This window comes from Haliotis rubra, unplaced genomic scaffold (genome assembly GCF_003918875.1).
Source record: "Haliotis rubra isolate DU_JTF1 unplaced genomic scaffold, ASM391887v1 Scf1003, whole genome shotgun sequence".
Lineage (NCBI taxonomy): Eukaryota > Metazoa > Mollusca > Gastropoda > Lepetellida > Haliotidae > Haliotis > Haliotis rubra.
The window spans coordinates 183,683-255,771 of record NW_025764897.1 but is presented as its reverse complement, the minus strand read 5'-3'; the positions used below and the strand labels follow the sequence as shown (position 1 = coordinate 255,771).

Here is a 72,089-nt window from a genome sequence, read left to right as displayed (position 1 = left end):
GCCCGGTATGGAAGAGGGAAATGGAAGTCAATAAAATAAAACATTCTCAAAACATCAGCTATGCTGAAGCTAAGAAACTTGTTCCATCTGTTTACCCAAGTAACTCTTATGCTTCTGTTATTAAAAAGACCACTCACGACCACAGCCTCAGTTGAATGTCAAACAGAGCTGACATGGATAAAATCTTCTACTCGTGAACCCATCCCAAATCAAGACTTGTTGACACGAGGAGAATCTGCTACCCAGACGGCAGACGTGTTACAAGCTACAGTGACGTCCTCTCAACCTCAGTCTATGCCTTCTTCACAGAAGGATTCTGCTTGTCCAAAGACTCAACCAGATAAAGGGAAGTCCTCCGGTACAACCGTTCATTCAAAATCCAAATCACATTCGTGTCCATCTAAATCTGTCCATGGAACTCAAGTTACGCAAACTGTGAAAGGAAATCAAAAACTAAATAGAATCAACCATAGCGATAGAATCGCTAAAGGTTCAAAAGATGACATCCAGCTTTTTAACAAGTATGGGTCTCTCGAAGACATGGATACATCCGAACTTATCCATCATCGGTCAGGGAGTTCATCGCCTTCTAAATCAAGGCGTGGTAGATCGCCAATAAGTGCACCCAAATCATGAATCATTCACAAAATATATTACAGTGGAATTGTAGAGGGTTAAGGACTAACTTTAATGAATTGCAGCTTTTAGTCCAAGATTTGTCACCACGAGCATTTTGTCTGCAGGAAACATATCTGAAACAGACAGATACGTTTAATCTACGTCAGTACTTTGCATATCATTCCTTCTCACCTCCGGGTGATAGAGCCACTGGTGGATCATCAATCCTTGTTAAGCAGAATGTTATTCACAGCCCTGTCCCACTTACAACTAATCTTCAAGCCGTTGCAGTGAGACTTACACTTCATGTTGTCTTTACATTATGCTCACTGTACATTCCGCCTTCTTCAACACTTCACCTGACTGATCTTCAAGCTCTCTATCATCAACTTCCGAAACCCTGCATTATCATGGGTGATCTTAATGGCCATAATCCGCTCTGGGGTGGTACAAATACTAACACTAAAGGCAAAATCCTGGAAGATTTTATCTCAAAAAATGACATGTGCAAATTTAATGATGATTCAAGCACGTATCTGCATCCTGCAACAGGCACCTACTCTTCTCTGGATTTGTCTCTTTCAGACTCAAATCTACTTAATGAATTTGATTGGTCAGTACACAACGACCTCTGTGGCAGTGTTCACTTTCCCACGACACTATCAGAAACTTATCCAACTGATTCTCCATCTATTACAAGATGGAATTTTTCGAAGGCAGACTGGCCTTTATTTCAAACTTTATGCACATCTAAACTAAGACCCGAATGTTTCAGTGATATTGCTGATCCTATTCAGGTATTTTCTGACGTTTTAAATGTAATAGCTGATGAGTGTATACCAAAGCCTCTACAACTCCACATGTGCGAAAGCCATGGTTTAATACAGACTGTGAAAATGCTAGAAAAGCGAGGAAAAAGGCAGAGAAATATTTCCACCATCACCCAACTGTCCACAACTTAAATCAATGTAAAATGCGCAATGCGAAGGCACGTCGCACCTTCAAACAAAATAAACGGCAATCTTGGAGGAACTATGTCTCCAAAATTAACTCACGTACGTCAATGTCTAAGGTATGGAACATGGTTCAAAGAATTAAAGGCAAAGGATCAAAATCTGCTGTTCACCATCTTAAAGATGGTGATAATTTAATTACTGACAAGTCTCAAATTGCAGATAAAATTGGCAAAACTCTTGCCAAAAATTCTTCATCGGCAAATTATGTCCCTGAGTTTCAGAGATATCAGAAACAACAGGAAAAGACCAAAGTTAATTTTGAATCAAATAATGGTGAAGACTATAATGAACTGTTTTCATTACATGAGCTATATACAGCTCTTGAGCAAGCTCATGACACTGCAGCGGGTGATGACAACATTCATTACCAGCTACTGAAACACTTGCCTGAGCCATGTCTGGTCACACTTTTAGATTTATTTGACAAAATATGGACGTCGGGAACTTGTCCTCCCTCGTGGCGTAATGCCATTGTAGTCCCCATTCCAAAACCTGGCAAGGATCATACAGATCCGTCGAATTACAGACCAATATCTCCAACTAGCTGTGTCTGTAAAACCATGGAACGTATGGTGAATAATAGATTAACTTGGTATCTTGAAACCAATAACCTTATAACAAATATTCAATGTGGTTTCAGGAAAAATCGTAGTACCATTGATCATTTGGTACGTTTAGAATCCTTTGTTAAGAATGCTATAGTAAATAAACAACATGCTGTATCCATTTTCTTTGATCTTGAGAAAGCCTATGATACGACATGGAAGCATGGCATTTTGAAGGATTTACATGATTTTGGTTTGAGGGGCCGGTTGCCTGTTTTTATATCACAGTTTTTAAAAGACAGACAATTTCAAGTCCGAGTGGGTACAACCCTGTCTGATCATTACAATCAGGATCAGGGTGTCCCTCAAGGCAGTATTTTGTCTGTCACTTTATTTAGTATCAAGATTAACAGTTTATCCAAGGTTTTAAACGATTCAATTGATGGATCACTTTTTGTGGATGATTTTAATATTTCTTGTCGCGGAATATGCATACTATTGAACGGCAACTGCAGTTATGTTTAAATAAAATAAATAAATCGTGTCTTGAAAACGGCTTTAAATTTTCCAAGTCAAAAACTAATTGTCTACACTTTTGTAGAAAATATAAGCCTCATAAGGATCCAGAACTATCTTTAAATGGCACGCCAATCAAAGTTGTAAAGGAGGCCAGGTTCTTGGGCCTTATTTTGGACTCACATTTAACTTTTTTGCCGCATATTAAATCCCTTAAAGCCAAATGCCTGAAGGCACTCGATTTGTTGAAAGGTGTTTCAAACTCAAAGTGGGGAGGGGATCAAACTACCCTCCTCCACCTATATCGATCATTGGTTCGCTCACAGCTTGATTATGGTTCTATCGTATATGGTGGCGCCTGCAAAAGCAACCTAAAATTACTTGATTCTGTCCACCACCAAGGTCTACGACTTTGTCTTGGGTCCTTTAGAACCTCTCCTGTCGACAGTATCTACGTCGAGGCTGATGAGCCATCTCTTATACAACGCCGTATAAAATTGTCCTTGCAATATATAACAAAACTTTATTCTAACGAGTCTAATCCTGTATTTAACTGCGTCTTTACTCCTCTCTATGAGGATTTGTACAACAAAAAGCCTTCTCTTGTTCCGCCTCTTGGTTTAAGAATTAAGCCATTTCTGTTTGCTGCCGGCATTGAGCTGGAAAATATAGCTCATTCCCGTCTTCTTTCTTCTCCTCCTTGGCAATTGGTGAGGCCTGTAGTTGACCTCACTCTGACAAGGTTTAAGAAATCTCAAACTAATGAATTAACATATAAACAAGAATATAATCAATTAAAAAATTAATATAATACATACAAATCCTTATTTACAGATGGGTCCAAGGATGGTGGCGCGGTGGCTTGTGCCACTGTCATTGGATCCAGAACAATCTCCTCTCGTTTACCAGATAACAGCTCTATTTTTACAGCAGAAGCAAACGCCATCTTAACAGCTTTAAAATATGTTCAAAAACACCCTAAATATCAACAATATATCGTCTTTTCTGACTCACTTTCTTGCCTTCAGGCTATTAGGAATATTTCTTGTAAACATCCACTTTTATTAGAAATTATTGAATTGTATAATGAGCTTGCTACTGGCCAATGCGACATCGTCTTTTGTTGGTTACCCAGCCACGTTGGCATTTCTGGGAACACAATGGCTGATCTTGCTGCTAAGGCAGCACTCAACAAATCTGTGACACCACTTCTGATCCCATACTCTGATTACAAAGCTTGCATTAGAACTTACATCCGTGATCTGATGCAGAAGTGGGACACCCAAGTAGATATCAATAAATTACACGAAATAAAACCCTATATCGGTTACACTTATTTGAGTTGTCAGTCCAGATTTGAGGAGGTCATCATGCGACGATGTCGCATTGGCCACAGCAGATACACTCATGCGTACCTATTGAAACGTGAGGATCCTCCGTTTTGTATCCCCTGTGATGAGAGAACCACGGTTAAGCATGTCCTGCTTGAATGTGTTGAATTCTCCATCATAAGGGATAAATATTTTAATGTTAAAACTGTTAAGGATCTTTTTAGTACTGTTCATCTTCATTTAATTCTTGCTTTTTTTAAAGAAATTGATTTAATTAATGAATTTTGATAAATATGTTCTGTACATATATGTATTTTAATTATTGGTAGATTTGATTAGTAACTTAGATTGTTAGTGGCTGTACCCTCATAGGGGGTTGAAGTATTGTAAAATTATTGTCCTCCTGAGAGGGTACGTAAGTCCCAAAACATTTCAAGTACATTTAAGTATACCAGGTGTTTTAATCGTAGTATTTTTGTCATTTTAATGTATGGCTAATTATCGGTATAAACGCCAATGGCTGAAGGGATGGTGTAAATCCAGCTAGGGTCCATGCAGTTTGCAAAGGTAATGTAAGTCACCATGGGCCTTAGTATGGTGATCTACCTTCAGTTGGTGGCGATCTATAGCCCATTTTTACATTGTATTGTCTTCTTTAATTGGAATATTTTAGCTTTGTTCGCTAGTTTTATATTCATATCTGTGATTATCTAGTATTTTTACTGTCCTTCGTAGGCAGGTTTTTATAATATCTATATATATTCTATTTCAATGTCAAATGTTCTCGTCACGATATGGCTGAAATATTGCCGATGTGACGTTAAATTTTAACTCACTCACTCACTCTATATTTTATGGCGAGGTGTAGGCAGCATGACCTTAACTAAGACGTCACAGACTGCTCCAGTTTGATGAGGTCGTAAAATGATTCACAATGCACCTGTTTTGTGCGCTTATTCAGTGTAGTTCTGTAACGCACAATGTGATTGATATATAATCAAGTCTGTACCAGACCGCCAAACTTTTCTTGCGGGAGAGCCTCGTTTTGAGATTTCCACGATTTCCAGGTTTCCGTTTTTCAGAGATCGCTGTACGACAGAGCAAGCTGCCTGACGTGTTTGCAAGGATTAGAAGCAGCGTAATGTTGCAATATACAAGTGCTTAGATGTATCAAATACTACTGATTAATATTTATGTATCCAGTTCTCGACTAGTTATTGTACTAAGTTGCGTAATAGGACGGGACCCAGTCAACAGGAAACGAGACTGTTGTGTAATCAATGTTTTGACTTGTTTTCAATGTTTAAGACAACGCGTGTCGTGCCTTCAAACTACTACTGCTAGTAATAATAGCACAACATCTGCTTCGGCAATTAAAACCTTCAGTCGTTAGCCATATAGTACAATAAGGTTTGCACTCAAATACACTTGTCGAGTAGGTTGAAACTCTGATCCACTTCGCAATGTTAGTTAAGGTTTTCCAAGTTGCAAAACAAATTCGATAGGAGATGGGTGTGTGTTCCGATCACGGATGTGTAATTTTGTCAAGCGTTCTGGCATTAGGTATATTGCGATAGTCCAGCTACATTTAGTACAGCAAGATATCATTTCACGGGCAGAAGCAAGGCTTAGACAAGGGAAGTGGACAGTTTTGTCTTCGAAAGATGCATCAACACTGAGAAGAGGCACGATGAGGGTCTTGCAACTTAAACGGCAACCTTTCAAACAGCATTTTCTATGTGTTATTACAATCTCAGGAACATTAGGGGAGCAATCTGAATTAACATTAGAAAATAAGGTCGATACAGCTAACACATAATGTTAAAATGAGAAAATATACTATTCAAAGAAAGAAACGCATAACCCAGACATATGTTGCTAAAATGTTGTATTTTCAAAAACTGTATAACTCGTCCACAAATAGACGTTAGTACATGAATTTTTATATCAGTTTAGAAGAAGGAAATGTCTATACAACCAAGTGGATAATTTTAGATAACAGAGATGTTGAGCGCGATGGTGACGACGTAGCACGGTCCCGACGTCGGGTCTCCTGGCTCTCAATCCAATCTCTCTCAATCTGTTCCGTACAGTTTGATCGGATATCCTGAAGTGCAGGCACCCTGGCTGCTGTGCTCTCACCCGTGGCAGCATGATCACGCAAATGTAGTACCCGGATGTACAGATCTTGGGCTGCAGTGGTGACTCGAGGTCTACCTGTACGGGGACGGTCATTTGTTATACCTGTTATACCTGTTTGCAAGCCGTGATATCGTGCTCAGTCTAACATTCAGACGCCTGGCAACTGAAGATTGATAATCCCCAGCGTGCATTCTTTCAATGGCGATGTTCCGCGTCGCAGCGTCAAGACGTGGCGCAGTAATTTGACCTTGAAACTCCTTCAAAACGAATGCCGATTTCCGAAAGTAATTTGGAGTTTTATAGCCAGACAGTGCATGCTCTTTGCTGCACAATTTCAACTGGTAGGTGATTTCTGTGGCGTTGTGGCGATGCCTTTTTAATCTTGTAAGAAATCTCATCAAAATCAACATTTTCAGGTAAAGTCGATTTTTCACTTGTGCAGTTGTGTAAAATCATGTTATCAACACTTTTGTTACATATTTTCACGATTGTTTGAACACAATAGGTAATAAATAGATTTGTAAAAATACAAAACGCCTATGCGTTTCTTTTTTGGGATAGTATATTTGGTATATAAATTTATTTCTTCATATTCGCTAGTACTGAAGTACCATGCATTAAATTCTTCCTAATCATCTTTGGAGCCATTTTAGAACCGCTCCCCAGCTCTCTACACAACACGTTAGAGAACTGTTGACGTAATCCATTGCGTGGCAACCGTTGGTTTGTCTAGCCCAGAGTACATAAAATCCAACCCAACTTAGTTACATCAGTCTTTTAATCCGATACCATTTTATCAGTAATTGATAACAAGGATGGGTTTGATTCTGGAAACCGTTCCGATATTAGTTGACTTTTGTTCTCGGAGTCCTCGATCCAAATATATCGATTTTAAATTAAAAATCAAGCACTTGACGTACAAAATCTTCACAGAACTTATCAAAGTGCATCTTGCCTCGTCGACAGCTGTCCAGGAAGTGAATAATAAGTCCGCAGTTTTTAGCAATAATCCAGCAATGTCACGACGGGGGACACCAGAAATGGGCTTCACACATGGTACCCATGTGGGGAATCGAACCCGAGTGTTGGCGTGACGAGCGAACGCTCTATCCTCTAGGCTACCCCACCACCCCAGTGAGTGTGTGAGCCTATGAGAGAGTGTATGAGTATGTACTGAGTGAATCAGTGAGTGAGTGTGCGACTAAAAGTGTAAGTTCTAAAACCTTCGACCTCGGAATAGAAACTCCCTCAGGCCAACAAGGGGTCTAAATGAAAGAAACTATATTTTCCGTCGAAATTGTTGCCGTTGGAGTGTCACAGATAAAAAGCTAAATCATATATATATTACTTAAACCGGTTTAATAAAAAAAAATACAAAGCAGAAAACACTATACATAGGACTTTTACATCGTCAGATGTTCGTGTGATGTCACACATGACGTCATCAGACCACGTCCACCGACGGCCGCCATGTTTTCATCGAAGCTTCTCCAGGACAACACGTGTTTGTGTTCCAACCATCAGGGTCGTGTGACGTCATATATGACGTCATCAGACCCCCTCGTCTGATACAGCAGCAGGGGTGTCATAGACTTGCTCTTCCACTGTGTTAGGGCTATACGCCTGACTGTGTTTCGACCGGCAGCAGGTAAGTATGACGTCATAAAGTAGAATTATGGCGCCCCCTAGGATGAACAGACCCCCTGCGGCGTAGAAGGACATGGCGTAGTTTCCGGTCAAGTCGTATAACCAGCCTGAAACATACAACACGGAAAATGTCAACTCCACCTGTGTACTTGATCTGCAAGCTAATCTGAACTGAACACGGGCGGTGGGTAGCCTGGTGGTTAAAGCATTCGCTCGTCACGCCGAAGGCCCGGGTTCGATTCCCCACATGGATACAATATGTGAAGCCCATTTATGGTGTCCCCCGTCGTAATGTTGTTGGAATATTGCTAAAAGCGGCGTAAAACCACACTCACTCACTGAACACACCAATGTTTAAAGGAGTGTTCACTATTTCAGGATTATTTTCAAGAAATACTGCTTTGAGACAATAAGTGCTGTATGCCCTAGAAGCACAGAGTGGTTCTCAAAGCACGAAGACTGCGTGAGTGAGCTTAGTTTTACGCCGCTTTTAATAATATTCCATCACTATCACGGCGGGGGAAACCTGAAAAGGGCTTCACACATTGTCCCCATGTGGAGAATCAAACCCGGGTCTTCGGCGAACACTTTAACTACTAGGCTGCCCCACGTCCCGTTCGAAAAGTGTCTTGTGTGATGTGAAAATATTCATAAAATCCTATTCGTATTTATCATGTAACTTAGGAGAGGAACACGGTGGAACCCATGGAAATATTGTTAAAGAGGAAATCCCAAACAATAATTGTGAGTGAATGAGTGAGTAAGGTCAGGTAGGTTATTATTGGGACGATGTTGCGTTTTGGAGAATGTTTACTGGTTGGGTTCAAACCGGTACCAGGGTTTTGGTTTTTTATACAATTACTTTAAAAGTGATAACTTTCTTTTGCCCGGTAGTGTAGTAACAGTCTTCAGAAGAAACGTCGACAAAATAGAAGTACTCCAAAACTATGTCATTTCTTCTTAACACAAAACCCCTGTAGATCCGGGTTAGAATTGGTCGAAGATCTTTATCAACCCATGTTTGTCATAAGAGACGACTAATGTGATCGGGTGGTCAGGCTCGCTGATTTGGTTGACAAATATCACTAGAGTGTCTGTCAAGATTCGAATATCTACAGACTGCCGCCATATAGCTGAACTATTGCTGAGCGCGGCGTTAAACAACAAACAAACAAACAAACATCACGCATTATACCTACCAGCCATAGGTGAGCCGAGGAAGACCACGATGCCTTGGAAGCAGATGAGGCAGCCAAAGCCTTCACTAAGTTTGGTTACTCCTATGGTATCCGCCACCGCCACGGCTTGTAGGTACAGCCACACTCCTAGACACATATAGTATGACCAGAAATTATTGAGAATTTTAGGAATATTTTTTATTGGATTTCTAGTATAAACAACCTTGACCAGTTATCAAGTGCTTGGTTCCATTCAAGAGAGACAACTCCGTTAATCCTTTTTCATTAGTTTGTGAAGAGTTATCCCCCTTTGTTTACTTGCTAGCAGACGACATTTTAAGTGATCCTCAGTATGGAGGATTTAGAGAAGGGGAAGTTTATTTTGGAGTATTATAACAAGGACATCAGATCAGCTAAAGTGATTTCAAGTAGAACAGGCATCCCTTTGTCCACTGTTTAACGTGTTTTGAAAAATATTGCAAATGGATATGGCACTGAGCACCAGGGAGGCGCAAGTAGGCCAAGAAAATTGACTGTCGGTGACAGGAGGCTGCTTGGTATTCTTGTTTCTAAAGACAAACGAAGGAGTTGAGAAAGCTTAATGCTGGGTATGATTGATAGAGGAACTGTGGCTGTCTGTAAGGAGACAATTAGAACTGAGCTGCATGCAATGGGTTGGCAGAAAAGTCGAGGAATTCCATCACCGATCATGAAACCTGAACAAAAGGAGCGAAGGTTGAACTGGTGCTTACAGCATAGAAATTTTAACTGGGGCAAGGTGATTTTCTCGGATGAAAGTTTTGTGTGGCTGTTTCCTAATACACTGAAATTCTGGACCAAACAAACTGAAAAACCTTTGTATCAGCGCCCAAAGTACAGTCCGAAATTTAACGTGTGGGGTGGCATATCTGTGTTAGGGGCAACGCCCCTCTGCGTATTTGAAGGGAATATTAACAGTGAACGGTACACAGGTATTCTCGAGGGACATTTACTTCCATCTGCTCACGTGTTCTATGGAAATTGTTGAATTTTCCAGCAGGACAACGACCAAAAACATCTTTCAAAGCATTCACAGGTCTGGTTGCGGACCCAAAATATGACATTATTAGATTGGCCAAGCTATAGCCCTGACCTAAATCCAATTGAAAATGTTTGGGGGCTTATGAAGGAAAGTGTCAATAAGAAAAATCTGACAAATATTGCTGAAATGAAAGAAGAGGTGGTCCGATATTGGGACAGCATGGACCACGACTTTCTAACTTCTTTGATCAGTAGTGTACCCGCCGCATTGAAGCCTGCTTTGCTGCCCACGGTGACTTGACAAAATACTAACTATTCACCTGTCTTTGGATCTGGAGATATGTTCTGCTATTATTCACTTTTAATACGTGAGTAATGAGTGTAAAAAAATATAAATTACAATCTTTAACTTCTCAATAATTTATGGTTGTACTGTGAAGGAAACATTTACATATGCAATATTAAGCCCACACAGGCATCAAGGTAGAGATACAATTAGGAGATAAACATCAGGTGTTGGCCAATTTCATGGTGTTATTGAGTATTTGAAGCACGGGAATACATTTGAAACCGACGGCGTTAGCGTTGGTGTTGGACAATTTCAGGGTGTTATTGAGTATTTGAAGCACGGGAATACATTTGAAACATACGGCGTTAGCGTTGGTGTTGGTCAATTTCAGGGTGTTATTGAGTATTTGAAGCACGGGAATACATTTGAAACATACGGCGTTAGCGTTGGTGGTGGCCAATTTCAGGGTGTTATTGAGTATTTGAAGTATTTGGAATATCGGTTTCAAATGTATTCCCGTGTTTCAAGTACTCAGTAACATCCGGAAATTGGCCAACACCTGGTGTTTATCGACATTGTAAACACAAAAGTAAACCAAAACGTCAACACGCGTTTTTCTGCTTGAACTCATTGCCATCGTGTACGGGAACGGCTCGAGAACGGGTTTCGACTGGGTCCCATGTAGCATCTGGAACTGCTCATTTGTGACGTCATTCCGACTTTACGTAACACTATGATTTGAATGACGTCACCACTCTTGACGACGCAGCAATACAATTAGGAGATAAACATTTTGTGTTGGCCTATTTCCGGGTGTTATTGAGTATTTGAAGCACGGGAATTCATTTGGAACCGGTTAGGCGTCAGCCGGAAGTTTCAAATGAAATATTCCCGTGCTTCAAATACTCATTGTAAACCAAAAGTCACTGTGTTCTTTAATCTGATTGGTTGAAAAACGTGATCAAATGGTATTAGATTCCCGGAAATTCGCTGCGTATTAATACATGCAAACATCACTCACACCATTGTATTGTTACATCGTCAGCTGTGATGACGTCATTAAAATCATATTGTGACGTAAAGTCCGAATGACGTAAAGTCCGAAGTTCCAGATGCTACATGGGAACCAGTCGAAACCCGTTCTCGAGCCGTTCCCGTACACGATGGCAATGAGTTCAAGCAGAAAAACACGTGGAAACAGCCGAAACGGCCGGCTGATGATATTTCACTGCTGTACCCGTACTCGATGTCAATGAGTGCAGACACAAAACGTGTGTGGACCTTTTGGTTTACTTTTGTGTTTACAATGTCGATAAACATCATGTGTTCGCCAATTTCCGGGTGTTATTGAGTATTTGAAGGACGGGAATTCATTTGTAACCGACGGCGTGAGCCGGAGGTTTCAAATGAAATATTCCCGTGCTTCAAATACTCAATAACACCCGGAAATTGGCGAACACATGATGTTTATCTCCTAAATAACACCCGGAAATTGGCCAACATATGATGTTTATCGACATTGTAAGCACAAAAGTAAACCAAAATGGTCCACACACGTTTTTGTGTCTGTACTCATTGACATCGAGTACGGGTACAGCAGTGAAATGTCATCAGCCGGCCGTTTCGGCTGTTTCCCATGGTAGCATCTGGGAACTGCTCATTTGTGACGTCATTCAGACTTTACGTCACAATATGATTTGAATGACGTCATCGCAGCTGACGACGTAACAATACAATGGTGTGAGCGATGTTTGTGCGTATTAATACGCAGCGAATTTCCGGGAATCGAATACCATTTGATCATGTTTTTCAACCAATCAGATTAAAGAACACAGGGACTTTTGGGTTACAATTATTTGTGTGCGATATTTGTACGCATGAATCCGCAGCGAATAATCTTACAAGTTGAGGGAATCGAATACCATTCGATCATGTTTTGCATTAGAACACCTCATCTTTATCTCGGGATATGGACACATTGAAATCTGGTTACCTTGTTCACCAACTGTTACGGCGCTAGATATATCATGTCATGAATATGTCTGTATTTTGGGCCAAAGACCTTATACTGAATAAATCTGTCTGTCTGTCTGTCTGTCTGAATACGAAGTAAAGAAGACCATGAGTAATCGATATTTCTGAATAGATCGATAATACACTTATCGCACAACCACACACAGATATTGTCATTCAGTAAACTCACCTAAAAACGTCCCAAAAAAGACAGAGTAAGCCATCAGCGTCGGGAACGACAACAACGTCGGACACATCATGGTGGCAACACCACACAGAATACTGGCTGAAGCGAGGAACGCCACTCTGTTGACACAAGGGAGGTCGGATATCCGAGCAAACAGCAGGCGTCCCCCCATGCTGGATATCCCGATGGTTGATATCAACCAAGTCGACTTCTTCTCCGGGATGTCTATGCCGTTGGCGAGGTCTGGGAGGTGGTTGAAAGGGATGAGGTATGCGAGAGCCCCGACAACGGACCCCACCACAAAGACGGTATACCTGACGTTGGTAAAGGTTGACAGGACGGATTTTACTTTAAAGCAGAAAACGGCAGCAGAGCAGGCTTTACTTGTTTCTTCCTTGTCTCCATCAGAAAGAACAAAACAAATATAAAGGTAACAGCAAATATTCTAAACTAGTTAATATCAAATGTTTTGTACGATACGATGCCTTGATCCATGATCTAACGAAGCATTCAAATGAGGTCACCTGAATGTTTTTAGCCACTCATGTTCGAGGTACAAAATTTGAAAATGTAATTAAACGGAAAGTCCCAAATGGAGACTAATAAAGACCGCACTAATATAAGGGTACGTTACACCTCGAGTCAGACTAAAACATGTATAAGCAGTGGGAGGAATTTACTATATTTATGTGGTTTCTTCTGGATTCTTCTGAAAGAGCAATTTGTGTTGATGTGTAAACCTAATTAATTATATAATACAGTTGTTAATTGTATAAAATTACTTTGCTGTTTGTTCTGCTTTCAAATTTAATTCTTTTACTTACAGATTTCAGGGTTAACGTGTTGTTTCAATTTTGAAATTGACGCTTAACAAATACATTGAAGCATTTTAAACATAATAATAAGAAATTTGGACTTTTTTGGCAGAATATTTCTACGATCACTGCTACAAGTTTTTCTTCTCTCTTCAAGGATGACCCGGAACAGCGCATTTTTCTCAGGACAAGTGGCAGATCAATATAAACAATGCTTTTAGGCATGTTTATGCTTTATCCGCCCATTTTCCAGAAAGAAACTATACTGCCGTGCTAAGAAAGCATACATCCATGTTTGTTTGATAATGACTGAAACTAAAACAAACTAGAACTGGGTGGTTGGTTTGTTGTTTTACGCCGCACTCATCAATATTGCAGCTATATGGCAGCGGTCTGTAAATAGTCGAGTCTGGACCAGACAAGCCAGTGATCAACAGCATGAACATCAATCTGCGGTGATGGGATACGATGACATGTGTCAACCAAGTCAGTGAGGCTGACCACCCGATCCCGTTAGTCGCCTCTTACGACAAGCATGGGTTACTGAAGACCACTTCACGGGTCAACTAGAACTGGACATAAGATGGTGATGAATTCGAATTCCAGACGGGTATTATTGGCGATATCGCTTGTATCACATCAATAAGATTAGTAATGGATAGCTCACTACAAGCTCTTAACATCATCGTTTTGGTCAAACACAGATTTTAAATGCGAGCATTCTTTTCTGTAGTTTCTTTCTTTGTACTATGTTCTTGTTCTATATTTCATGTTCTTTATTATGTCTAAATACATATATTTATCACCTTATTATTATATAATATATATTATATAACATAATATCGATATTTCACTCGGAGACATGAAAGATCTGTAAGAAAACTATGACAAATAGAACATTTTGTTTTGTCAAACAATCATTTCTATCTTATCGTCTTATCTGTGAATCAATTGTGAACATATCAATTTTTCAAGGCCGATCCATATATACTAAAATATCTTTCATATACTCTACGTTTTCATCTCAGCTTGGATTCAATCCTACCTGAAGTCGTTGATTCTGTTTTCAGATCACCCAGTTCCTGCTTGGTGTAAAAAGGCCTGAAAAGCGCCCCGAACACTGCACAGTTGAGGACGAGCCCACCTGTAATCAACAACGCTCCCCTCCAGGTGTACACCGACATCATCACCTGTAGGAGAGGGGGGAGAGCCAGCGTCCCCACACCTCCTCCTAGAGACCCTAGGGCGTTGGCCAGGGACCGTCTTTTCACAAAGTACTGGTTCACGATGACGGTGGCGGACACAAACAGGAGACTAAAACCCAGTCCTGGAAGGTATGAATATGGTGAATATCATACGTGTGCTTGCAATGAATGCTGGACCTGGAGTGTGTGTGAATTCGATGAATGCTGTACCTGGAGAGGGTGTATATAATGAATGCTGGACCTGGGATGTGTGTGAATATAATGAATGCTGGACCTGGAGAGGGTGAGTATAATGAATACTGGACCTGGGGTGTGTGTGAATATAATGAATGCTGGACCTGGTGTGTGTGAATATAATGAATGCTGGACTTGGTGTGTGAGAATATAATGAATGCTGGACCTGGGGTGTGTGAATATAATGAATGCTGGACCTGGTGTGTGAATATAATGAATGCTGGACCTGATGTTTCTGAATATAATGAATGCTGGACCTGGTGTGTGTGAATATACTGGATACCTGACCTGCAGTGTGTGAATATAATGAATACTGGACCTTGTGTGTGTGAATATAATGAATGCTGGACCTGATGTGTGTGAATATGATGAATGCTGGACCTTGTGTGTGTGAATATAATGAATGCTGGACCTGGTGTGTGTGAATATAATGAATGCTGGACTTGGTGTGTGAGAATATAATGAATGCTGGACCTGGGGTGTGTGAATATAATGAATGCTGGACCTGGTGTGTGTGAATATAATGAATGCTGGACCTGGTGTGTGTGAATATAATGAATGCTGGACCAGGTGTGTGTGAATATAATGAATGCTGGACCTGGTGTGTGTGAATATAATGAATGCTGGACCTGATGTTTCTGAATATAATGAATGCTGGACCTGGTGTGTGTGAATATACTGGATACCTGACCTGGTGTGTGGGAATAAAATGAATACTGGACCTTGTGTGTGTGAATATAATGAATGCTGGACCTGGTGTGTGTGAAAATACTGGATACCTGACCTGGTGTGTGTGAATATAATGAATGCTGGACCTGGTGTGAGTGAATATAATGGATACCTCACCTGGTGTGTGTGAATATAATGAATACTGGACCTTGTGTGTGTGAATATAATGAATGCTGGACCTGGTGTGTGAGAATTTAATGAATACCTGCCCTTGTGTGTGTGAATATAATGAATGCTGGACCTGATGTTTCTGAATATAATGAATGCTGGACCTGATGTGTGAGAATATAATGAATGCTGGACCAGGTGTGTGCGAATATAATGAATGCTGGACCTGGTGTGTGTGAATATAATGAATGCTGGACCTGATGTTTCTGAATATAATGAATGCTGGACCTGGTGTGTGTGAATATACTGGATACCTGACCTGGTGTGTGGGAATAAAATGAATACTGGACCTTGTGTGTGTGAATATAATGAATGCTGGACCTGGTGTGTGTGAAAATACTGGATACCTGACCTGGTGTGTGTGAATATAATGAATACTGGACCTTGAGTGTGTGAATATAATGAATGCTGGACCTGATGTTTCTGAATATAATGAATGCTGGACCTGGTGTGTGTGAATATACTGGATACCTGACCTGCAGTGTGTGAATATAATGAATACTGGACCTTGTGTGTGTGAATATAATGAATGCTGGACCTGATGTGTGTGAATATGATGAATGCTGGACCTTGTGTGTGTGAATATAATGAATGCTGGACCTGGTGTGTGTGAATATAATGAATGCTGGACCTCGTGTGTGTGAATATAATGAATGCTGGACCTGGGGTGTGTGAAAATAGTGAATGCTGGACCTGGGGTGTGTGTGAATATAATGAATGCTGGACCTGATGCGTGTGAATATACTGGATACCTGACCTTGTGTGTGTGAATATAATGAATGCTGGACCTGGTGTGTGTGAATATAATGAATGCTGGACCTGGTGTGAGTGAAAACAATGAATGCTGGACCTAGGTGTGTGTGAATATAGTGAATGCTGGACCTGGTGTGTGTGAATATAATGAATGCTGGACCTTGTGTGTGTGAATATAATGAATGCTGGACCTGGTGTATGTGAATATAATGAATGTTGGACCTGATGTGTGTGAATATAATGAATGCTGGGCTTGGTGTGTGAGAATATAATGAATGCTGGACCTGGTGTGAGTGAATATAATGAATGCTGGACATGGGGTGTGTGGATATAATGAATGCTGGACCTGGTGTGTGTGAATATAATGAATGCTTGACCTGGTGTGTGTGAATATACTGGATAGTGGAATACTGGACCTCATGGATGTGATTATTGAGAATAGTGGACTTGGGGAGGATAATGAATATAATGAATACTGGTCCTTGTGTGTGTGAATATAATGAATGCTGGACCTGGTGTGTGTGAATATAATGAATGCTGGACCTGATGTGTGTTAATATAATGAATGCTGGACTTGGTGTGTGAGAATATAATGAATGCTGGACCTCGTGTGTGTGAATATAATGAATGCTGGACCTGGGGTGTGTGAAAATAATGAATGCTGGACCTGGGGTGTGTGTGAATATAATGAATGCTGGACCTGATGCGTGTGAATATACTGGATACCTGACCTGGTGTGTGTGAATATAATGAATGCTGGACCTGGTGTGTGTGAATATAATGAATGCTGGACCTGGTGTGAGTGAAAACAATGAATGCTGGACCTAGGGTGTGTGTGAATATAGTGAATGCTGGACCTGGTGTGTGTGAATATAATGAATGCTGGACCTTGTGTGTGTGAATATAATGAATGCTGGACCTGGTGTATGTGAATATAATGAATGTTGGACCTGATGTGTGTGAATATAATGAATGCTGGGCTTGGTGTGTGAGAATATAATGAATGCTGGACCTGGTGTGAGTGAATATAATGAATGCTGGACATGGGGTGTGTGGATATAATGAATGCTGGACCTGGTGTGTGTGAATATAATGAATGCTGGACCTGATGTGTGTTAATATAATGAATGCTGGACTTGGTGTGTGAGAATATAATGAATGCTGGACCTCGTGTGTGTGAATATAATGAATGCTGGACCTGGGGTGTGTGAAAATAATGAATGCTGGACCTGGGGTGTGTGTGAATATAATGAATGCTGGACCTGATGCGTGTGAATATACTGGATACCTGACCTGGTGTGTGTGAATATAATGAATGCTGGACCTGGTGTGTGTAGGAATATAATGAATGCTGGACCTGGTGTGAGTGAAAACAATGAATGCTGGACCTAGGGTGTGTGTGAATATAGTGAATGCTGGACCTGGTGTGTGTGAATATAATGAATGCTGGACCTTGTGTGTGTGAATATAATGAATGCTGGACCTGGTGTATGTGAATATAATGAATGCTGGACCTGATGTGTGTGAATATAATGAATGCTGGGCTTGGTGTGTGAGAATATAATGAATGCTGGACCTGGTGTGAGTGAATATAATGAATGCTGGACATGGGGTGTGTGGATATAATGAATGCTGGACCTGGTGTGTGTGAATATAATGAATGCTTGACCTGGTGTGTGTGAATATACTGGATAGTGGAATACTGGACCTCATGGATGTGATTATTGAGAATAGTGGACTTGGGGAGGATAATGAATATAATGAATACTGGTCCTTGTGTGTGTGAATATAATGAATGCTGGACCTGGTGTGTGTGAATATAATGAATGCTGGACCTGATGTGTGTTAATATTATGAATGCTGGACTTGGTGTGTGAGAATATAATGAATGCTGGACCTGGTGTGAGGGAATATAATGGATACCTCACCTGGTGTGTGTGAATATAATGAATACTGGACCTTGTGTGTGTGAATATAATGAATGCTGGACCTGGTGTGTGAGAAGTTAATGAATACCTGACCTTGTGTGTGTGAATATAATGAATGCTGGACCTGGTGTGTGTGAATATAATGAATGCTGGACCTGATGTGTGAGAATATAATGAATGCTGGACCTGAGTGTGAGTGAATATAATGAATGATGGACATGGGGTGTGTGGATATAATGAATGCTGGACCTGGCGTGAGTGAATATAATGAATGCTTGACCTGGTGTGTGTGAATATACTGGATACTGGAATACTGGACCTCATGGATGTGATTATGAAGAATAGTGGACTTGGGGAGGGTGGATATAATTAATACTGGACCTGGTGGGTGTGATTACAATGAATACTGGAACTGAAGGGTGTGAATGTAATGAATACTGAACCTGTCGGATGTGGATGTAATGAATACTGGACCTGTCCGGAGTGAATGTAATGAATACTGGACCTGTCGGGAGTTAAAGTAATGAATACTGGACCTGTCGGGACTGAATGTAATGAATACTGGACCTGTCGGGACTGAATGTAATGAATACTGGACCTCATGGATTTGATTATGAAGAATAGTGGACTTGGGGAGGGTGGATATAATTAATACTGGACCTGGTGGGTGTGATTACAATGAATACTGGAACTGAAGTGTGTGAATATGATGAATACTTGACCTGTCGAGAGTGAATGTAATGAATACTGAACCTGTCGGGAGTGAATGTAATGAATACTGGACCTGTCGGGAGTTAAAGTAATGAATACTGGACCTGTCGGGAGTGAATGTAATGAATACTGGACCTGTCGGGTGTGGATGTAATGAATATTGGACCTGTCGGGTGTGGATGTAATGAATACTGGACCTGTCGGGAGTGAATGTAATGAATTCTGGACCTGTCGGGAGTGAATGTAATGAATACTAGACCTGTCAGGTGTGGATGTAATGAATACTGGACCTGTCGGGTATGGATGTAATGAATACTGGACCTGTTGGGTGTGGATGTAATGACTACTGGACCTGTCGGGTGTGAATGTAATGAATACTGGACCTGTCGGGAGTGAATGTAATGAAGTCTGGACCTGTCGGGAGTGAATGTAATGAATACTGGACCTGTCGGGAGTGAATGTAAAGAATACTGCACCTGTCGGGAGTGAATGTAAAGAATACTGGACCTGTCGGGTGTGGATGTAATGAATACTGGACCTGTCGGGAGTGAGTGTAATGAATACTGGACCTGTCGGGAGTGAGTGTAATGAATACTGGACCTGTCGGGAGTGAATGTAAAGAATACTGGACCTGTCGGGTGTGGATGTAATGAATACTGGACCTGTCGAGAGTGAATGTAATGAATACTGGACCTGTCAGGTGTGGATGTAATGAATACTGGACCTGTCGGGTGTGGATGTAATGAATACTGGACCTGTCGGGAGTGAATGTAATAAATAGTGGACCTGTCGGGAGTGAATGTAATAAATAGTGGACCTGTCGGGAGTGAATGTAATGAATACTGGACCTCATAGATGTGATTATGAGGAATAGTGGACTTGGGGAGGGTGGATATAATGAATGCTGGACCTGGTGGGTGTGATTACAATGAATACTGGAACTAAAGGGTGTGAATATGGTGAATACTGGACCTGTCGGGAGTGAATGTAATGAATACTGGACCTGTCGGATGTGGATGTAATGAATACTTGACCTGTCCGGAGTGAATGTAATGAATACTGGACCAGTCGGGAGTGAAAGTAATGAATACTGGACCTGTTGGGACTGAATGTAATGAATACTGGACCTGTATGGAGTGAATGTAATGAATACTGGACCTCATGGATGTGATTATGAAGAATAGTGGACTTGGGGAGGGTGGATATAATTAATACTGGACCTGGTGGGTATGAGTACAATGAATACTGGAACTGAAGTGTGTGAATATGATGAATACTGGACCTGTCGGGAGTGAATGTAATGAATAGTGGACCTGTCGGATGTGGATGTAATCAATTCTGGACCTGTCGGGTGTGGATGTAATGAATACTGGACCTGTCGGGTGTGAATGTAATGAATACTGGACCTGTCGGGAGTGAATGTAATGAATACTGGACCTGTTGGGAGTGAATGTAATGAATACTGGACCTGTCGGGAGTGAATGTAATGAATACTGGACCTGTCGGGAGTGAATGTAATAAATAGTGGACCTGTCGGGAGTAAATGTAATGAATACTGGACCTCATGCATGTGAATATGAAGAATAGTGGACCTGTGGAGCGTGAACATAATGAATACTGATCTTTTACTGTAATTAAATATTTAAACCAATCAGTCCACTGTTAATCTTATTGTGCTTGGACGTATTCGAGTAATAATGAATATCCCCAAGAACGAAGTGCAATATAAAAAATACCCCAATTTTCTGTTATGTGATATGAATTTTGTTTATGTCGCTCGGAACGATTGTTTTATTTATATCAAGACATGTCCGGTATTCCTAGGAAGAAACCCGGATGTGGCGCGACCTTGGACGTCGGACGCATTGAGAAGCCCAAAAGCAAAGGTACACAGCTAACAAACCCATGTCCACGATTAGGGTAAAACAATATCACATTTTTGTTCTAATATTGATATGAACCACTCACATGAGCTTCATATATAGTACAGCTGGAATAGTTGGAATCCTGCTGACTGCAGCGTAAACAGCATTCACTTACTGTTAAGATAACGACGGTAGAACTATTTCAAAGCAAACAGAAGATTTTAGAGATTATCTTGTATTTTTACAACTTCCGACAATTTTTCATGTCCACCTATGTCCTCCAACACAGCAAAATGTGTTTCCAGCAGTTTTGAAACTTTATAAATGGCACCCTGCCGAGAAACCAAGCCACTATACCTCCCGACGGCAATGTTCACCTTCCTGACGTCACTACAGGTGACCTTGCCACATCCTTACCTTGAAGGACGCCGTAACTGAAGTACAGGAAGATGATACTGTCGGCCAGGAAACTGACACTGCAGCCTACACAGGCCAGCACAGCCCCCAGTATAGCTGTCACGCGAGTCCCCAGCAGGCCCAGGACAATAACGTCCAGGGGTCCTGGAATCAAACATGAATCTTATTTACATAATCAAATATTGACCGAATTTGACGTCATCATTTTGGTTAAAAATAAGGTCACGGTCAAGTTTGGATTTGATAATAGGGTTGCACAACAGAGAGAAAATAAATTAACAGTATGCCTATATGCGAGCGAAGCGAGCAAAGGTTGGCGACGTACTTCCCTCGCTTCGGTTCGAAAAATATTTTTAATTTCAAAATAAAATATCGCCACCATCATTGCTAGACACCCATTTCCTCATAGGGTTGTGCTCTCAGATTTCAAACCTCATATTTAATAATTACTCACGTAAAATATATTTCATTCAACATTTTAAGCGCCACTCGTGGCATATCAAATCGTTCTTCGCCTCCATTACCCCTGCCAGGTTCCGGTTCAGCATACTGAAGGAACAGGGGAGTTAACTCTAAGTATACTTGTTGAATCACATGTCCGCATTTGGAATACTTGCGGAGTTTTGTTGTTTGTTGTTGTTTCTTTATTACTGTTAAAATTCTAACAATAACTACGGTAGATAAGATAAATAATCTTCAACAGTTTAATGGTAAAATTATTCAATATGATAGTTCTTTTTAATTTCTGCTTATTCGTGTTCCTTCGCTCCGTATCGTAAGCTGGCAGGCGTAATGGAGGCGAAGAACGATTGGCGCTTAAAATGTTGAATGAAATATATTATACACTAGTAATTATTAAATATGACCCTGGAAATCTGAGAGCACAACTTACAGCGAGGCTGAATTCAATGTGTCTACCTTACCAGCGAGGCTGAATTCAATGTGTCTACCTTACCAGCGAGGCTGAATGGAATGTGTTTACCTTACCAGCGAGACTGAATGGAATGTGTCTACCTTACCAGCGAGGCTGAATTCAATGTGTCTACCTTACCAGCGAGGCTGAATTCAATGTGTCTACCTCACCAGCGAGGCTGAATGGAATGTGTTTACCACACCAGCGAGGCTGAATTCAATGTGTCTACCTCACCAGCGAGGCTGAATGAAAGTGCCTACCTTACCAGCGAGGCTGAATGGAATGTGTTTACCTTACCAGCGAGGCTGAATGAAAGTGCCTACCTTACCAGCGAGGCTGAATGGAATGTGTTTACCTTACTAGCGAGGCTGAATGGAATGTGCTTACCTCACCAGCGAGGCTGAATGGAATGTGTTTACCTTACTAGCGAGGCTGAATTCAATGTGTCTACCTTACCAGCGAGGCTGAATTCAATGTGTCTACCTTACCAGCGAGGCTGAATGAAAGTGCCTTCCCTTACCAGCGAGGCTGAATGGAATGTGTTTACCTTACCAGCGAGGCTGAATGAAAGTGCCTACCTTACCAGCGAGGCTGAATGGAATGTGTTTACCTTACTAGCGAGGCTGAATTGAGATGTGTCTACCTTACTAGCGAGGCTGAATTGAATGTGTTTACCTCACCAACGAGGCTGAATTGAATGTGTTTACTTACCAACGAGGCTGGATTGAATATGTGTACCTTACCAGCGAGGCTGAATTCAATGTGTGTAGCTTACCAAGCAGTAGAACGAGTCCGCTGAGAAGAGATCCAATCCAGGCAGTCTCACCACGAGAACTTTCAAACTGACCCAGGAGCTCCACGTATATGACGCCGAAAGACTGCATGAGTCCAAACACAATGAAGTGGATGTAGAACGAGCCCACCACACACACCCACGCCCATCCAGCATCCTTCTGGCGAGTCATGGTTGAATATTCTAAATATCGGCAGAACTGTCAGAAAGAATAAGAGAAGTTTATTGGGTGTACCGACGCCAAAGGTTTGTGGTTTTTGTAGTTGTTCCCACCGACAAACCATCGAACAATATAACCATTATATGTAAACAGCATTACATAAATTGTTTGGTCATAGAGCTTGGTACTAGTGACATCAAATATTGCCACATAAAAGGACAGTATGTTACTGAGGAAGAAATCTGCCCAAAACCTTCATCTAAGAAAGCAACGTTTAGCTTGACTCTTAAACCTGAAGACATGTCCATTCTGTGTGTGTGTGATGATTTTAGGGGTTGGGGTGGGTCGGGGGTGGGGTTGTTCACCCATTTTGTTCTGGGGAGCTAGGAGGGTCAGCAATTTAGTACATAAATATATGTTTAAAATTATGCTTAGAAATTATGGGAAGGGAGGGGGTCATTGGTTTTGTACATGGCATGCAGGGGGACTTATTTTGTGCATAAATTTTAGGGGAATTCACATTATACATGCTACTCCATAAAAATCATCATCACCCTCCCTAGCCATAAATTATGAACGATCCCTAATACCATGTGATTCTCAAAATCTCAAAGGCTTTGCTTACATTTTTACAATCTCACAATTCCGTTCTGTGAAAGCACTTTAATTTTGAACGTTGTATACCACTATCCCACATGACAAACTTAGGACAAAACTTCATTCCTTGATCCATGGGACATTTGTAAATAAGAGATACCTACATATCTGTCTTCAGAGGTTCAGGACAATTTGTCAAATATAAAAGCAAATGTCATTTGACGTTTACCGAGAAAACAATATGTGAAATACTTGACTTTCTCATTGATAACATCTATGTAAAAGTTTGGGGTAAACCATTTCACCAAGAAGCAGGTATCCCCATGGGCACCAACTGTGCTCCCCTCCTTGCGGATCTGTTTCTTTATGCATATGAATCAGAATTTCTGTTGGCAAAATCAAAACAAGGTAATTTTGCCAAGAAGTTTAACTTTGGCTTCCGGAACATCGATATCGTTCAAAGACCATCAAATAGCCATTTCCCTTCCACTGATTTACTCACCGAACCTGAAATCAAGGAGACCTAATTAAGACCGACTCAACTTTTTCATGTTTAGATCTAAAGATTCAGAGTGACAAAACAAAATGTCCACAAGACCGTGTGACAAAAGGGATGATTTCAACCTCCCAACAGTCAACCTTTCATGTCGAGCAATATTCCAACAGCTCCAGCATTTGGTGTTTACATTTCACAACTTTTGAGGTACAATCGATCATGCTATTTAAGATTTCAAAGAGCGTCAAACCACTCTTGCTCAGAAGTTGTTCGATCAAGGTTACAATTTTCAAGGCCTCGTTAAAGCTTTCAAAACGTTTCATGGTAAACATTTGGAGGACATTTCAAAATTCGATCCATCACTGACAAAACTTACGTCCTTTCCGATTCCCCTTTTTGACCTGTACCACACGTTAACGAATTGTTTTCAGGTGAACAGTTGACAAGCCTTTGCCTATGTTAATAACGGGCGCCACCGGTTAGGCAGGATACGCACACATTTGCGCGATCAACAGATCGTATCACATGGTCACAATTAAAATTAATTCCCTAGATAAAGTGCACACCAAAAGGTAATAATATAGAGGGTGTCTACTGTTCTTCAATCTCCATGGTAACGTCATGACAAGGCGAGGAAAAAATGACGTGAATTTATTCTCAAATAACTATAATTATACTGGCAATGTCTATTCAGCAGTTAACAAAAGCGATAAATTCTTTTCCATAGTCATAATCATTTTCTCCGAAATGAATCACTAACACACCCAGATGACACGGATGCTCGCGGATGGTCGAGGTCACCTTGACTTACCAGTGTGACGAACGACAAACTCATTCAATGACGAGCCAACTGTATACCTGATTCACGCTTGTTGATGGGATTCACATGAAGCCTGGTTGTTATCCATTGGTTTTATCTGTATATGCTGCACACACAGAACATATGGTACCGAGCATTCAGCAATATTGCAGCTTGCTTGATAACGCTGTTAGAACCTACACCAAAACGTCCATATATTGTTATCCTTTCTTGCTGCTCCAACTTCTAATGCCTCTCAAAGAAATCAAATAGAACCATTTACGTACGTTGCAGTATGTTAAAAAGTAAATGTTCCTCTGTACAAATATCATGGAATGGTAAGAAAGATTCACTTTTTCCTAAGCGAGTGTCTGAAATCTGACTCGTAATGTTGCTTTAAATGACTGCAGTCACGTGGCATCACATCTGTTTGGGCTGTGAAGAGGTCTAGCATTAAAGAAGGTGACACATGATCTCATTTCCACTGATGAAGCCAAGTTCTTCAATCAAGAAAAACACGTGGCCAGAGACGATATATTGCAGCAGGAGAAGAAGATATAGCTTCGTTGTTTGGCTGTGTCAAGAAGGAAACGCTTGGTTCTTTAAGACACATTCGTTTCTGTGACAACGTATCCAAAAGTATTTCTGCTGTGGCACCACAAACTCTTCCACCGACATCAGCAGCTGCAGGTTACCACAGTCTCCGTGTGTGCTATCAGGTGATGGTATGGAAGGGAAAACATCTCAGCCTGAAACCGGAGATCTGGGGTTGGCACATTGTGGATGGAAGGTGTATGCCAATACAAACCGATCAGTCACCAGCACCACCATTCTCTTCCCACAGAGGTTACTCCTGTCATATCTTCCTACGTAACCTCTGTTCTAATACGGCCCTTTCAGGGTGTGAGCGTTCAAGACTTGTGATTGGAGGCAATCAGATTTAGTTGTGCAATCAGCGACGTTGTTTCAAAAGTGATCATTCGCCAGGCCTCGGTAATTTCCGTATGCTTCGGGAAAACTAGAACGTCTTCCCCTGCGCGATGCGCAAACGTTTCTTGTAGACAGAACTCAATGGCGTCTCCATCGCCCTCGTTGACAACGAACAAGCTCGCCATTAAATGTCTCGTGTGTCACATCAACACAAGTCCCCGGCAGAGGAGGGATATTTGTGGCCCCACATTTGCTTGTATTAGTCAAGTTGAGCAAGTGTTGGGAAGAAATATCAACAAGAATCAGGGATTGGGATGTAACAAAGTCTGCCTCTCATCATAAATGATAGCGATGATCGTTTTGGCTTCACTGATACATGGGAGAATCTCGTAAGTTAGGGACTTGCCACTACCAGTTTTAGTCCCGACAAACACTTCTTGTCCATGGATTCCTGCACTCTCTATTGCTAGTTTCTGATTTTCAGTTAAACATGAAATACCGAATCATTCCTTCGCACGTTGATCAACTAACACCATGGAGGCCGCCATGGTGGATCTAAGTCTATTTAACACGTGTTCTGATTGGATAGAAAGAAGGGAGATAATTTGTGTTGCGATATTTTGCCGCTAGGGGATTTTACGAGGACCGGGAAATATGGCCGTATTAGAACAGAGGTTACGTAGGAAGATATGACAGGAGTAACCTCTGTGGGAAGAGAATGCAGCACAACCAGAACTGCTGGATGTGATTTGCACAAATTAGCCTTACATTAGAAGAACATGTTCCACAATTAAAATCACGGAGAATGAGAAATACTTGGATTGAAATACCCTCTCCGGGAACAATTATGTAGAGGTTAACAAGTGGTTCTAACTTATGGATCAGAAATAATTTTAGTCTCTAAAATAAAATGATATTGTTCGTAAACTATGTATTAAATATAACAGTCCTGTTCAAACTGAAAAAATCTACACTTGCCTAAGCAGGCATACTTGGGACTTATTTTTGTATTAAAAGATATTTTATTTACGATACTGGACAAAATAAGTGTCAAGAACCCAAATGTTTGTGAGCAGAATAAAACAGAGGTCATTGCATCACCATTGTCACTTATGATATCAACCACTGGCATCGTCACAGATAGAATATCACGGTTGCGAAAAATAGCCTCCCTCACAATTCTCATCACATGCACTCAAATAATAACAGTAATGATAGTCTGTATATAATGATAGTCTGTATTTAATGATAGTCTGTATATAATGATAGTCTGTTTACCATGCGCATTTCTCCATGCTCAATGCATGCTGAAAGCGCCCAAACAATCTGATTATTACTACCCCGGACAATCCATGCTGTAAGGCGCTAGAAGGTCAGTGTTACATGGCTTATCCCACCGGGTACCCATTTTCTGCTGGGTGAACAGATGCACACTTTAAACAAACTCACTTGCATGAGGTGCGACCACATACATGTATCTCATGTACATAAACACTCAGCGTATCATAACATTAATGAGAAACATATGTCTTTGAAAATACAAAACAGTTCATACAAATATATTGCCATCATATCACTAACTACATCAGTAATATTAAACATATTTCATTCATCATTACATATTTTAAGGTGAAATGCCGTTAAATCTCCATATATGTGTGTCAACGCGTGGATATGCGTCAACTGGGGAATTAGCTCATAATTAAGATGAAGTGTGCGTTGATGAAGACGAAGGCATAGTTGAGTTCAAACGTCTTTAGTACATGACAAACAAATACACAAGACATGAGCGAGGTGAGCGGAGTACCTGCTCAACCCCAGGGCGTTTCCTACGAGCGGCATTATCCTGCTCGTGGTCGTCCCAACAGACAGTCCAAATACCGAACTCGTACTCTTTCACTCTATAGATGTGAGCATACTAAGTATATATACAGTTTTTGACAACAATGGACAGGCGATGACTCAGCAATTGATAGATAGAAAAACAATAGCACTTCCTTGACCAGTTGATGTGATGGCAGACACGGCCAAGGGAGATTACCAATGAAGGTTATAAATGTCTTATACAATAATTAATGGGCTGACAAGTCAATTTACAATGCGGTAGTGATAAGGATGTACAGTAGTGATTAAAAATACAGGTTAGCGCCATATATATTTTACAATAAAGTCTCACATGTCTTGATAACATTGTTTTGGACTTTTTAAATATTTGGACGATGGCTGTCCTGAATTAGTCACTATAACATATGTATAAACAATTCAGTGTAATATTTTAACGAATAACTAACATAAAAGTATGATACGCACCCAGTCGAACATACAGGAGAAACACCCAACCTGTAACAAATATAATTTCCAACTGGTTGCAAACTCTCAAATTTAACATAAGTTATTATATACCCACAAGCTATGTTACACGACTTGACTGACCTCAAACTTACTTCCTAGATGCATACAATGGTCTGTCATACCTCGCATTTACAACACTGACAATCACTACATCACACGCCTACCATAACAGTTGTTGAAAGCTTTGCTTAGGCCTTGAATGTTGTGTAAGGCTCTTTGAAATCACAGTAAACAGTGCATGCTCGATTGTATTGAATGTTGTGTAAGGCTCTTTGAAATCACAGTAAACAGGGCATGCTTGATTGTATTGAATGTTGTGTAAGGCTCTTTTAAATCACAGTAAACAGGGCATGCTCGATTGTATTGAATGTTGTGTAAGGCTCTTTTAAATCACAGTAAACAGGGCATGCTTGATTGTATTGAATGTTGTGTAAGGCTCTTTTAAATCACTGTAAACAGTGCATGCTCGATTGTATTGAATGTTGTGTAAGGCTCTTTTAAATCACAGTAAACAGGGCATGCTCGATTGTATTGAATGTTGTGTAAGGCTCTTTGAAATCACAGTAAACAGTGCATGCTCGATTGTATTGAATGTTGTGTAAGGCTCTTTGAAATCACAGTAAACAGGGCATGCCCTATTGTATTGAATGTTGTGTAAGGCTCTTTGAAATCACAGTAAACAGTGCATGCCCTATTGTATTGAATGTTGTGTAAGGCTCTTTGAAATCACAGTAAACAGTGCATGCTCGATTGTACCTCAAACGATGTGTAATGTAAACACCAAAGGCTGGAGCTGTTGAAATATTGCTCGACATGAAAGGGAAGCTGACTATTGGGAAGTCGAAATCACACCTTGTCATACAGCCTTGTCGAGAGTTTTTGTCACTCTGAATATGTATGCATAGATCTAAACATGAAACAGTTGAGGCGTTCCGGTTTCCAGTTCAGGTGGGTAAATCAGTGGAAGGCAATGGGCTATTTGATGCTCAGTGAACGATATTAGATCATCGATGTAACGGAAGCTAAAGTTAAACTTCTTGACCAAACGACCTTGTTTTGATTTTGACAACAGAAGTTGATTCACATGCATAAATAAACAGATCCGCAAGGCGGGGAGAACAATTGGAGCCCATGGGGATACCTGCTTCGAGTAGAAATTCCAATTCACATGCATAAAGGTTCTTGAGAGGCATTTAGAAGTTGTCATTCAAGTAGAAGGCAAATATTATGGGTCACAACCACTTGTGACATACAATAAGGAAGAAGCTGTCATCTATAATATTTGCCTTCTTCACATGCATACAGTGTCTAACTGGGTAATAGACAACAGTGCTTTTATAGTTCCCGCTGTAAGATACAGCTTATGTAGACACTAGCTGAGCGAGGCTCACTCAAGGGCACGGTTGACAGCCGCCATTTTGTCCCAAAGCTTGACCTGTGTACCACGTGATCGGCAGCTAGGTCACATGACTTGCGGAAATTCCACTATTGACGACATACACTGTGCTAGTGGTCTATCATGAATTTAACCATTGGGACTTACCCAGTGTGCGGAATAGCCACTGGCTCGCTAGCCCATGGCTAGTAAACATCCATTCGGGCCAGTAAATTTCCACAGTCACTGGCCCGACTGGCTGGTGAATTTTCAAGGGGTCATTTTGTAAATATATCAATCTCCCCGACTTGTTAAGTTAAAATACACATTTAAATCATGCAAGAATTAATATTTGTGAAATATCATCTATTATACACAGGAAACAGCAACTATGACAGTGTGCGAAATAGCTACTGGCCCGCTATTCCGTGACTGGTTAAAATCCAGTCAGGCCAGTAAATCTCAACCGTCACTGGCCCGACTGCTAATGAATTTTCATGGGGTCATTTCGTAAATATATCACTCTCTCCGACGTGTAAAGTTATAACACACTTTTAAATCATGCAAGATTATGGTATGATAAAAATGACCCTCATATTTGCAGCTTAATGATGAAACCCGTGTCTACATTCAAATTTCGGACTAGTGAATTATTTTGTGAGCTAGTAACTTTCAGGCATAGCATGCCCGACCGGCTTGCAAAATTTGGAAACTATTTCGCACACATTCGACTTACCTCCAATAAAACACGGACTTGTATCTTGGCTGACTTTGACATATATTCATTAACCAGTCTCCAAGGTTACAAACATGTTGGACACATATATAATCGTTAGAGGGGACTAATGGGAACGGTTAATCAGGCTCGCTGACTCGGCCGAAACATATCCTCGTATTGCATGTGCAAAAAGCGATGCACAGGGTATCAATCACTTGATTGTCTGGTCCAGACTCTATTATTTGCAGACCGCCGTCATATACATGTACATGTCGAGTGCAGCGTTAGACATCCAGCAGACAAGCAAATATACACACACACACACATATGTGGAAATAAGAGGGGTGGTGGTGGAATTGGGTTTAACGTCGTGCTTGAGAATATTTCGCTCATATGACAACGTGCATGCGTGTGTATGTGTATGTGCGGCTGCTTGTACTAGCCCAGACTGAAGCTGGTTTTATAGTGCTAGCCCACTGAGATACCATGCCGTAGTGAAGCATGAATACCCCACTCAGACACATTATACTGACTCCGAGCTGACCAGTCCTTGATGTACCCATTAATGCTGAGCGCCAGGCCGGGACCAACAAGTACCATATTTTAACGTCTTTTGGTATGACGCAGTCGGGGACCGAACCCGCGACCTACCGCACTCCGGGCGGACGCTCGAACCACTACACCACGGAGGCGGTTGTGGAAATATGATATCACAAGACATAATATACTGCTTGCATGAGCTCAAACAAAGTAAGACTTTGCGTATGGCATATGTTTCAGTGAAAATACAGTCAAGATATTCACAACGTAAATCGACATGTATGTATGTGCTTAACGACTACTGTCGGACAGGAATTCAACACTGACGATAGTGTAGTTACCAAGAAGACATCTTCCAGGGAGAAGAAGTGACCGATTCTAATACACTCTTCTAAATAGGAAACGCATAATCCATTTTTAGAACAGTTTATTGCGTTAGTTTAAGATAAATTGTTTCATGTAATGCCAACTGTAAAAAGGAGAAAATTCACACGTCTAAAGACAAAGAGTTCGCCAACACAACAGTAGCCTTCAGTGTTGTGTTTCTGTTTACTTGAGTCCACAGGGGCGGTGGGGTAGCCTAGTGGTTAAAGCGTTCGCTTGTCACGCTGAAGGTCCGGGTTCGAGTCCCCATATGGGTACAATGTGTGAAGCCCATTTCTGGTGTGCCCCGCCGTGATATTGCTGGAATATTGCTAAAAGCAGCGTAAACCTAAACTCACTCACTACTTGATTCCACAAAATGGCGTCAAAATCAGTACTTTGTATGGCCACCATTGTCACCAATGACTGCTCGGCACCGTCTCGGCAAGGACTTGATAAGTCGATGAAGTCGCTCTTGCGGAATTCTTCCCCACTCTTCCTGCAATGCGATGGCCAGTTGTGGAAATGTCTGACGCGTGTTTTGACGTTGACGTACATGTCGATCGAGTTCAGATCGGGTATAGATGTAGTGCTCGGGAAGGCCATGGCAAGACATTGACTTGAAAATTGGCAAGGTAGCGGACCGTGGTGCGTGCTGTATGTGAAGTAGCGTCGTCATGCTGGAACAACGCCGTCTGTCGGTCCATAATCGGAAGAATGTGACGTGCAAGGACTTCATTGATGTACCGATTTGCTGTCAGATTTCCCTGAATCACCACTAAATCAGATCTTTGTGTGCTGGATATGTCACTCCACACCATGACACTGCCTTCACCGATCATACGGTTTCATCAAGAAGGTCCTTACTCCAAAGGCATCATCTCCCAGAATAAAGCATGACATACGCTCGTCATCTTGGGGTAAGGGGAACGGGTCAGGAAATCCTATGCTCCCGTCTTCAAGACAATCCTTGAGCTCGCATTCGTTGAAGATCTGAGCATCAGACATACTTCCGTAAGCACCAACGTCCACCCACAGGATCTTGTAATTTCCATCCACAAGGGCCATGAGGACCACAGAGAAGAAGCCCTTGTAGTTGTGGCACAATGAGCCGCTCTAGGCAGGTTTCTAATGGCCACATGTTTGCCATCTAAAGCTCCTACGGTATGAGGAATATTCCACCTGTTTTTGAATACCTCTTCAATGAGTGCCCATTCTTCTGGAGTGGTAGGGCAAATGATAACCTCATCCTTGTATTCCTCCATAATGACCTTACATACTTCTGGGATGATCAGGCTGATTGTGTTCCTTGCCACGCGGAAGCTGTACATGATGCTGGGGTAATTATCACCTGAAGCCAGGAACCACAATGTGATGGCTAGCTCCAAGCCTGGAGGTAGCGCCTTTCTCATATGTTATGTTTCCTGTTTCTGTATTCTTGGTTCCACTTTCTTCACCAACTCAACAAACATGGCAGGCTCCATCCTCAGGTAGTTCAAGAAAGACTGCCTGTCCTCAATTCTGACCTCCTCCATCAGTCTTGTGTAATGTCATACAGCCTCTTCCTTTCCTCTGTCAGCCATGGTCTGGTCTGGAATCTCCTGGGTCTTCTCGTGTTTCTTCTCCACATGTCTTTCAATCAGGGCTTCCTGGAGGACAGCAATCTGGAGCAACGCAACGTGGTCAAGGTGGTCCATGGTGGGAGTTGGGCAGTGACTGATGAATAGTCCAGATTCAACAGGTTTTTATACCCCATCGTGGAACATTCCGGCAGCATTCTTGATGCATTCCGGACATTCGTGTAACATTCTCAGTGCATTTGAAGGACATTTGAAATATTCGAGCTGCACTCTGTTTTAATTCTTTAACATTCGATCCATATTCGGGGGTCATTCCAAGAGGGTTCTGAATGCATTCTATGTAAATTCGTACAGCATTCGAGGTACGTTCTAACTGAAATTCGAGTATTATTCACGCAGCAATCGAACCGGACTCGTATGGCAGTCGAAATTCATTTTAAGTATTCTTAGTGCATTATAACGGCATTCTAATTATTCCTACTGTATTCCGATTCATTCGAGCTGCATTCGTGATCTTTGGAATGAGTAGAATCATTCGAGGCGGGTTCGAAGTGCGTTCTAAGTATTCCAACAACATTCTTACAAAGCTCGAAAATATTGTTATTTAGACATTCTCTCCCGAATGCGGTTCGAATTTTGGAAATATAATTTTTCTGGCTTCTCCTTGATTCCTGTCAATTCGAAATAAGTGTGAAGGACCCTTTACAGACCGCCGCCATATATAGCTTGAATATTGCTTGTCGACTAACGGGATCGGGTGGTCAGGCTCGCTGACTTGGTTGACACGTCATCGGTTCCCATTTGCGCAGATCGATGCTCAAGCTGTTGATCACTGGATTGTCTGTTCCAGACTTGATTATTTACAGACCGCCGCCATATATAGCTGGAATATTGCTGAGTGCGGCGTAAACCTAAACTTACTCACACCCCTCTTGTCCCGGCCAAATGGAATGACAAGATTAAACACGTTTGCCTTTTTGTAGTGATCGTTCGATTAAATACAGGAAAACATTAAAAAGAAAACACGTGTGTGCTATAGTCAGGTGATCAGCTTTTGATCTAGCTGGAGGAATAGATTAGTACATCACTTACAATATTCTTATGAGGAGTCACAGCTTACAAATTCACGCATAAGCAAATACCCTATCTTTTAGGACAGTATCAGTTCCCCGGAGTCCCTAGTATGGTGATCTGCCTTCAGTTGTTGGCGACTTATTGCCTGTGTTTATATTGTATCGTCTCGTATAGTTAACATGTTGTAAATTTAATTACTAGTTTTAAAATTATATCTGTGATAAACTAGTTGTTTTACTGTCATTCGTTGACAGCTTTTTATAATTTACCTATAATTATTATAAACATATAGCTTAATATAGTCACGATATGGCTGAAATATATACTGCCGATGTGACTTAAAATTTTAACTCACTCACTCAGTTCCCCGGATTTCACAATATATATGTGTGGATTTCAGGTTTCTAAATCTCAGAAAGTTGTTCTGAAGAAACTCGAGAAAAAATCATGGAATGAAAATTATAGACGTGTTCAACTGATTATGAGGAATGGCGTTTACACACGCATAAATCGTGTTATAGCATCACCTAGCCTTTATAAAAGTTTGCATCTTATTTCGTCCTGCATGGCGACTTGTTCAGTTCTGGCAAATTGGGACATTCAAATGTAGTAGGAAAATAAATAATATTTGTCCGCCTTAACTTTAAATTGAAACCCTGAATTTACTTTATAATTGATGATATTGATGGGACGGTGGGTGTCGGGGCTTGGACTATTTGCATGTCGATGTAAACATAGATATATGGATCATTCCCTTGAAACAATCATGTTTGCTCATTATCCAACGGGGCAGCCATTATATTATCGAGTGAGTGGAGTGAGTCTAGTTTTACGCCGCTTTACCAATATTCCAGCAATGTCATGGCGGGGAAAATAGAAAAGGGGCTCACAAATTTTACCCATGTGGGAATCGCACCCGGGTCTTCGGCGTGACGAGCGAACGCTTTAACCAATAGGCTACCCCACCGCCCACGATTTTTTGAGGAAATGGTTCCAAATATAACATCCATGGACATAAACGGTTTGGCTGGGGAGTGTACCCACACGTTCAGCATTTGTTTATCATATCAAATACTTAAATCGTTATTTCCTATCAAATACTTACATAACTATGCTCTCTGTGGGTCTTTTCTTAGTTTAACCCTGACATGAATTCAATGTAGAGCTATCGATGAAACCTTGGTGACAAATACTCAGCCAACACAGGGAAAGGTGAATCTCCACGCCTTATGTTAGGAATTACATCATTACGTCATTGGCTAACAAGCCACTGCTGGTTTGGTCATATTACCATATCATTGAAATAAATGCTAACTTATGTCAATATGCTAATAATTCATAAACCTATGCTTGAGAATTTTACAAGGATAACAAATGTCAGATAAAACTAAATCTGGCCATACGTGATTTCAAGGTATTTACACCTGTGTCATAAATGAACAAAATTTACAATTATTTCAGCCATAATAAAAACATGAAAGCGATGGCCATATTTACACCCCTTTGTCATATTTGTTCATAGTCTTACAAATGCTGTAATATTGCATGACCTGGGTGCCGTTCCACTAACCGATCTTAGCCCTACGCCAATCGTAAACCCCTGAAATCCCAATCTTAACGTGACGTTACGATCGGCATACCGTTCCACTAACCAATCTTACCTAAGTCAATCGTAAAGTTAAGATTCAAAGTCTAAGTTGCTCTGTGACCAACTTAGGATAGCTAAAATCAATCGTAGAGAAACCAAAATGGTGGCTTTCCTATTCTATGTGAAAAATAAGAGCGAGCATTTCACCGTGAGCGTCCCTAAAGTCCCCCATCAAATGAATTTGTATATTTCTGTGATGTAAACAAACACTGCACTGAAGCCTTACAAATGTCAGGCCAGTCTGACCACTGTCGTCATGGGAACACAACCGAGCGAGTCGGTGTAACACTTTTGTACAACAATATTGCAACGTCATGGTTAAGAATAGGGACAGCCGTGAAGTGAACAATGTTCTGAAGCAAAAAGATACAAATATGCTTGATTTCACTGCGCATATTTGGTAGGGGATTCTAAAGGCAGGCCGCGTGTTATTCAAGACCACTGACAGATTCTACATACGTTATAGCCTCGTCACGCCTTGTTTATTCCGACTGACAAGGTTCAGGCACATATTAAAAGCTCTGACACAATTGACATTTTCAAGTCCAGACTTAAAACCTGTTCTCAGTATATTACTTATAATCTCGGCTGTAAATATTCTCGTGTAAATTATCTGTACACAGCGCTTTGAGCATGCCCAAGGATGTGGAATAGGCGCACTATAAATATGCATTTATTATTATTATATTATGCTTGATACCCAGCGTTCTCACGCACTTGCACCTGAAACCAAGGTGTCCACTACCTAATATTTTGCTCTAGTTTTTTCTCTCCACGTTTACACTTGGTTGGAAAATACCCATGAAGGTCCGGGTAAGAATATTGAACTTCAATAACCCATGCCTGTCGTAAGAGGCCACTAACGGAATCGGGTGGTCAGGCTCGCTGACTTGGTTGACACATGTAATCGGTTCCCAACTGCGCAGATCGATGCGCATGCTGTTGATCACTGGATTGTCTGGTCCAGACTCGATTATTTATAGCTAAGATACATAGCGTTCACTAACATGAACGCTCATGTTAGTGAACGCTATGCATCTTAGCTAGATTATTTACAGACCGCCGCCATATATCTGGACTATTGCTGAGTGCGGCGTAAATCTAAACTCACTCACTCACTCAGTTGGTTCGTAAACTACTTTCTATCATTTGCTAGACTATGCAAGGAGATAACTCGTGCCTCGCATTCCTCTATCTCTCGCACCGAAAGAGTCTCGATCTAAGCTTGGATCGGATCGTAAGATCAGGACCGGCTACGATCGGCCTAAGATCGAAGTTAGTGGAACGGGTGTAACTTTTAGCTAAGACGATTGTAAAATTGGCGTAACTTGCTAAGATTGAACTTAGATAAGATCGGTTAGTGGAACGGCACCCTGTGGAACAAATACAAATTTGGCAGCTTAAATGACACGTCAATTTCAAACGATGATTATCTTACCTTCATGTAAAATACTTTAATTTCATTGGTCAATGACGCTTTAACAAGTGGAACAAATATTGTAACCGCCAAACTCTCCGCCGAGAAGTTGTATCGCTAACAAAGTATGACGTCATTATATGACGCATGCAGTGCACGGAGTACGAAAACCGTTCGATTAGCTGCTTTTCAGTTCACTGTGCACAGATTTATTTTACCGACTTTTCACTGCTTTATCTAAACTATTTTTATACATTGAGTCGTTTGCACACTCAGCTTAAAAACATAACTAACCATTTTTAGCAGTTTTAGGCTTGTCAGAATATGTTTCACTGATTTTAAAACATCCAGTCGAGAGGCAGACGCCATTTTGTTTACATGTCATATAGTCGGTAGCGATCTTTAAAATAAAATATTTTGTACATCTAACATGGCTGTAAGATAAATACGTTGTATGCTGCTCCGTCGGATAATACGGTCTGATGTACGCCTTTCAGACTCGGGTGGACACTGCTACAAAGAGGCGTACATCAGACCGTATTACCCTCGAGAGAAGCATACAACTTATATACATTTATTTTCTCATATGGATTTAAATTAGCGAAATTCTTTTGATCATCTTTGTTTTAGCACTGGTAATATGAACATATAAAACTGTTCAACACATACCCTTGATAACCGGAATAACACCGGAGTTTCTGAGGCATTAAAACATTTGAAAATTTACTATTTACAAATGTTTCTTCTCCTTTAGGAAACATATATTTTCTAACCCTAATAAACTTAGAAGTGCTTCGGAAAGTTCAGCACCTACTACAATTGAAAGGTATGTATAATACTCCATGATAAACCATTTCCTGAGGTATCAACATTTCAAATCATGCTTGGAAATATCTGCAAAATCCGGTCATAGCATACATGAAAAGGGTGCTTGTGCAATACAGCAACATGCCATGAGCAGCTTCATATGAAATAAAGGCGCAAAGTAAGAAAACGTACGCAAATCCGGTCATGGGACGTTTATCTTCCTGTATTTACGTCTATTTCAATGCTGTAGTATCTGGCTTTTAGTCCCTTGCACCAGCTAGATACAACCAAGATTATTTTTTTATCCATTCGCCTCCATCTTCTCATGCTAAGGTAAAACCTGATGAAGGAGAAAGAACATACTGCCAAATGCCGTGTTCCTCAAAATCAAGAAGCTGACATCCACAAATTCTTGCCTTTGGGTGTATCACTTCTAAATGCTGTTCATGGACCTCTACGGAATACAGTTCATATAATTGTTTTACTTCATATAGAACTATACCTTGCAAAAGAAAGAATATTGGTTAAATAACCACCCCTTTATCACAGTTGCCCGTTAGGCCAGGCATCTCGACAAACGGTTTTCAATGCAACAATCGTGTTGTATATGAACAACAATGAAAGAGAATGACCATCTTTAGGGGAATGATGAAAACGTTGGCAAATCATGGACGATGGAATAAAACTGTACACTTCAAAATGTGTATTCGTTAGACCAGGGCAAATTAATTTTTACGAGTCCTTTCTTCACAAAAGAGCATTTGCATGTTCTGAAGCAATCAGCCAATCGGACCTCTCTCATTGAATCCAATCCCTTTGTTGGGCCCTTCATTTTGATCCAGTACTTGCAGGATATGTTGGGACCTCCCCGTCTGCACAAGCACCTGTTGTTGAAGTGTTAGATATTCCTTCGGTGAGTTATTCCCGAAGACCAAAGGGTGTTTTCTGTTTGCTGCACTCTTGGAAATAATTCATGATAAATAGGTAAACAACCAGGGATGCCGTTGTTCAAAACGACCTTAGTGCTAAGACTACGTCTGTGTTAAGTGTAACACTATTTGATGGCCGGAGGCTGTGTAGACAGGCGGGCTTGGTTGTCATGGAGGTCACGATTCGGTCAGCTGCTGATCACGAGCTTCTAACCATTACTACAAGTACAGGGTCTTGACCAAACAAAGATTTGATGTCCACACTTATATAAGAACTATTGATTGACAGTGCTGTCAGGTGAAGGAGTCGATTGCTTGCTTTGAGATTATAAGTCAACAGTTATTGTTCATTTGGTCTGTTTATGGTCGGGGTCAAAGCCAGTTGAGAAGATGCTATATAAACAACACTGTTAACGAAGTCTTCAGAGAGACGGGCGCAGAACACAGACCAGAAGACAAGACCAGCAGACAAGACCAACAGACAAGACCAGCAGAAAAGACCAGAACACAAGACCAGAAGACATAGCCAGAAGACAAGACCAGCAGACAGGGCCAGCAGACAAGACCTGCAAGAAGACAAGACCAGCAGACAAGATTAACAGACAAGATCAGCGGACGCAGACAAGACCAGCAGACATAACCAGAAGACAAGACCAGCGGACAGGACCAGAAGACAAGACCAGAAGACAAGACCAGCAGAAAAGACCAACAGACAAGATCAGCAGACAAGACCAGCAGAAAAGACCAGAAGACAAGACCAACAGACAAGACCAGAAGACAAGACCAGCAGACAAGACCAACAGACAAGACCAGAAGACAAGACCAACAGACAAGACCAACAGCCGAGGCCAGCAGTGCAGCCCAGAAGACAGGATCAACAGACAAGACCAGCAGACAAGACCAGAAGACAAGACCAGCAGACAAGACCAACAGACAAGACCAACAGCCGAGGCCAGAAGTGCAGACCAGAAGACAAGACCAACAGACAAGACCAGCAGACAAGACCAGAAGACAAGACCAGACAAGACCAGCAGACAAGACCAGAAGGCAAGACCAACAGACAAGATCAGCCGACAAGACCAACAGACAAGACCAGAAGACAAGACCAGCAGACAAGGCCAGAAGACAAGACCAACAGACAAGACCAGAAGACAAGACCAGCAGACAAGACCAGAAGACAAGACCAGCAGACAAGACCAACAGCCGAGGCCAGCAGTGCAGCCCAGAAGAGATGTCTGAAGAACACCTCTGGTTATACCTGGTCAGCGCCTGGGAAACGTCTAGCCTCTCTCACAGTCTACGCCACGCTCTTATTATAGCCACTGACTATTAGAGTTATACCGCTGTAATAAAAGAGGTTGCTGAAACCTTTCATCATCGTTGTGTTATCGTGCTACATAAGGTATGTGAGTTACGGTCACCTTAGCGCTAAGATCGCTTTGAACAACGGCACTCTGAACAATCAGAACAAACTTAACATGTCCTTCATTTCAATAGCAATCATCGAGTTGTCTCCTCTATTTTGGCCTAAATGTGGTAGATCTCAAGATCTGTGTGTATCGGTCTGACACCAGCTGTCAAATCACGAGAGCAGATCTCCAGCTAAGCTTGCCCCATCTTCAAGCAGTCCATCATCTTGAACGGTTTCGGGTACTATAGGGTTGTAAGTAGGTCACGGCAATTCCGAGACCTTTTAGTACTTCCGGTGACAAACAACGTTTCATACCTTTACGAATGGTCTCATGGTTAGCAGTTGACAGTAAGGAACCGATTATCTGTGCAGGAATGACAAATTTACGAACTAACCATCCCCAAATTAGCTAACTATTACGACTGTCAACAGCTGTGACAGCCACGCAAGGTTGTACACTTGGTCCGGTCTAGTAAAATCATATTTGACTGGTTCTTGAATATAAGCTTGTCATCGGAAATCTGGTACCGGAAGTAAGCTAGGCCCCGCCCCGCATATATCGCAAGTAGGCGCAATCAAATTAGAAGGGTCGGTCGGGCGATGAGAAGCACAAAAATAATAATGCTGCCCTTATATAGATGTAAATATCTACGAAGATGATAACATCCACCTAGTTTCGTACGGGAAAAGGGCTTTCTCCAACTTGCACCGACTCTTTGGAACTCTTTACCTTTAGAAATCAAATTATGTGAATCTCTCTCAACCTTCAAGTCAAAAGTTAAAACTCACCTGTTTCAAAGTGCCTATGGCTGACTCTTTTACTCAATTCTTTTCAGCGCATTGAGCATTCATAAGTGTGTGGACATTTGCGCTTTATAAGTGACATTATTATTATTATTATAACTTTGACAGTGGCAACAATACACTTCCATATTCAACATCTCAACTGAACCACGGTCTGTCTTCTGAATTTGAGGGGCTGTGGGATAGACTAGTGGTTAAAGCATTCGTTCGTCACGCCGAAGTTCCGGTTCGATTCCCCATATGGACACAATGTGTGAAGCCAATTTCTGGTGTCCCCGCCGTGATATTGCTGGAATATTGCTAAAAGCGGCGTGAATCCCAACTCACTCACTCTTAATTTGACGCTAAGTTGAAATCGCGTATTAATGATTGAAATACGATCTTTAGCTGACAGTGTGTATTTTAATTGCACTAGAAAGGTTTCCACCTATATGAATAGCACCTCAATTTTGTTGCATGCCAATCTCACAATAACAACATTTATCGAAATACTTTAACTTTTCCAGCATACAGTGAGATCTAAATTCAAACAGAAATCTTTCACATGACGCTGTAGGTAAACTATAAACACCTTGACAGCTTGAGTGTTAATGTGTATATGCATATTGTAATAAATCATAATGAAAATATTGTTTGATATAATAAAATTTATATTAACAATGTATACATCTAACACATCTAATATTGTGAACACAGAATTATTTACTCTTGATTTGGAGACGACCCTCTAATAATCAAGATTAAGCAAGACATATGCATGGCTAATTTCGACAAAAATATTTCGACGCCCTTGTAAGGATATTTGTGAAAACTATTTGGTAAGTCGCATTGTATTATTGACTCTCATTGTATTACTGACTCTCATTGTATTATTGACTCTCATTGTATTAATGGCTCTCACATATTTTTGTATTCATGGCTCTCATATAACTGTATTATGAACGTGGAAAGGATTTTGTCGCTTAATTTCTTGGATAATTTTTTTGAGAAGGTTATGACTGACTGACTGAGTTTGGTTTTACGCCGCTTTTAGCAATATTCCAGCAACATCACGGCGGGAGAAGGTTATGAAGGTTATATGACTATATCAACATATTTAGTCAATCTGTCTTCCAATCATCTGAGAACATCACATGGTTAACGCTGGTAATTAAAATAACCCGGCGTAAGTCAAATGGATTTCACTAATCACCGCAAACATTAAGCTTTAAAGCCGAAATAAGCTGAGAAGCGAACTAAAAATCATATCAAAGTCACTGTGTCGACGAATTGAGTCGAAATGATCCGTGTTAACCCTAATACGCACACCTCAGCTTGATAATGGCGGAAGGGAGCACAAATACGACGCTATATGCATTTAAGCCCAAACGTAGTATCTAAAGAGATAACCGTTTTCTAAACAGTATGCATTGTTTGTAAAGAATGCTAAAATCCTGCATCGTATCTTACCAGGTTAATTTCCAGAACGACAAATCGTAATAAAATTAATTATAGTTGTTTAAGTCAGTTAAATTAGAAGGAATTGTTTTAAAACGAAAACAAATGCGAAGACTCTTACTTAAGAGGAAAACTGAAACCCACGGTGGTTGAAATCTGACGATAGAGTGGGCACAGATTAGACCGGTGTTTAAACAAGAATGTCAACACTGACGTCGAATTGAACAAGACGTTAGAAGGCAAATAGCGTCACGGCTGTGTTTTGATGTCACCATGGTAGCATTAGCGTGGATTACAGGCTTAAGAGGCACAAAAAAGTGATGTCAAGAGTTCATCGTGTGTCGATGCTTGCTCAGAATGGGACATACCTTCCTGCTGTGTGGGACGTGTAATGCGGCAATAGCTATTGACAGTGGTCACCGATCAGATCCGCATTTTTTCAAAATATTAGGTTTTGTAATTACTTGCATTTTACTGTTAATTTCTCGTTCATCAAATATCTTTATTGACATAATTGTGGGTTTTTGGCAATGTGAATTTAATGTTTAGTGTTTCTGATGAAGTCTTGTTGTTTTTTGGTTAATTTTGCTGCGTTGTTTGTTTGTTTGTTGTTTTTAATGCCACTTTCAGAAATAGTCCAGCTTATAGGACGGCAGCCTGTAAGGATCGAGTCTGGACCAGATAATCCAGTGACTGACAAAATTCGCATTGGTCTTTGCATCTGCGTGCGTTGGTGAAACTCGTACTGTTACGAATTATGTAGTATATACCCATCGAAGGCGGTTATATAGCGAGTGATTGGATAATGTCATCTTTCTCTACGATTTTTATATGTTAATAAGGGCGGTTGGGTAGCCTAGAAGTTAATAATTCCAAAAAGGCGGAAACGTGGAAACTCTACATCACACTCATCTGACAACTGAAGAATGGGGATTTGAACAAGTTTCTTTGGGGCGTCGAGTCAAAGCATCCTCTCACTCGACAAGCCCCCACTCGTCTGTTCGGCAAGCCCGACGGACTTTTGCTTTGTAGAAAGGGTTGAAGGGGAGTGAAAACATATATACTAAACAGCAAAGGAAACATCAGTTCGGAATTTTCCTTCGCAGAAATGGATAACTGTAAACTCATTTAATGTTTTGATTGTATATTTTGACAACATCTCCAACTCTTTACCTGAGCAAAGACATTCCTTCCCAAACTCAGAATGGAACCAAGGAAATGGTCTCAAAACGCTACCTGATCTTGAGATGGTACGGTGTTCTCCATGTTTTCAAGCAACTCATGCTGCACGTGCTGTTCACAAGGACCAGCCCTATAAAATGCACCCCAAAACATGGTTGAAACATTCACATCACAACGTCAGCAGGATGCCGCAACTCACGACAGCTCAGAGGAACCAGGCGCTAGGAAGACTTGAAGCTGGCCACGCTGCACGCTGCTGCCAATCACTTCCAGGTCAACGTTCGACCATCTACAGGCTGCAGCAACGTTTCCGGGCCACCAACACAACAAACGATCGGCCCCGTACTGGCAGACCAAGGGTGACCACAAGACGACAAGACCGCCATGTTGTGCGACAGCATGTACAGAATCCTTTCATGCAGGCATCCGAAACAGCACGCCAGACAGTGGGAACACACGGAAGACCAATCAGTACTGATACAGTACGCCGACGTCTTATCAGCGGGAACCTCCATTGCCTTAGACCTTACCGTGGACCTATCCTCACCCCTCGTCATCGGCGTGAACGTCTACAGCTCTGTCTTACAACACCAAAACTGGAGATACAGGCAATGGAGAACTGTTCTGTTCACAGATGAGAGTCGGTACTGCGTATCAACTGCATCTGGCAGAACAAGAATATGACGACGGCGTGGCCAGCGTTACTCAGACCAATGTGTTATGAACCAGAGAGTGGATCCTGTGGTGTTGCAGAACCTTGGTCCAGGGAGAGGAGGCAGCATCACAGCGGTGCGCTACATCGACCAAGCTCTCAGACCCCACGTCATTCCACATTTCGCACGTCACCGGAACAACATTTTCCAACATGATAACGCCCGGGCCCATACTGCCAGAGCTACACAGAACTTTGTCAACATTATGCAGTGGCCAGCCCTTAGTCCTGATTTAAACCCAATTGAACATCTTTGGGATGAAATTCAGAGGAGACTGAATAATGTCATACCAAGGCCGAACACAGCCGATTTATTGCACCAGGCCTTTCTCAGAGTGTGGTTCCAGGTGCCAATGACCTTCATCAGTCGATTGGTGCACTCCATCCATAGACGCTCTGCTGCAGTTATTGCCGCTCGTGGTGGTCACACTAGATACTGAAGTCAAGAGTCTGAAGGGACTGCAAACGTTCACGTATTGTCTTTAAATTCTGCAGAGTTATTCATTGATGTGTCAAGATATTGTACACAAAAAATGTTTTTGATCCACTAATTATGTCCATTTCTGTAATGATTTGATTATAGTGCCTATCTACTTTTGAATTCGTACTGACGTTTGTTTTTGCTGCTGAGTATATATTTATACTGATAGGGATCCCCAGTGTTATTTGAGATTCAGAACCCAAGGATAATCTAGGCATGCTTCATCAAGGACTTTGCTTTGTAGAAAGGGTTGAAGGGAGTGAAAATAATTGGTTTCAGGGACCGTGTGACAACCAGCCCATATGCCCAGATGATACCCACTGGACCGAGACGAGCCGAGTGCGCTCACACTCATCGAGATATTTGTTTAAGTTGTCTCCCTTTATGGTGATTTTACAGGCGCTCTCTACTAATCTGACACAAGTGATCCGGGGATTCCGACCTTCAAAAACGTTTTACTTTTCTATTATTTGTTTGTTTGTTGCTTAACGCCGCACTCAACAATATTCCAGCTTTATAATAATCCAGTGATCAACATCATGAGCATCGATTTACGCTATTTGGATTCCATCAAAAATCGTAAATAAATAAGAAAGTCACTAAATATATCTAGAATTGCTCACACCTACATGTGATGCTTACATGAGATTCTCAAAACCGTTAACGTGTACATGCACACATGAAGAAAAAGATACAAAATAAAGGCAAAGTTTGGGCCGAGTTCAAGGCTCGAGACAGAGATACGTACTTTATCTTGAATTCGAGATAAAGGTAAAATAAAATATGCATTAATGATGTGAATTCGAAGCGGTAGGGACTGGAGAATAGGTTCGATATATCTGTACATTCGAGATAATGGATCTCGAGGCCATGTCACTTGTAAGAATACATAACTTACAATGGTTCCTTGAAATTAGCTGGGTAAGTCAATTAGTCGGAAATTGGTCCCCTTTAAAAAGAACCAATTACAATGCAAATATAATGACTAAATTGTCAAACTATATATGCTCAGTATAAAATATAAATGCATTCAAAGCAGATTTGTTTCTTTCATTAACCAACGCCATCATCTTCATGTTGTTGCTGGTTTTCGGATTTTTGTCATTGTTTATTTATAGGATTGGTTGTGAAAGTGCTGTGTCTGGGAGTGGGGTTTGAGGGCATAGCCTATAAGATATTTAATTATATTATATACCCAAAACATATCTATCGATACCACAGATATATTGAATACGTATTTCTTTGGAAGTTCTGCTATACGAGGCTGTGGGAGCGTTCGCGTGTAAAGCAGAAGACCACGGCCTCCAGACTGGGAGTCGGTCTTCTACTCCTATATGACAAGATAGCAAACACTCCGTTACGCTTCATGCTGTTATCTACACAGGAAGTGGGAGTGACGGCACTGCCGTATGTGGGTCTCGCGAGACTGACCTGTAGCCTCATTTGTAAACATGATACATATCGTGGCAAAATGCATCGTTCACTGGCAATATTACAAAACTAGCAACACTATTCGCATCCGTTTAACATAAAATGTGTATTTTTTTTTTAAATATCTGAAATATTTATTGATATGTATCTTAATAATATCCACGTTAGAACTCAAAAGTTTGATGTTCGTATGACTAATCCGGCAACTGTTACATATATCTGTTGTGGATTAATATTCTGTTTCCACATCTTTGAACCTATTTACCTGCTTATAACAGTACATACGTAAAGCTATAGCTGGGGTATCGGTGGTTTCATAAGTAGTCGGGAAATCTTCCTAGTCGCTTAGCATGTACTTCTGAACTCTTAAAAAAAACAAAGGCACCTGGCATAATTTTTCAGCTCCATTACTGATGCTTTGATAAAGGTTAGGCAAATCTACATTCAAGCCACGCCCGTATTGCTTTCATGGTTGCAGAGCGTCCATTATATACGTAAGAGAGATTTATTGGCAACAGCCGAAATCATCATTTCATCGAAATAATCCACAAGAAACCCCGCTCATGGGAACGGAGTCATATTTTCAGTTTATCTTTCTGTCGATGGGTCCCTCGTGATGTTGTTTCAGCGAATGTGATACTCTTCGCCTATCAGTTGGATTATCTCGGCATTGGAATGCAAGGGAGACCACCAAGGGAAGATGAAACGACGATTTTGATTGGACGTTATTTATAGTCTCCCAATGCTCATTAAATATGGCGGCGATCTAGAAAGTGTGGACAGAAATGACATTGTTTCGAGAAATGTTTCTATGATATTATGGTCATTTGGAAACATTTTGATTGAATCATATACATATTTGAAGGGTAAGACACAAATTCGATGCTGTAATCGGTTAGGCTGCGTGCATGAGTCATCCATTTCAGCTCATACCGTCTTTGTGTAGCGGTGATACCTAAGTCAACCTCTCTGACTCAGACGTTCTCATTTCAACTGTCAGATGAGTGCGATGTAAAGTTTCCATGTTTCCATCCTGTTTGGATGTTTTTGCCATATTCATCAAATTTTATCTTAGCTAGCATTCAGCGAGATGTGGATGAAATTAAATCAAACCTGAGATTTGATTTCGTTGCCACAACTTAGAGGGCTTCATAGCCTTTGTTTTCGTGATAGTGTAGGGTGTGTTTCGTAAATTCATCAGAGAAGAAAACAGAGTCGTATATGTATCAGATTGCAACTTGTAGATCCATTCACGGATTTTACCGTATTATGTCTCAATAATACACATTTCAGCTATTATCCAAGCATTGATCTGAGTTATTAATTGTAATATTTCATATGTTAAACATGTTGAGATGTTCATCATATGTTTAAGGTGTGGCTAACTTACTGTGCTTGTACAGCTCTATGTTATGAGGAAAGGTGTGCAATAATTTCCCATATCAAGCCCATAATGAAAAATGCAAGAAGTTTTTTTTAACAGTGTTTAGTTTACCTTGAAAAACATCCCTGTGGTAACAGCAGGTAGAATTGCAAAATTACAATTAGTGTTATCATGTAGATTTCTATGATGTTCTAGCTTCAATCATGATAAGTGCTCCCAGTTCAAATTAGTCAATACTTATGATGATATGTTTGTGTGGTTCTAAAATATATTGTCCAAAACTTTATTTGAAATGCTTAAATGAGTCGACATCTGTGATCATATTCAAGCCTATCATGATTTTAATCAAAAACTTGTCCACAACAAACATAAGATATGCATCCGTAGTGGTGTTTTAATGTACCTAATATTCCTAAATAAACTTCAATCGACACCTGTTCTGAGGATGAGCAGAGGTTTCCACATGATTTGATGTGACTATGTATATCATGATATGTAACATATACAGACCTATTTAATATAATACCATATTCGCGGACCATGCTGTATCGCTTTGAACTCTCTAGTTAGACATCAAAGAAAGAAACCAATGAGATGTGTTGCGATATAGGTGAGGTGAAATTGGGTTTAACGCCGTACTGGAGAATATTGACGACATGCATGCGTATGTATGTGTATGTCGTGGCGGCTTATACTAGCACAGACTTAAGTTTTATGATGCTAGTCCACTGGAGATACCATGCCGCAGTGAAGCATGAATACCCCACTCAGACACATTATACTGACTCGAGACAACCAACCTTTGTACCCATTAATGCCGAAAGGCCAGGCAGGGACCAACAAGTACCATATTTTAGCGTCTTTTGGTATGACGCCGACCGGGATCGAACCCAGCGACCTTCTGCTCTCCTGGCAGACGCTTCTAACCACTACACCAAGGTGGAAGTGTAAAGATGTTCGCGAGTAACAGCACTACTGTCACTGTTACCATGGTTATCAGATTGTTATTATAGATGAGTATAGCATGGTTCTCTTTTGTTTCTTTTGGTTTTTTCAATTAGAAACTGCACAAATTGCATCTGCAGATTTCACATCCAATGTATAATGGTGCAACTTGCTTCTTTAAAGTGATGACTAATATGTCATGAATATAAACGTCTTGGAGTCTTCAAGAAATATTCAGTCATGACTTTTCAGTAAGGGAAGTGAGTTTTCTAAGTATTAACACGTTGTCAAGGCCCTGACAACTGCTAAGATATGTTCCATCATCAAGTGTTTCAAAAAGTAGTTAAAAATTGTTTGTGTTCGATTATGAGAAAATGTGATCAATTGCTTGGTCATTTGGTCACTGCGACCAATCTTTGATTATTTCGATTAATCGGAACACCACTGCATACTACCACTCTCTAACTGTTCTCTAGTGTGTAACACCTAAATAATACAGCACACTGGATTTTACCCTTGTGTTTAACTGTGAATCAAACAGTACCCCTTCTTGTATTCGGTTTGTTATTTGCAGTCACTAGAATTGAATATAAAGCTGTTTTAAAAAAAAAAAAATTTACTCAATTGTTATTTATCAAAGCAAGATATGCAGAATGTAATATATACAAAGCATGCAGTGGTTTACCAAGTTTGGAGGACGCCTTTAGGTACTATCAACCAAAACATTAGGTTATTAGCAGCATCAGGTTTATTTTGTTATTATTGGATATTATGAATAATACACCAACTGCTTGACTACAGTATTCATGAATAAATATTCATTTGAACTGGCCAATTTTGTTGTAGGGCACGGTAGATCTTCCCAGAGTCTGATAGTTGGGAATTTGTCGTAAAGTCTGATAACACTAATGATTCCCCAATCCCTTAGAACTGACAAATATAAGATTAAAAGTAATATTTTCAACATAATCACAAACTTTTCACAATTTGTTTAAGGGGGGCTATTATGTATATCATAGAATGTATGGATGGATGGTATGTACGTATGGATGGATGTATTAGTTTAGAACCCTCTTCAAATCCTTTTAGAGTCCTCAGCGAACTCCTACCTGTTGTTAAAAGCTGAGGATCACCCTGATTGTGTACAGGTAGAAAGTTATAAAGATGGATCTGACATGCCTGTCACATTGCTCAACCTCTATGTCTATATACCCGTGAAGATGAGGTTACAATCGGTCTTCAGTAACTCATGCTTGTGGTAAGAGGCGACTAACAGGATCGGGTGGTCAGGCTCGCTGACTTGTTGACACATGTCATCGGTTCCCAACTGTGTAGATTCGCTGCTCTCATGGTTGTGGCATATCAATCTAACCACTGCCTATATTCGTAACCTTTCCATTAGTGTAAGCTTATGATACTGAGATTGCCTTGTGGAGCAGAGCTGAGGATAGTTTACACCAGGGTGGTGATGATTCTACTATTAACCAAATATGATGCATATTACGAATGTAGGGTAATGAATACTTAGGTAACAAAAATAATTCAGCAGATTATATCAGGGCTCCAGATAGATGCGTTTCTGCGTAAAATATTCGTGGATATTTCAGATATACGCATAAAAAGTCAAATCAATGAGTGAAAGATACGCCTGACTTTCTCAGAATACGAGTCAGATTTTGTTTACATGCTTGAACCAAACCTATCAAAATATTGTGTCAGTCCTTCACATCCGATCTTAAGATCTCGAATAGTGTTGGTTGTCTGTATTGAAGCAAAGATTGTAGTTTTTGTTTGATCTCCGTTAATATTTCTAATCCAAGTTTGCAATTTGTTTAAAAGCTTGCCCTTAAAGAGCGTTACTATCACAACATTTATGGCCCTTATCAGTAATAATACAGCTTTAGGGCTACTGTGGATTACGTGATGGCCTTATAGCTCAACACACATTGTCATTTATTTATATGTTACAATGACTAACCAAAAGAAACTTCAAGAAGTTTTGAAAGGAAAACTGTTTCAATTAGCCAGGAAAAGTAATAAGAGCATGCAACCCGTGAAATACTTTTCCTTTTATTTCCATTCGAATTTTACTCCTCAATTTTAATTTTGAGGAGGGAAATACCCCTGAGTCAAAACAATTATCTGGAGCCCTGATATTACGAACGAATAAAATCTTTTAGTAACGAATAAAAAAAATAACAATATCTTCAGTATATATTTTTTTATAATACCAAAATTAACTAAGTGACATGGTTTGACCTTGGTGCCTGCATTAATTTATTACTTACAATGATCAGTGACCACAAATAACACCCATATTTCGAGGAGAAATATTCAAAAGTCATAAATATTTGATTCTACACCTAGTGATTGCAAATTACAAATTGAATTCTTGAAGAGACAGGGTTCGATTCCCTTGAATATGTAAGTGAATCTTACTGCCCAAGTTTGCACAACAGCTTTTGGCACAGACTGTACTAATTCATAATTGCCTATAAGCTGCAGTGATATAATTAACATTTTTTAAATTGATTTTGTTTCCAGAGTTCCCAGACCCTACTTAGCTGACCGGCAGATCTGCATACAGTGGACAGTGATCATGGCTCAAGGCCGACCAATCAAGTGTGTGGTTGTGGGTGACGGGACAGTGGGCAAGACGTGCATGCTCATCTCGTACACCACGGATAGCTTCCCCGGAGAATATGTTCCCACAGTGTAAGTATATTTCCCTCACTCACTCACTCACTCACTCGAAGATACTGTATAGTGGACAAGAAGGGTTCTAATAATCGTAGTTCTGAATTGACTTGTGGCGTTTGCTTTTTATACCTGGACATGGAAGGTCGGGGGTATATGTCCATCCATCCATCCATCCATCCGAAGACACTTTTGTTCAACCATTAACTTGAACCCTATGGGTTGGATTGTTTTCAAATTATGGAACCAGCTTCTTTGTCTGCAGGGGGCAGTGGTATTGTGACAGTAAGCCAGGTGTTCGAGAAACACGTGTACAAGTGCCGACAAAGTGATTGATTCATTAACCTGTGCTGTTTCGTCTCCATCCTTTCTCGCACACCTGGCTGTCCCTTTCTCTGCACTCCTCCCTCGTAACAAATAGTACCGCCTCCGTGGTGTAGTGGTTAGAGCGTCCGTCCGCCCGGAGAGCGGAAGGTCGCAGGTTCGACCCCGACCCCGTCATACCAAAAGACGTTCAAATATGGTACTTGTTGGTCCCTGTCTGGCTCTCGGCATTAATGGGTACAACAAGGACTGGTCGGCTTGGGGTCAGTATAATGTGTCTGAGTGGGGTATTCATGCTTCACTACGGCATGGTATCTCAGTGAGCTAGCACTATAAAACCAGCTTCAGTCTGGGCTAGTACATGCAGCTGCACCTACACATATACATGCATGCACGTCGTCATATGAGCGAAATTTTCTCAAGCACGATGTTAAACCCAATTTCACCTCACCTCACCGCAACAAATAGTGGACTGTGTCAAAATTTTAATGATAGTTTGTTAAACAACTTTTTTATTTTTAGGACCTAAATTCTGCAAATAAATCACAGAGTTGGTCTGATGTTTTGATTATGATCAGCGTTTCATTGAGTATTATATGTTTATTATTTTTCGAGTTAGGTTGCCATTCATCGGTCCGCTTTTGAGCCAAACGGACTATAACATGTTTTGGGGGAAATGGGGTTCAACCTTTCAAAGTTGATAATTAAACATGTTAGATGGCAGTAAATGTTTTCTTTTCTGTTTCCATGTATTGAAAATTTCAGGACTTTCTAAATTTTCTGGTGTCCCTTAAGTCCTACTTAAGCCCTTGGGCCCATATTTCCCCAAATCCTAGGAACAGCACTGTTCTTGGGCAAGTGACTGTTCAAAAATGCCTCTGTTTCACGGTAGTGTGGCTTTCAACCTTCTGGTGCCTTATGGGGTTGTATACTCCCCTGGGAGCTGAGAATGAAGACTGAGTGTACACTGATCATTGCTGATCCATTGCCTGTGTAATGATAATGTAGCGCCGTTAACAATAACTTGGGTGGGAAGGTGCTTGTCGTAAGAGGCGACTAACGGGATGGGGTGGTCAGGCTCACTGACTTGGTTGACACATGTCATCAGTTCCCAATTGTGCATATCGATGCTCATGCTGTTGATCACTGGATTGTCTTGTTCAGACTCGATTATTTACAGACCGCCACCATATAGCTGGAATATTGCTGAGTGCGGCGTAAAACTAAACTCACTCACTCACTCATTTGTTCGTATCTTCGAATCGTTCATTCATTACCTGATTTACAACATCAACATTCACTTGAGTGGGAAGGTGCTTTATTAATGGCATCAGCAGCATCAGCACCAGCAGCATCGTTCATTATTATCATTATTATGATTATGTTATTGTCTGTTTCAGATTTGACAACTACACGGCCAATATGATGGTTGACAGTGTTCCAGTGAGCTTGGGATTGTGGGATACTGCGGGACAGGAAGACTATGACAGACTCCGGCCTCTCTCCTACCCACAGGTTGGTTCCTGTTCTCAGTCTAGTTTGGTGTACCAAAGAAAGGACCCGTGAAGATCCGGGTTAGAATTGATCTTCAGCAACCCATGCTTGTTGGGATCGGGTGGTCAGGCTTGCCGACTTGGTTGACACATGTCATCGTATCCCATTTGCGTAGATCGATGCTCATGCTGTTGATCACTGGATTGTCTGGTCCAGATTCGATTATTTACAGACTGCCACCATATAGCTGGAATATTGCTGAGTGTGGTGTAAATTTAAACTCACTCACTTACTACCAAAGAAAGATTTCGCTTGTGGATAAAATGAGCAAAATTGACTCAGATTCAACATTGTCTGTATCCTATGCTGAGATATCACTCACACATTGTGTATGGAATGTAATATCTATGATTATACAGGGATAGAACTGCAATTTGTTCAAAGACTGCCGATAAGCACCAGACAGATAATTTACGTTTGTCTTTGTGAAAATATACATGTGCCCATACCTTTGAATGATCCAATTAAACTTAAAGCATGTCACAACAATTATACTGTTGCCCCAGGGCAGTTTTCAGTGCCCTGTCCTTTTTATTTGGCACCTTCCCTTCTTTAATAGTATAATTTTCAGTTTCTATTTTTATGCAGTAAACTTAGACTCAGTGTTATTCGTTACACTGCTATACTGAGTCTAACAAACCCTTGTAGAAGGTCGCGTCTAAGTTTAATTAGGCTGCTATTTCATGTTGAAGTTAAGCGAAATATCTGTGCTCTTTGAGCCTTTAAAAATCACTGTGCGTGAATAGCATAACGTAATAACGAATTATGTCATTTCAGTGTATTGTTAATTAAACAAGTCATTAAACATCATGTAAACCTGTAAACTTGAAAGCTGGATTTCCTGAACATTGTCATGACTGCAGGAATAGTTTCAGTTTCAGCTTCATTTGTCCTGGATCTATAAACTAACCCACAAACTAAGTTATCATCCAGAACAGGATTTCCTGTTATGTACACTGGCATTCAAAATGGCCAGGCCTATGTTAAGCTGTAAAATCGAGAGGGCCACCAATAAACAGTGCAAAAATAATGACTGATTTGAATCTGTCAAATTTATTGCATTTTCCATTAAATGAAGGAGTATAATTTTTATCCTTTTTGTCTTGTCGCAAGGGTGCTTTGAAATTATTTCACCCGTGATATTTCAATATTTACCCTGCCATGGCCCGTAAATTAAGCACTGTTTTCAATCACTGTAATGAAAATGTAATATTATATAAATAAAGTGAGGTGAGGTGAAGTTGTGTTTAACATCATGCTTGAGAATATTTCGCTCATATGACGACGTGAATGCGTATGTGTGTGTGCGGCTGCTTGTACTAGCCCAGACTGAAGCTGGTTTTATAGTGCTAGCCCACTGAGATACCATGCTGCAGTGAAGCATGAATGCCCAACTCGGACACATTATACTGACTCAAGTCGACCAGTCCTTGTTGTACCCATTAATGCCAAGCGCCAGGCAGGGACCAACAAGTACCATATTTTAATGTCTTTTGGTATGCCGCAGTCGGAGATCCAACCCGCGACCTTCCGGTCTCTCCGGACGGACGCTCTAACCACTACACCACGGAGGCGGTCGGGACCAACAAGTACCATATTTTAACGTCTTTTGGTATGACGCGGTCGGGGATCGAACCTGCAACCTTCCGGTCTCCGGGCGGACGCTCTAACCACTACACCACGGAGGCGGTCTATAAATAAAGTGATTTAGCAATGATGTTTAGTGTTCATGTTTCCATTAATCTAAGCATAAGTAGGCCAGGCCCTATGACAGTTGGTGAGGTGGGGTAGCCTAGTGGTTAAAGCGTTCGCTTATCATGCCGAAGACCTGGGTTCAATTCCCTACATGGGTACAATTTCTTGAGTCTCCCGTCGTGATATTGCTAGAATATTGCTAAAAGCAGCATAAAACTAAACTCACTCACACACTCCAAATGGCCACGCTCATGCTATAGCTGCAAGATTGACATTGCCACTGATATGTAATTTGACAGTGTGCAAAAATAGGTTTTGCATGATTTAAGTTGGTCATATTTATTGCAAATTCCATTTACTGAATTATGGTGAGTATTATTTTTATGATTTTAGATGTTCCGCCAGGGCACATTAAATATATTGCAAAATTGGACTTTGAAACTACCATTGTATCAGAAAAGCACAATATCTTACAAGAAAATGGCACTTATATTTGTAGAATAGGTAAACCTTAATTTACAGCCTACCTACACATGAGTTAGTAAGTTACTAATTCTTCTGTTTATGTTTGTTTATGCACAAAACAAAGAAAAAACATGTAGTTCTTTCAGGTTGTTTTTTTGGCAAATTGCACAAAATGCATTTGCAAATTTCACATCTTTACAGGATGACTAGTATGTTAGAAACATAAATTACCTGGAGTCTTTAAGATAAATTCAATCATGACTTGGAACGAGCTACTAGTGCTTATGAAATGTAGCAGACAAAACAAACCTTGTGAAAAATATTGTTAATGCAAATAAGTGTTCCAAAATTGTTTTTGTTCGATTATGAGAAAACATGATCAATTGCTTGGTCGTTTACTCATTTTGACCATTCTTCGATTATTTCAATTAATCGGACCACCAGTAACCGCCATATAGCTGGAATATTGCTGAGTGCGGCGTAAAACTCAACTCACTCATGCTGTTGATCACTGGATTGTCTGGTGCAGACTCGATTGTTTTAAGACTACCGCCATATGGCCAAAATATTGTTGAGTAGGGCAATAAACAACAACACACAAACAATCAGCCTCGTCTCATCTAGCTGGCTTGGCTTATTTCTGTTTATTCCTATATCATGTTAATTGTAGGAATGACATGTATTTCGTTATCATTCCTTAAAACATTCAAAATTATCATGAATATGTTAATGAAAACAATTTGGGATTAACTGATACTTTGAAATATCTGCTAATTCAGTACGACGAACATTTGTTCCTTTTATGCTTGCTGTCTCTGAAACTCAGCAGGCCTAATGGAAAACCTGTAGACTCAAACATTTTGGTAGTCTCTTGCAATATAGATTACAAAACTTGATTGATTGATTGTTGTTTTACGCCGCACTCAACAATATTCCAGCTATGTGATGGCAGCCTCTAAATAATCAAATCTGGACCAGACAATCCAGTGATCAACAGCATGAACATCGAGCTACGCAATTGGGATATGATGCCTCAGAACAAATCTGTCACCAGGCCCTTAGTCAAGTATCTGTTTCGAACACTGCTTGCTTGCCCTTCAAATGCTGTCAAAATGAGTGAGTTTGTGAGTTTAGTTTTACGCCGCACTCAGCAATATTCCAGCGGTCTGTAAATAATCAAGTCTGGACCAGACAATCCAGTGATCAACAGCATGAGCATCGATCTGCTTAATTGGGAACCGATGACGTGTCAACCAAGTCAGTGAGCCTGACCACCCGATCCCATTAGTCATCTCTTATAACAAGCATGAATTCATAAAGCTATAAAATTGATAATTTAGTTATTAACCTCTGCAAAGAGATCAGTCCTTGGTGGTCCTTTGGTTAGAGTATAGCTTGTTAACAGTGATTGGTTTTATGGCAGTTTAACATTATTCCAGCCATTTCAGGGTTCGAAATTCTCCATATATTAGGGTGCCATGGCACGGTAAATATTGAAATGGCACGGATAAAAACTGTTCTCTGTGCCCTTGTGGCACTCCTAATTTTTAGAGACATAACTCACCTTTAGTCATTTAATCCCCAAAACAAGACATTTACGCAAATGACAAACAAGCAAAAACGTTTCTTGACTTTATCGCCCAGGAAATCAATGGAATAATGATGGATGATGTAAAGAAATCTGGTTGTTTTTCCATTAAGAGTGATGGGAGTACTGATAGTTCAGTTATTGAAGAGGAAATTGTGTATGTTAGATATGTTGAACAATTACCTGTCACAAAATTCTCAGCTATTAAAAGTGTTGGGAAAGTAGAACAAATGAAGCTTAAGAAAGCCATCTTAAACAGAAGACATATCAGTGAAAACAGAAAACAGGTTACATTTGTTGTTTTCTAACAATAAATTTCAAAAGATCACCATCACTGCTACAGTCATTTATTCCAAAAACATGTGGGCACACTTGATTTCTGAAAGGCACATTTAAAATATTTGCCTGGTGCCCTAAGGCACACTTAGAAAATATAGTATTTCTATCCCTGCATTTCATGTCAGGGCACACCAGAAATGGGCTTCACAACTGTACCCATGTGGGGAAATGAACTGAGTCTTCCGCACCTTTGATTAAACTACGACTTTCTTGTGTTGCAGACTGACGTGTTCCTGATATGCTTTAGTGTTGTGAGTCCCTCTTCCTTTGAAAATGTCACAACAAAATGGAATCCCGAGATCAAGCACCACTGTCCTGATGCCCCGGTTATACTTGTTGGTAAGAGTTGCCTCCCTTTGCTATACCAGGATACACTGCTCATTTGTCAAACCCTGTTTCACCTTGATTATGATACTTGCTTTGTGAGCACAATATCTTGCACATAGCTTTATCCAAATTGATTTGCCATATAAATCATTGTAATATGGTACTTTATCATCAGATTAATGGATAAGCCATGGTGATTGACCTTCAGAAGCCCAGTGAACATCAGGTTTAGAGTTAGTAATCCAGAGATACAGATAAGCTGCGTATCTGTGTAAATTATGCAAATATTTATGTGAAAACTCAATTCCTAGTAAGTCTATTGCGTACAAGTACGCTTAAATGTTTGTAAATACTCAATAAATTTGATCTTACATGCGTACACACAAAAACAGATAAAATAACTGAAGTATATGGAGAGGTTCTATTTCAGCACATGAACTTGGCAACTTGCAGTCTTTCTTATCGTTTCTCATATTACAGATCAATTATAGATAACAAACACGTAAACCAACATTTAAGCTTTATTATATTTTTGCAAGTAATGGAAAATGGCAAATACCCTATTGAGTTTGATTGAGGTGGATGCAGTTTATTTGGTTACTCAAAGGGAAATTAGGATACCCAATTGAGATGAACACAAACGATTACATAACTCAGTGACCCAAAAGGTTATCTGTAGCTCTGAGTAATCACCAACCCATGCTATGTCTATTTGTATCTACAACTGCATTGTAAACCTAAAGTGACTGTGTTCTTTAATCTGATTGGTTGAAAAACATGATCGAATGGTATTTGATTCCCGGAAATTGCAAGACCTTTAGCTGCGTATTAATACGTACAAACATCGCACACACCATTGTATCGTTACACCGTCAGCAGTGCTGACGTCATTCAAATCATACTGTGAAGTCCAAATGACGTCACAAATGAGCAGTTCCTGATGCTACCATGGAAGACAGCCGAAACGGACGGCTGATGACATTTCACTGCTGTACCCGTACTCGATGTCAATGAGTGCAGACAGAAAACATGTGTTGACCTTTTGGTTTACTTGTGTGTTTACAATGTCAATAGACATCATGTGTTGGCCAATTTCCGGGTGTATTCCGCCGTCGGTTCCAAATGTATTCCCATGCTTCAAATACTCAATAACACCCGGATATTGGCCAACACATGATGTTTATCTCCTAAATACGTACCGTAGCGTAGTAAGAGGGTACCGTTTCACACTTACATGCAAGGGGAAAACAGCCTACACCTGATATTAATAATGGTTGACTTCGATGCCACTGTCAATAGCAAAGAAGAAAAATACCTGGTGCATGGGGCCAACTCTGAGTAATCACCAACCCATGCTATGACTGTGTGTATCTTCCTGACTTCATTGATGCTTGTTAAACTGCATAGATTGATGCTCATGCCGTCAGCTACTGGATTGTCTCATCCAGAGTTGATCATGTACTGGTTGCCGTCATTTACCGTATATTACTGTAGATAAGTCAAATTTTGAGGACCAAAAAAGCAGTTTGTAGAAGGGTGTTGGCTTGTCTACAGGTTACACATTCATCAAACAGTTTTTCAGGGATAAGAAAATGACATTGTAATGCTTCGCGTGATCAAACAAGAGAAGACGACATTGTCAGTAAAGACGTCAAATTTGCAATTAAAAATCACTAGACAAGATTATTTATTTTTTCAGTTCTAATTTGTTTTTGCTTGGCATTGTCTTATATGCAGGGATTAAGATAAGCATGTGTATTGTCTCGTATCCAGGGCAAGAAATAACAATCAGCTGTGCACACGTTTCCCTGCTCACGTTTCTGAGCAAGGCCTCTAAGAAGAAACAAAAGAAATTGTTGGTAATGGACTTAAATTATGATCATATGGATAAGGTTTCTTTCCTTTTCAGGTACAAAGATAGATTTACGAGAAAATAAAGAAACCATTGGCCAATTAGTTGCTCAGGGTCTTGCACCCATCAAGCGAGAACAAGGGATGAAGTTAGTCAACAAAGTGAGAGCAGTCAAATACATGGAGTGCTCAGCGCTCACGCAGAGAGGACTCAAACAGGTAAGGACATGTTAAAAATTTATTCTGGTTTCAAATGGATCCCAGCTGAGCTTGTGCGTGCGTGAGTGAGTGAGTTTAGTTTTACGCCGCACTCAGCAACCTTCAGCAACCCATGGTTGTCTTAAGAGGCGACTAACGGGATCGGGTGGTCAGGCTCGCTGACTTGGTTGACACATGTCATCGTATCCCAATTGCATAGATCAATGCTTGTGATGTTCATCACTGGATTGTCTGGTCCAGTCGGTTATTTACAGACTGTCTGCCATATAGCTGGAATATTGCTGAATGTGGCGTTATATAACTAACAAATAAACAGCTAAGCTGGTTATTATATGATGCGACTTGAGTCAATAATTAGATTTATACTTTTGTCCTGAGCACTTTGTAGTTGTCTTTGGCTGGCAGACTGGCATGAATATTGCTGGAATATTGCTAAAAGCGGCGTAAAACTAGACTCACAACCCTCACCGACTAGATGGAACGGGTGGTTGGCATAAAGTTGAATTTCGTTGCTCGCAATGTCGATCACTGAAATGTATGACAAGCAGTGATCACTCATGTGACATATTTTGACATACTTTTCATTCCAGTGGTAAAATTTACGCTAAATTTTTGTATGTATGAGAATTGTACAGGGAAAGATAACAACATATTGATGAACAACTTCTTTATTGGTCTGAAAGCGACGTTTCGCTGTAGGTTATAACACCATCTAGCCAGTGGGTACCTACACCGAGACGTCACTCTCACACCGATAAAGTAGTTGATCATCCATATATTGTTCTTCCTTACTGCTCCAACTTCTAAGGGCCAATCATAATTTATGGCTAGGGGGGTGATGATGATTTTAAGGGGGGGTCACCCATTTTGTTCTGGGGTAGGGGGTCATCAATTTTGTACACGTTTCTAGGGGGGTCAGCAACTTTGTACATAAAAGTATTTAAAAATTATGCTTTAAAAATATGGAAAGGGTGGGGATTATTGACATTGTACATGACATGGGAGTACATAAATTTTAGGGAGGGTCATTCACATTGTACATGCTTCTCCATAAAAATCATCATCACCCCCTCAGCCATAAATTATGAACAGTCCCTAAATGCCTCTCAAAGAAGAGAATTGTACAGTTGAGATGAGGAAATCTTGTTACATTCGCAGGTATTTGACGAGGCGGTGCGAGCCGTGTTGCAACCGCAGCCCGTGAGGAAAAGAAACCATAAGTGTACATTACTGTGATGGCCGACTCAAGCACGACACAACTAAATATGTAAAACCTTTTACTACAAACTTTTGCCAAATGGACTCATTAGTCCTCTGATGAGGACGAATGGCGTGTTTTGTACTACAAGAAAACGATTCTGTTCAGCATTGTACGTGCTGAATGAGGCTATAATTATACAATTCCTTGGCATTTCTGTTGATATTTAGTTGTAAGGCATCCCTTATGTTACTAAAACATACAACTTTGCACTATTTTCAGATTATTGAGAATGGCAGTATTGCGTGCTTGGAGAACATTTAGTTTGGTAACACTTATGTACAGGATGTAGTATGCAATTTTAAGTATTTGTTTTGTAAGATTTTATTATTTTTGCATGCAATGTTACAATAGTGCTGGAAGGTCTGTGTATATGAGGATCTTGTTTGTTCTGGAATTGTTATACAGTTCTGTTACCATGGTTACGTGTGCGTATCTAAGACAGAATATACTGGGGTGTTTTTGTTGAACGGGTGTAATACTAACCTGTTACCAGAATGACTGTAATGATTCACTGAAATTTCAACACCAGTGGTGTGCCACTAGACGTACAGCATGGAATAAAGATCAGTGTTAAAGTCCGACTTAATCTTCTTGAAAGACATAGTGACAAATGACATCTCCTTGTAGGCAACCTCTTCTCAATATGAAAAACAATGGCATCTCAGTAACTGATAATTTTTGAAGAAAAGACCAAATATATCCCTGATACAAGCATCGTGTTATATTGTGAGGTCATGTACAATAGTTGTATTGATACTAGAAGAAGCTGGTTGGTATGAAAGTGAATTCTGAAAAAGCTGGTATATACAAGTTGTCAGTGAAGGTGATATTTGCATTCATTTTAGATTCTTATCAGGAGGAGGCCTTCTCTGGAGGGACTGTTTTATTAACTGGGGAAATTGATTCCACCAAACCTAAAATCAAATTGAAAGTGGGCAATAATATACAGTTGTTCCCACAATATTTGACAGTTTGCTGCAAGTCAGTAAAAATTCCCAGTTGTAATTAAGCATTTCCCACTGAACGCTGTCATAATATTTGTTATGGCTTAAAAGGCGACTTCTCTTTCTCTGATAACTGGACCAATGTCGAGGATGGAACTTTTATCCTCATCATAATTTTGGAAGTGAAGAACTTGAAAAATTCCAATTTTGACCAAATTTGCTATTTTTGCGATTTGGGCAAGTTTGGAATCAATGATAAATCTGTGCTATGTTGTCATGTATCACACACATTGTCATGTCATGACTTGACCTTGAATGTACATAGCGTCATGACAACATGAATCTGTGCGGCATGGGCCCATGTGCACAAAGCAGTCTTATGTTAAAACATCTGTGTAACAGAGAGAAATGGCAAGTTGACATTGCCAATGAATTTAATTAAAGTCTGCTAAAGTTAATGCTCATCACCATTACCTAAGAACTGGTCATCAGTGTTTTCTGGTGTTCATTTAGTTTAAAGTTCCATATTTGGAGGATCTATGAGCTCTGTGTCTGTTACTTGAATCTTGGAACCCGACAAGGATCCGTTGACTCCATACAAGGTTATGAACACTGGTTTAAGTGAAGCTGCTACAATGGTCTTAGTACTAGGATCTTTTTGTGCAGATGGGCCCTGACCTGTGACATTGTTACCAGTGCTTTTGAAGTCTTATATCTTCAGGTTTGAGATAGAAAGAATCAATTTGATATTTGTAACAGGCTTAAGAGGCATTCAGTCAAAATTACTTGTTGTTACTTTTATGTGCTCAGATTTGGCATTGGATGACGCTCATGTGTGAGAATTAGACACTTGACAAGTGACAGGTGTCTAGTTCCGTACCAGGTTCGGTTGCAATACAACTGTACACAATTCCACAGTAAACATCACTCCTGCTGTGGACATATCATAATGTATATGTTAATGGTGTACGTTCTGTGCATACGGCTGGCGCTGCGACTGTCAAATGGAAACATTTGGAACATTTGTAATTTATTGTAGACTGTACTTTCATTAACACAGAACGTTCTCAGCTGAATATGAACACTTACCATTACCATGTGATTTGTACAGCAGTCATATTGGATTACGTTTAGCAAATACGAATATGGGTTGGATTACCCGAGGAATACTGACTCCTTCGTTACTGTTTTGAATACATGAGGAATGTGTCTTTTACCTTGTATTTCCATTGTGTTTGTTTATTAAATATTAATAAGATGTCGGATGAGTGAACAATATTTTATTGAAAATTAACACTTGTCTCAGAAAACAAATCTGTTCTCATTTATGCAGCATGTCGTATTAGATAACATATTCAGGAGAATGATTTATGTGGAGACTTTCAGTTAGAAATATTTGCATCATCAGCAGAAGATATGGTAATCGATTGATGGTATAAACAGAAATGTAAGTTAATCAACACCTTAACCTATGATTGTGATGGTAAATGTTGGACATATGTGTCAACATTCTGACAAGTTTCTTATTTTATTTTCTTATGTTTAATTGTCACAGCTTAAAACCAGGGTCCTAATCCACAAAGCGTTCGTAACGTTACGACCTGTCGTAACTGTATTACAACCTATCATAGCTCTGTAGTTTATCATAGGCTTACGAATGTCGTAGCTCTGCAAACCCTTTGTGGATCGGGACCCAGCTTGTTTCACTTTATGACCGAAATGTAAAGCTGGGTCTTAATTCTAAATACTGGTTCTGTATCACGGTAAGCAAACAGATCTTTGCTTGTTTGAAGTTCTGTCAGATCAGTCATATAATTTTGCTTTTGTTGAAACTTGTGTGGTTAATGTAGCCCAATTAAAGTACCTTAGGCTTCAAATGTGATCGTGGAAATATTTTCTCAATATTATATTCCTCACTAGCAGTCAAGGGAAGCAACTCTTGATGTATGTGTCATCAAGGGAAGCAACTCTTGGTGTATATACATTCAAGGGCAACATCTGGAGGTGAATGTGAAATCAAGGGCAGCAACTCTTGATACAGTCAAGGACGGCAACTCTTGAAACAGTCAGGGGAGGCAACTCTTGATACAGTCAAGGGAGGCAACCTTTGTTGGAGTCAAGGAAAGCAAGTCCTGGTGCTGTCAAAGGCAGTAACTCTTGATGCAGTCAAGCAAAGCAACTCTTGATACAGTCAAAGGAGGCAACTCTTGATGCAGTCAAGGGAGGCAACTCTTGATGCAGTCAAGGGAGGCAAATCTTGATCCTGTCAAGGGAAGCAACTCTTGACATACTGCAGTATGAAGGAAGCAACTCAAAAATGGCAGCATTCTGCTGGTCATGTATAGCTTTTATGCATATGTTATTGAATGCTTTTGAATCCTTACACGCTTCAGTAATATTTGTGTACCTTTTCCTGGTCTAATATACATAGTACTATTCTTGTAACTCCTGAGTGACGATGCAAAACATTGTTAATAATACAAGTACTTCTTTAACAAACACATATGTAATTAAGTTGGACATTTTGGGATTTATTTTACTGGGGTGATCTGTAGACTTGTGAACCAGTACACTGATACCATACATTTGTAAACAATGTGTTAATCTACAAAATATTCACAACTCCTTCCTGTTTCATCTGGATGTACTGCAAACCCTAGCTGCTTATTATCATTCATGATGACAACATATAAACGTCTTTGGAGCATTACCATCAATATTATTGCTATGTGTCATGACTACACATTATATTACTTCAACCGTAGTACAGAACATTTGTCAGTATTTAGGCGCAAAACCATTGCATATGATAATGTGTTGAGCAAGTAACTTTGTACTGTCTACACTCATTGAATTAGTCTCATTTTTTCATGATTTCATATTTGCCAGTTTTATTTTCAAATTTGTTTATCTGTTACAGGGAACTAGCCCACTCTGAAATATTTACTTATCTGATAGGTTAAGAATACTTCTATCTCTTCCATCAGACTGCTAGGTGAAATTCTAATCATAGTTTACAATACAGCTAGAGGCGGAGAATATTCTCCTACAGTTAGTGAGTGGCATTTTTCGAGCACAATGTCCACAATATCGTCATGGAAACGAGCTTGGTGCTTGCTGCATCAAGGATAGCTTTAATCACAGTCCCACTGCTCTTTTTGTTGTATTATTTGCATAATACTCTGTTTTGCTTTTGCTCGTCTAGTCATTTATATTTGTTTGTGCCAATATTTTGTGCAATTTGTTTTTATTTGTCTTTGGTGCTTTTCTTAGGTTCCTGTCTCTTTTTAGTTAATTCGAATCAGTTATTTATAGATTTGAGACCTTGCGTATCACCATATTAAGGATATGTGTCTTGATCAGTTATCTAATGAACTGGGCCCAGGTTCTAAGGTATATTTGGCTATTCTGAGTTATCTCCCTTTGTTGTACAAGGATCTGCAGGTTGTGGGTTTAAATGGGATTTGCCCTGGTTATGTGTTCACAAGTTTAAATAATGTGGACAGTGACCAATTTGCATGAATTAAATCTTTCTTTCCCTATTTAACTTACAACATATGATGTACTGAAATGCTGTTGAAAGCAGCACTTTTTACTCACTGATAAAAGGATGATTTATTTTTCTAAATTCAGCAGTTTCACATGTATGTTGATTTGTCAGTTAAATTAACCAGGGTTGAGATAATAACACATTGTTACAAATGAAACAGTTACTCCAAATTTACAATGCTCTCCCAAATTTTCTAGCAATACGCGTGGCATTTACAATAGTATTTGGAATTTGTTGAAATCTCACAATTGATGATTGGTTCATTACATCAAATGTAAAATGATGCAACTTGCTACTTTAAAGTGATGACTAATACATATCATGAACATAAACTTCCTGGAGTCTTCAAGAAATATTCAGTCATGACTTTTCAGTAAATGAAGTGAGTTGTCTAAGAATTAAACATGCTTTCAGGCCCTGACAACTTCTAAGATATGTTCCATCGTCAGGAGTTTCAAACACTAAAACAGTAGTTCCAAACTTGTTTGTGTTCAATTATGAGAAAATGTGATCGATTGCTTGGTCGTCTGGTCACTGCGAACAATCTTTGATTATTTCAATTAATCGGAACACCACTACCGGGTAATTTCAAATGGCATATATCGGTGTTAATGCGAAAATATATTTCTCAATGTAGACATGGATAAAATTACCCTTTAAGACCTGCAATTATTCATTTTTAGTGGGATGATGAAGGAAATGTTTATAATTGAATACTTTGCCTTCTTGTCCATCTTTAACAGGGTAATTTAAAACATGCAGCCCTTTCTGTGACAGTTAATCATTAATTTCACATTGATCGTCATTTAGTTCAAACTGATACAACATCAGCATTAAACATTAATGCTGCAGGACGCTGATCGCACCCGTTGGACAATCCTGTAGTTTTTAATTTGAAACCTGTTTGGTAACCATGTAAGGTATATTTATTATTTTGTCATCATAGTTTTCATAATTTTGCACACTAATTCATCTGCATACTTTATGTGGATGTCATATCACTAATTGTGAAGAAAAATGGCTAATTATGGCATTTCTTACAGATATCTTTTTACAGTTGCTTACTTGCAAGTCCAGTATATTTTGGGGTTGGTTTGTTTTTCTCCCAGTATACGTCCATCAATGGCTTTTTCAATGGATGCACTTTTACAATTGCTTACATGTCAGGTGATTTATTTTTTTACAAGTTTAGCGGAATGAGTTGTTTTTTTACCTGAAATCAGAGAAATTGCTGTTTTCTGCAGAATATCCTATGCAGAACATCTGTGCAGAATATCCTCATTGCAGAACGTCCTCTGCCGAATATTCTCATTGCAGAACGTCCTATGTGCAGAACGTCCTATGTGCAGAACGTCCTTTGTCGAATATCCTCAATGCAGAACCTATGCTGTGCAGAGTATCCTCACTGCAGAATATCATCAGTGCAGAACATCCTCACTGCAGAATATTCTTATTGTAGAACGTCCTCATTGCAAAATGTCCTCTGTGAAGAATATCCTCATTACAGAACAGCCTCAGTGCATGATGTTCTCATGTGACAAATACTTTAATTACACATTCTGTCAGGACCACAGGTGTTGGTGTTGCAGTGCCAGGTCCTTTGTGCTTTAAAAAGGACCTACCATTTAGTATTCTTCATAACCCAGGGAATTTTGGTGAAGAGTATTTTTCTAGTCATTGTTTCAAGAGCAAAGGAAAACCTTGGTTTTGTTTTTTATTAAGCCCAGACCAATTTTATTTCTTGTTTTACGGATTTTTGTCCTCAGAAAACCTAAAGGCAGGAGCGAACAAAAATCAAAATCAAAATCACCAGTCAGAGTAATATTCCTTTTGAAAGCTAAAAGTATTTTACTTTTGGCAATTTATGAAGTGTACTGGTAAACAGGGCCAAAAATAATCAAAAAACACATCTTGCACATTTATAATTTTGGCCATTAAAATTTATTTTTGAGCGGGGAAAATTAATTTTTATTTTTTGTCTTATTCTTGAAAAAATAAGACTGGCGGATTCATAAAACAAGAAATAAAATTGGTCTGGCCTCAAAACAACATATTTCAGTCCGCTGATAATGTCAAGCAGTCGGTATATTTTTCCAAAGGTGCTCTGGAATTTAGAAAAAAACTGTTCAATAAAGACCCAGTTCATCTGCAGCCTGAATAGCAAGGTCAGTAGCGAACACTTCCTGGTCAGTGTCGAACACTTCCTGGTCAGTGTCTAAGGTTGCAAGGGGATGTTTAGGAAACTGCTTTTACTTTTAACTTTGTTGCTCAAGTACACAAGTTATCCTGTTGATGTCAACAGCAGTCTAAGTAAACTTAGGCTCAGTATTATTCGTTACACTGCTATACTGAGTCTAACAAAACCTAGTAGAAGGTCGCGTCAGCTAACCTTTGAGCGACCTGTGACCGTCCAGTCAAACGCGAGACGGACGAACAGATTTAACCAATCAGACGACGACTACTTGTTAGGGTTCGGCAGGACTTACAAAACGGTTTTTTGATTTTATCTTCCCTGGTCGCTGACACTGATCTTATCAACAAACGAAAATCCGCATAAAACACAAATATTTGACCTGCAGTATATACGCTTTTGGGTTTCTAATGACATGGTTACTATATGCTTATATTTTCACAAGATGACATCCTTGAATATTGATAAAAACGCTATTTTCAGCGACTGTTTACTCATTGTGTGTATCACTCAGGTGCGATTATGCGGAAAATAGCATTAGTTTTTTAGGTAAAGATTCGAACGGTATGTGCGAATGTTACTTTTGCGATTTGGTAAGCTGATTGGTCAGTCCAAAAGGTTAGCTGATGCGACCTTCTACTAGGTTTTGTTAGACTCAGTATAGCAGTGTAACGAATAATACTGAGCCTAAGTTTACTTAGACGGCTGTCAACAGATGCTTTATAGGTATGACATAACTTTGATGTTTGTGTTTAATGAGAGGTGCAAGTCTTTAGAATTTTTTACTCCTTCAGCTCAATCTTGTTTTTGTTAGTTTTTATTTAAATGGTTGCTTGGCAACCAAATTCTCAATTGTCTCAACCCTAGCTTTGCTTTAACTACCTCAGTAGAATTTTGAGAGTTTTTCATGCTCATGTACACACCTAACATAAAACATTTGTATAATGGTGTACTAATTCCAAAGACCTATTACAAATTATAGAAGGTAGTCTACTAACGTCAAAATACAGAAAAGTTACCACATGACCTTTTTCACATAAAATAGATATTTTGTTTACTCAGTGTACTAATTCTTAAAAAATGTTTCAAATTATACAAAATTGCATAAGTCACACAGTTTACCATATGACAGAAAACTTCTCTCCCAAGATGCTGTCTTTATGCTGGTTTTCAGCAGGGGCGTCGTTTTTACTTCGAAACTGATGACAGGCCTTAAACGTGTAAATGTATTTCATCTAATGTAATATAAATTTTCTCCCTTCAGTATTTCCTTTAAGATGCCATATTATTACAATTATATTTGTGTTACTTTTGTCTTATCTTGCTACATGGGGGTGAAACGATACGGCTAGTTCATTGTACAGTTGTATCACGATACACTGGTGTTGATAAGTTACATGTTTTGATACACATATTGACGTCAGATTGTTTGGTTTCTTCTTGGATATTGATATGTAAGAGCAGGTTCAAAAGGAATAGCTACCTGTAGACATGTTTGTAGCTGGTATTTTAAGAAGTGGACTTGAAGAACTAATAACACATTTTACGATATTTGACAGGGATCATTGCACAGGTAGTAAATAATTTAGTGTAGTAACTATATGGTCTTGTACCGATAAAGGGGAGGTGGGGAAGCCTTGTGGTTGAAGCGATTGCTCATCACGCTGAAGACCCGGGTTCGATTCCCTACATGGGTACAATATGCTACACCCCATTCTGATGTCCCCCGCCATGATCTTGCATGAATTTTGCTTAAAGCAGTGTAAAACCATACTCACCCACTGTACCGATGCAGAAATATATGTATCATGTATCATGGACACATTGTTTAACCCAAAGATCATATACTTTAAAAATGACATCCGCCAGATTATGCCCAAGCTTGCTGTATTCAAAGATAATATTTTCTTACCAACTGTTTTTGCACTTGTAGTTAAGCTTGTCAAAAATGAACATAATTTGGCAAAGACAATCATTTCGTAATCCAATTTATCAAAACTAGAATTTCAATGGTAGAAACAATGTTTTTTAAATGTTTTTTAACTAAACTCTGTATTTTGTTCCAAACTTTAAGAAATGTTGAAAAGGCAACATCATGGTCATGAAATCACGTGGGCTAGTTTTTTTTTCTCAGAAAGTATACATGTATTTTGAACAAAAAAGTTGGAAAAATGAAGATTTGGGGAGAAGATTTCATGGAATTGTGTGCTTAGTCTTCAGTGAAATATATCCCTCCCCAAATAGTCATGATCCAGTGACAGTCATATGTGTAGAAAAAATTGTTTTACCACCTCATGTCATGGTCAGTGGTCAATTCACTGAACAAAAATGTTCTGCTTGTCGATTTCTATATATTTGCTTGCATGTTCATTTCAAAACAATCATCAATATCGTTACATTTGTGAGAAATACTTTGAAGCCACCTTTGAAAATATAATTAGTTTTGGTTATCAAGATAAGAATTTTTAACCCAACTGAGTTTAAGGACTTCAGTTTCTTGAAATGAAGATTGTAACTTTACTGGTTGTGACTTCATAGATGCAATCAATGTGCTGCTTATAACCCAGTTATCTCCCTTTAACTCCAAGCTTTAACTTGAAACTCTCTGTATTGACATTGTTCTTAGTGATTCCAGTGTTATATGTATCCTGTGTGTTACAACTGTCAGTCTGTCCTTCATCTTGCTAATAGGTATGTACAGTATTTTCATCTCTTTAATTACAAGGGCTGTTGAGAAGTGTGGTTAGAACTGTGGTGCTTTGATAATACTATTTAGTCTCTTTTGAATGATCAATGGGGGCTGTGTTATTCAAGCCACAGGGTTACGTTGTGGCACTGTTATTGAAGGTGCCTCAGTTTTGTGTGCAGTTACCTCCCTTAGATGTGCCAGAATCTGATGACAGTGGGTTTCAATGCTAGATTCTCCCTGATCGTGATTCTTGGTTTGTCATCTTAGGGTGAGGTGTTTGTGGGTCAAACCAAAGTGATAAACTTATTATATGCATTACTTTAGGCTTTCCTACCACAGACAGGAAGGGATGTAGCTGAAATGCGTTTTAAAAATGTACCAACCTCACTCACTCATTTCGCTTGTCTTTCTTTTGGAGTGAATATGGATTTCATTTTTAACCAAGGTATTCTTCCATGACAATTCATGTTGCAACTTTTCAATACCTCAGTTGTGAGGTATTTCAAACTTTGTTTTAGAATACACCTTTGAATGATGTTTAGAAGAAAGTAGATAAAAAGATTTATAACTTTAAGAAACATGTATTGTCGCTTCAGCATTTATTTTTATACCAATATAATAGAACTTTAGTGTAATATATTTATACTAGGCATTAAGTATCTTCAAATAGTTAATCTAGGCATATTAGAAGTACCATTTGCTGAACGACAGAAGAGGCTATGGATGTGATGATATACACGAAGTGATGCAGCATTTCAGTCATAACGATGCACCCTGTTTATATATATATGTTTAATATTCTGTGAATAACTCAATTTTTGCACACAACATACTCTGAAACTGTTTATTGTAGCTAGCTAGGTAGGTGGTGTATATCAAATGTACTACCTGGATATGTATATATAAACTGCAATGCCTTTGCTGTGGGTCCTTAGATATGATATTTATCTTCAGAGCATCCTACGCCGCAGTCTGAGTGATAAAAGACAATTCAAGTTACGAATAGCTTATTCTCAAAAGATGTATGCAACCCAAATATTCTGTCATTCTATCAATTCTGTACCTACTGGTCGGGCAACTGATTTCAAGAATAACATTTACTTTTTTTCGCTGCATTATATTTGCATATTTAGTGTGGGATAAATGTTTATAATGTACATGGATATTTGTTTCTTCAATATACATGCATTGTGACTTTGCTAAGTGAGTAGCAGTTGTATATGGATCTACGTAGACGCTTTGTACAATGTAGTGAGCCAGCTCAGCATGTATATCAGGACAGTCATGTATATATCTGTCACCTGAATTTAATACAAGCAGTGTCCTTGACAGTCAAGATCCTGTGTCTTTCATCTTGTGAAGGTCATGGTCATTGGCTGTCCTTGACTTTTGTCCTTGACCTTGACCTATATTACATACCCTTCAAAACAAATTGAAATTAAATGGGCTTTAAATTAAATGGGGAAGGTGTGAATAGCTTTGACTTATTTAGGCATGGAAGTTCATTCCTGATGGGTGGAAACAACAGAAGAGAGCTCACAGCAGCTGCGACATTGCAGATTAGGTATCCTGGTTTTGGAAGACATAGCTAAGACAATCTGAAGTTTACAGTGGGTATCCTAACTTAAGTTGGGATGTTGCTTGGCAGCAGTAACCCATCACTCAGAAAGCATCACATTCAGCTGTTCTTATGTATGTTTTTTTGCCCAAATATAATGCAGTGGTAGTAGGTTAGTAACTAAGATTGACTATTTGTTATACCACAGAAGGGTAGGTCCTGCTAAATGCTA

At 39.9% G+C, this 72,089-nt stretch overlaps 2 protein-coding genes and 1 long non-coding RNA gene across 3 annotated transcripts; 2 read left to right on the top strand and 1 right to left on the bottom strand.

Moving 5' to 3' along the window:
• Positions 1 to 7,506: 7,506 nt before the first annotated feature.
• Positions 7,507 to 25,946, bottom strand: LOC124267417 (monocarboxylate transporter 14-like). Its single transcript, XM_046702336.1, has 7 exons — positions 25,145 to 25,946; positions 23,016 to 23,232; positions 21,328 to 21,471; positions 14,363 to 14,644; positions 12,506 to 12,901; positions 9,015 to 9,140; positions 7,507 to 7,922 (listed from the first exon to the last, which is right to left on the bottom strand). Exons 2-7 carry the CDS (start codon positions 23,203 to 23,205, stop codon positions 7,720 to 7,722), a joined length of 1,341 nt encoding a protein of 446 aa, XP_046558292.1. The 5' UTR covers positions 23,206 to 23,232; positions 25,145 to 25,946; the 3' UTR covers positions 7,507 to 7,719.
• A 10,809-nt stretch (positions 25,947 to 36,755) lies between these two features.
• LOC124267333 lies at positions 36,756 to 64,482 on the top strand. The gene is made up of 2 exons (XR_006896007.1): positions 36,756 to 36,791; positions 62,515 to 64,482. It is a non-coding gene; the product is annotated as an uncharacterized LOC124267333 (long non-coding RNA).
• LOC124267323 (ras-related C3 botulinum toxin substrate 2-like) lies at positions 47,021 to 61,444 on the top strand. Its single transcript, XM_046702246.1, has 6 exons — positions 47,021 to 47,142; positions 51,150 to 51,320; positions 53,027 to 53,141; positions 57,489 to 57,606; positions 59,504 to 59,664; positions 60,823 to 61,444. Exons 2-6 carry the CDS (start codon positions 51,205 to 51,207, stop codon positions 60,898 to 60,900), a joined length of 588 nt encoding a protein of 195 aa, XP_046558202.1. The 5' UTR covers positions 47,021 to 47,142; positions 51,150 to 51,204; the 3' UTR covers positions 60,901 to 61,444.
• Positions 64,483 to 72,089: the final 7,607 nt, after the last annotated feature.

Bases quoted from the DNA above. Each gene is read 5' to 3' on its own strand.
- LOC124267417 (XM_046702336.1), bottom strand. From the start codon at position 23,205: ATGACTCGCCAGAAGGATGCTGGATGGGCGTGGGTGTGTGTGGTGGGC. The intron at 14,645-21,327 runs GTAAGGATGTGG...CATACCTTCCAG, and splicing joins CAGTTACGGCGTCCTTCAAG to GACTGGGTTTTAGTCTCCTG. The intron at 7,923-9,014 runs GTAGGTATAATG...TGTATGTTTCAG, and splicing joins CCTCGGCTCACCTATGGCTG to GCTGGTTATACGACTTGACC.
- LOC124267323 (XM_046702246.1), top strand. From the start codon at position 51,205: ATGGCTCAAGGCCGACCAATCAAGTGTGTGGTTGTGGGTGACGGGACA. The intron at 51,321-53,026 runs GTAAGTATATTT...TGTCTGTTTCAG, and splicing joins GGAGAATATGTTCCCACAGT to ATTTGACAACTACACGGCCA. The intron at 57,607-59,503 runs GTAAGAGTTGCC...TTTCCTTTTCAG, and splicing joins TGCCCCGGTTATACTTGTTG to GTACAAAGATAGATTTACGA.